This window comes from Balaenoptera physalus (genome assembly GCF_965194825.1).
Source record: "Balaenoptera physalus genome assembly, chromosome: 12".
Lineage (NCBI taxonomy): Eukaryota > Metazoa > Chordata > Mammalia > Artiodactyla > Balaenopteridae > Balaenoptera > Balaenoptera physalus.
In genome coordinates this window covers 37,527,823-37,599,911 of record NC_138897.1, presented here as the reverse complement: position 1 = coordinate 37,599,911, position 72,089 = coordinate 37,527,823, and positions in this window count along the sequence as shown.

Genomic DNA, 72,089 nt, shown 5'->3' with positions numbered 1-72,089 from the left:
CTGGAGAGGGTGTGGAGAAAAGGGAACCCTCTTGCACTGTTGATGGGAATGTAAATTGATACAACCACTATGGAGAACAATATGGAGGTTCCTTAAAAAACTAAAAATAGAATTACCATATGACCCAGCAATCCCACTACTGGGCATATACCCAGAGAAAACCGTAATTCAAAAAGACACATGCACCCGAATGTTCATTGCAGCACTATTTACAATAGCCAGGTCATGGAAGCAACCTAAATGCCCATCAACAGACGAATGGATAAAGAAGTTGTGGTACATATATTCAATGGAATATTACTCAGCCATAAAAAGGAACGAAATTGAGTCATTTGTTGAGACATGGATGGATCTAGAGACTGTCATACAGAGTGAAGTAAGTCAGCAAGAGAAAAACAAATATCGTATATTAATGCATGTATGTGGAACCTAGAAAAACGGTACAGATGAGCCAGTTTGCTGGGCAGAAGTTGAGACACAGATGTAGAGAATGGACATATGGACACCAAGGGGGGAAAACTGCGGTGGGGTGGAGATGGTGGTGTGCTGAATTGGGCGATTAGGATTGACATGTATACACTGATGTTTATAAAATTGATGCCTAATAAGAACCTGCAGTATAAAAAAACAAACAAAACAATACTAAACTTTCATTGGGTTATTTGTATGGAAATATGTTAATATAAATGTTTCAGACATTACATGAAATTTCTAAAAATCTTATATTTGTATTTGTATGGAAATATGTATGGAAATATGTTAATATAAATGTTTCAGACATTACATGAAATTTCTAAAAATCTTATATTTGTATTTGTATGGAAATATGTATGGAAATATGTTAATATAAATGTTTCAGACATTACATGAAATTTCTAAAAATCTTATATGTTCTGGTATAATGTTATAAGTAATAATCCTAGTTATTACTTAAAATGTTTATCTCAGAAATAACTAATTTTCTTGTCAACTGCATTATTATGAACTTTCATCAAATCTTTAACCGTGGTCATTCTTAAGTCTTTTGTCATTTACAGACAGTTCTGGGTGTACTCTGATGATTTTGCAAATATGTTCCTATAAAAGGGTTTCATCTTCAAGAAATTCATGGAAAAGACTCTGACAAGTACAGGTTTCTGCTAACTGACTGTACTGCTGAATTGAATGAATAAGCATTTTCAGAACTCTAATGAAAAACTGATGAACTCATAAAAGTGCTAACAAAAGATGAAGATGAAAAAAAAATTATTAATTACATGAGACTGAGTGAACTGATGAGGATGAGTATAATTTTTGTGACTTTCTGTTTGAATTAAAAAAAAAAAAAAAGAACAAATCCCACAAGGACTCAGAGGCAAAGAATATAAAAATCAATTTTCACTGCAAAGTAAAGGAGCTGTTGCAGTGGAGGATTACTGGACTGAATGTCAATATTATGACATAGTATGAGTGTGTTTCACGTTTGGTAATTGCAATCATTGTTGCTTTTGTTGTGGTCATCCATGTACAATGCTTGGTGTCAGTCTATTTATCTCTTGTAAAAATAAAATACAGTGTGTGTGTGTGAAAAAAAAAAAAAAAGCCAAATGAAAAAATAATGTAAAGAGCACAGAAGGTAGTAACCAAAAGTCAGTGTTTTCTAAAAAAAATTGTCAAAATGTGACCTCTAACTGTGCTTATTTGCATTTGGAACTTCCTGTCTGCCAATAAACTGATAGTCTTCTTAAAAAAAAAAAATGTGAATGTTGGTGCGTTTGACATTGACCCAGAGGTCTTTTAGACTGTCTTCATTTCTTTTCATTCTTTTTTCTCTATTCTACTCCATGGCAGTGATTTCCACCATTCTGTCTTCCAGCTCACTTATCCGTTCTTCTGCCTCACTTATTCTACTATTGATTCCTTCTAGTGCATTTTTTATTTCAGATACTGCATTGCTTGTCTCTGTTTTTTTGTTCTTTAGTTCTTCTAGGTCTTTGTTAAACATTTCTTGTATCTTCTCGATCCATTTTTTTTCCGAGATCTTGGATCATCTTTACTGTCATTACTCTGAATTCTTTTTTGTGCAGATTGCCTACCTCCATTTCATTTAGTAGTTCTTCTGGGGTTTTATCTTGTTCCTTCATCTGGTATATAATCCTCTGCCATCTCATTTTGTCTAAATTTAGTGACTGGTTTCTGTTATACAAGCTGCAGGGTTGTAGTTCTTTTTTGCTTCTGCTATCTGCCTCTGTCTCGTTGTAACTTCTTCTTTGTCATTGGATGTAAGGGATCTTTTTTGGTAGGTTCAAGCATTATTTGTTGGTGATTGTTCATCAGTCAGTTGTGATTTTGGTGTTTTTTGTAAGAAACAAAGAGCTCACTTCCTTCTACTCCACCATCATGTCCTCAGTGGGTTCACACACTCTCCTCAGGTTCCTAGACGCCACTTCTGACTATAATTCTTGTTTTTAAAAGTATTTATTCAATGAATTTTAAAAAGCCATTTAACCTTATAGTACTATCTCCTATAATTAAAAACAAGTACCCATGTGTTGGTTTTGAATTAGTATTAATTTAACAAATATGATGATTTAAGATTGAAGAGGCATTTTTAAAATATATGATATGATAATAATCTCTGCATTTGTTAGGAAGACCCAGGATGACTCCTTTAGTAGACTATAATAATTATACAATAAACACAAGTTATATAAGGTTAACTGTATTCAGTGATACGTGTCCAGATTCAGCAAATAAGGCAAAAATATTTCAGGAAAGAGAAAATATGAATATATTAAGAAAAATTCCTTGAAGAAAGTATAAATCAAACAATTAAAAAGTCATATTTAGTTGCAAAATAATTTTAGAACACAGAGTCAGAAAAAATGAGTTGAAACCTCTGCTGCATATACCGAAAGAACAACATGCAAAACATTTCAACCAGCTTGAAAAAAACACATACAATTAATCTATGGGAAACAAGACTTTCTATGCAGTCTGGAAGGGCTTCACTCCTATTTGCCTTTTGAACTCAGAACTTAGCACTTAGAGCTTGACTTTAATTTAAACTTTACAGAAAGTAGGTTTTCAGGTCTCTCAAATATTTCACTAGGTCCTCCAGATTTTTGGCTCCAAGTTCCATATACTGGAAGAACAGTCTGCATAAAATTTCTTTCATCTAGTTTATAAAAATTGTACACATTTAGTAATATATGGAAAACAAGCCGTTCCATGCAGTTTGAAATTCTTTACCTTCTATTGGCCTTTAGAACACAGATCTTAACACAGTTTTAAAGTATGTCTAAAAAGAGCAGTAGTATTTGTCCCTTAAATAGAACACTTCAAGTTTATCTTCTACTCAGTGAAAGAACATGATGCATAGTATTTCCTTTGCATAGCAAGAAACAAATTGGTTACTTTCCATTAAGGAAAACATTTGTAATCATGCCATAGAAAGTCTTTACCTTCCATTTCAGATAAGCACACTAGACTTCCCTCAACATTGTTAAGGAATTTAGAAATGCTAGATTTACAAGTAAAAACAACAAATCACTATACTTATCACACAATAAATATGGCCTCCCTTCACTGAAAGAGCACTCTCAGGAAAATTTAAAGTAGCTTGATAAAAAGGGCTCTTGTTTACTTTCTAAAACTCTTCATTGTATGTGGGTTGAAAATGCTTTGGCTTCTATTCTCAGTTAGGTACCTGTATGGAGAAAAGACTCAATAGTTATAGAAACACTATATTATAATTCTGTTATATAATACATTCCTGCTTCAGCCCCTTGGTTTATGTTCTATATACTGAAGGAACATAATATTTATTTAAATATCTAGTAAAAAACACATATGTTAATGATATAAGAAATAAGTCTTTCCATGCAGTGTGAAAGGCTTTCTCTCCTGTTGGCCTTTAGAACACACAGTTTAATGCAGCTTTAAATTAAATTTCAGAAAGTGTGAGTCTGAAGGTCTCTCAAACATTTCTCTAGGTCCTCCAAATTTTAACTAAAAGTTCCATATACTGAATGAACATTCTGTATAAAATTTCTCTCATCTGGCTTGTGTAAAACACATATATTAATTATATGGGAAACAAATTTTTCAATGCAGTCTGAAAGGCTTTCACTCATATTCTGCTTTAAAAACAGAGTGTAGTGCAACTTTAAAGTGTCTCTAGATAAAGCAGTAATACAGGTCTCTTAAACAGTATACCATAAACCACACTTCAATTTGATCTTCCACTCAATGAAAGGACACATTGCAGAGTATTTTTTTCACATAGCAAGAAACAACTGGCTACATTCCTTACATGACAAATGTGTTTAATCATGATATATGAAAGGCTTTCCCTACCATGTCTCATTAACACTCTTAGCTTTCCTCAACTTCATCAGGGAATTTAGCAATACTAGTTCTACAAGTTTAAAATACATCACTACACGTGTCGCACTCTGGGTATGACCTCTCTTCACTGAAAGAACACTCTCAGGAAAACTTCAAGGAGACAGATAAAAAGATCTTAGTTAACTATGGAAAACTCTTAATTGTATGCAGGTTGAAAAAGCCTTTGCTTCATTATCAATTAAGTAGCTTTATGGAGTAAAGACTCAAGGTAGCCTATAGAAATACTAGGGTTACAAGTCCATAATATAATACCCTACCTGCTTCACACTCATGAGTTAAGTTCCATATGCTGAAAGAACAAGCTGTATATAATTTCTTTCATCTAACTTGTAAAAAACAACATTTATTATATGGGAAACAAGTTTTCATGCAGTCTGAATGGCTTTTACACTTTTAATTGACTTTAGAACATGGAGCTTAGTGCAGCTTAAAAGTACCTCTAAACACAACGGAAAGACAACCTACAGACTGGGAGATAATATTTGCAAATGATTCAATGGACAAGGGATTGATTTCCAAAATATACACACAACTCATACAACACAATAACAAAAAAAACAACTCAAGTGATAAATGGGCAGAAGCTCTAAATAGACATTTCTCCAAAGAAGATATCCACATGGCCAACAGGTATATGAAAAGATGATCAAGTCACTAATTATTAGAGAAATGAAAATCAAAACTACAATGAGGTACCACCTCAGACCAGTCAGAATGGCCATCATTAAAAAGTCTACAAATAATGACTGCTGGAGAGGGTGTGGAGGAAAAGGAACCCTCCTATACTGTTGGTGGGGATGTAAATTAGTGCAGCCACTATGGAAAATAATATGGAGGTTCCTCAAAAAACTAAAAATAGAGTTGCCATATGATCCTGCAACTTCAATCCTGGGCATATAACCAGAGAAAACTATAATTCAGAAAGACACACACATGCATCCCGATGTTCACTGCAGTAGAGTTTACAATAACCAAGACATGGAAATAACCTAAATGTCCAACAACAGATGAATGGATAAAGAAGATGTGGTACATATATACAATGGAATACTAACTCAGACATAAAAAAAGAATGAAATAATGCCATTTGCAGCAACATGGATGGACCTAGAGATGACTTAAGTCAGGAAGAGAGAGACAAATACCATGTGATGCCACTTATATGTGAAATCTAAAATATGCTACAAATGAATTTATCTATGAAGCAGAAACAGACTCAAAAGAATAAAGAACAGACTTGTACTTGCCAAGTTGGGGGTGTGGGGAAATGATGGATGGGGAGTTTGGGATTAGAAGACACAAATTATGTACAGAATGGATAAACAACAAGGTCCTACTGTGTAACACAGGGAAATATATTCAATATCCTGTGATAAACCACAGTGGAAAAGAATATGAAAAAGAATATATATAAATGTATAACTGAATCACTTTGGAGTAGAAATTAACACAACACTGTAAGTCAGGTGTACTTGAACAAAATAAAAATTTTAAAAAGTACCTTTACAAAGTTCAGAAATACAGGTATTAGATAGCCTCATCCACCAAAGGGCAGACAGCAGAAGCAAGAGGAACTACAATTCTGCAGCCTGTGGAAGGAAAATCACATTCACAGAAAGGCAGACAAAATGAAACAACAGAAGACTTTGTACCAAATGAAAGAACAAGTTAAAACCCCAGAAAAACAACTAAATGAAGTGGAGGTAGGCAATATTTCAGAAAAAGAATTCAGAATAATGATAGTGAAGATGATCCAGGACCTCATAAAAGAATAGAGGCAAAGATCGAGAAGATGCAAGAAATGTTTTAAAAACACCTAGATGAATTAAAGAACAGACATCTAGAAGAATTAAAGAACAAACACACAGAGATGAACAATACAATAACTGAAATGAAAAATACACTAGAAGGAATCAATAGCAGAATAACTGAGGCAGAAGAACAGATAAATGACCTGGAAGACAGAATGGTGAAATTCACTTCCGTGGAACAGAATAAAGAAAAAAGAATGAAAAGAAACGAAGACAGCCTAAGAAACCTCTGGGAAAATATTAAATGCAACATCTTTCACATTATAGGGGTCCCAGAAGGAGAAGAGAGAGAGAAAGGACTTGAGAAAATATTTGAAGAGATTATAGTAAAAAAATTCCCTAACAAGGGAAAGGAAATAGCCACTCAAATCCAGGAAGCACAGAGAGTCCCAGACAGGATAAACCCGAGGAGAAACATGCTGAGACACATAGTAATCAAACTGAAAATAATTAAAGACAAAGAAAAATTATAGAAAGCAACAAGGGAAAAATGACAAATAACATACAAGAGAATTCCATAAAGTTAACAGCTGGTTTTTCAGCAGAAACTCTACAAGCCAGAAGGGAGTGGAATGATATATTTAAAGAGATGAAAGGGAAGAACTTACAACCAAGATTACTCTACCCAGCAAGGATCTCATTCAGATTTGACAGGGAGAAACGTAGAGCTTTACAGACAAGCAAAAGCTAAGAGAATTCAGCACCACCAAACCAGCTCTACAACAAATGATAAAGGAACTTACCTAAGTGGGAAACAGAAGAGAAAAAAGGGACCTACAAAAAGAAACCCAAAACAATTAAGAAAATGGTAATAGGAACATACATATAGATAATTACCTGAAATGTAAATGGATTAAGTGCTCCAACCAAAAGACACAGGCTCACTGAACGGACACAAAAACAAGAGCCATATATATGCTGTCTACAAGAGACCCACTTCAGACCTAGGGACGCATACAGACTGAAAGTGAGGGGATGGAAAAAGATATTCCATGCAAATGGAAATCAAAAGAAAGTTGGATTAGCAATACTCATATCAGATAAAATAGACTTTAACATAAAGAATGTTACAAGAGACAAGGAAGGGCACTATATAATGATCAAGGGATCAATCCAAGAAGAAGATATAGCAATTATAAATATGTATGCACCCAACATAGGAGCACCTCCATACATAAGGCAACTGCTAAGAGCTACAAAAGAGGAAATCGACAGTAACACAAAAATAGTGAGGGATTCTAACACCTCACTTACACCAGTGGACAGAGCAGCAAAACAGAAAATTAATAAGGAAACACAAGCTTTAAATGACACAATAGATCAGGTAGATTTAATAGATATTTACAGGACATTCCATCCAAAAACAGCAGATTACACTTTCTTTTCAAGTGCACATGGAATATTCTCCATGATTGATCACATCCTAGGTCACAAATCAAGCTTCAGTAAATTTAAGAAAATTGAAATCATATCAAGCATCTTTTCTGACCACAATACTATGTGATTAGAAATCAATTATGGGGAAAAAATGTAAAAAAAACACAAGCACATAGAGGTTAAAGAATACGTTACTAAATAACCAAGAGATCACAGAAGAAATCAAAGAGGAGATCAAAAAATACCTAGAGACAAATTACAACAAAAACACGATGATGCAAAACCTATGGGGTGCAGCAAAAGCAGTTCTAAGAGGGAAGTTTATAGCAATAGAAGCCAACCTCAAGAAACAAGAAAAATCTCAAATAAAAACTCTAACCTTACACCTAAAGGAACTAGAGAAAGAAGAACAAACAAAACCCAAAGTTAGTAGAAAGAAGGAAATCATAAAGATCAGAGAAGAAATAAGAACAAATAATAGAAACCAAACAATAGCATAGATCAATAAAACTAAAAGCTGGTTTTTTGACAAGATAAACAAAATTGATAAACTTTTAGCGAGACTCATCAAGAAAAAGGAGAGAATTAAAACCAATAAAATTAGAAATGAAAAAGAAGAAGTTACAACGGACACTGCAGAAATACAAAGCATCATAAGAGACTACAACAAGCAACTGTATGTCAATAAAATGGACAACCTGGAAGAAATGGACAAAGTCTTAGAAAGGTATAACCTTCCAAGACTGAACCAGTAAAAAAAAGAAAATATGAATAGGCCAATCACAAGTAGTGACATTTAAACTGTGATTAAAAATCTTCCCACAAACAGAAACCCAAGACCAGATGGCTTCACTATCAAACATTTAGAGAAGAGCTAACACCCATTGTTCTCAAACTCTTCCAAAAACTTGCAGAGGAAGGAACACTCCCAAACTCATTCTATGAGGCCACCATCACCCTGATACCAAAACCAGACAAAAACACTACAAAAAAAGAGAAAATTACAGACCAATATCACTGATGAATATAGATGCAAAAATCCTCAACAAAATACTAGCAAACAGAATCCAACAACACATTAAAAGTATCATAACCAAGTGGAGTCAAGTGGATCAAGTGGAATTTATCCCAGGGATGCAAGGATTCTGCAATATATGCAAATCAATCAATGTGATTCACCATATTAACAAATTGAAGAATAAAAACCATATGATCATCTCAATAGATGCAGAAAAAGCTTTTGATAAAATTCAACACCCATTTATGCCCAGAAAATGGGCATAGAAGGAACATTCGTCAACATAATAAAGGCCGTATATGACAAACCCACAGCAAATATCATTCTCAATGGTGAAAAACTGAAACCATTTCCACTAAGATCAGGAACAAGACAAGGTTGCTCACTCTCACCACTATTATTCAACATAGTTTTGGAAGTGTTAGCCACAGCAATCAGAGAAGAAAAGGAAATAAAGTATACTAATTGGAAAAGAAGAAGTAAAACAGTCAGTGTTTGCAGATGACATGACACTATACATAGAGAATCCTAAAGATGCCACCAGAAAACTTCTACAGCTGATCAATGAAATTGTTACAGTTGCAGGATACACAATTAATGCACAGAAATCTCTTGCATTCCTATACACTAATTATGAGAAATCTGAAAGAGAAATTAAGGAAACACTCCCAATTACCATTGCAACACAAAGAATAAAATACCTAGAAATAAACTTGCATAGGGAGACAAAAGACCTGTGAGCAGAAAACTATAAGACACTGATGAAAAAAATTAAAGATGATACAAACAGATCGAGAGACATACCATGTCCTTGGATTGGAAGAATCAATGTTGTGAAAATGACTATACTACCAAAGCAATCTACAGATTCAATGCAATCCCTATCAAATTACCAATGGCATTTTTTACAGAGCTAGAACAGAAAATCTTAAAATTTGTATGGAGACACAAAAGACCCCAAATAGCTAAAGTAGTCTTGAGGGAAAAAAATGGAGCTGCAGAAATCAGACTATCTGATTTCAGAGTATACTACAAAGCTACAGTAATCAAGACAGTATGGTACTAGCAGAAAAACAAAAATATAGATCAATGGAACAGGATAGAAAGCCCAGAGATAAACCCACACACCTATGGTCAACTAATCTATGACAAAGGAGGCAAAGATATACAATGGAGAAAAGACAGTCTCTTCAATAAGTGGTGCTGGGAAAACTGGACAGCTAAATGTAAAAGAATGAAATTAGAACACCCTCTAACACCATACACAAAAATAAACTCAAAATGGATTTGAGACCTAAATGTAAGACTGGACACTATCAAACTCTTAGAGGAAAACATAGGAAGAACACTCTTTGACATAAATCACAGCATGATCCTTTTGACCCACCTCCTAGAGAAATGGAAATAAAAACAAAAATAAACAAATGGGACCTAATGAAACTTAAAAGCTTTTGCAAAACAAAGGGAACTACAAACAAGATGAAAAGCCAACCCTCAGAATGGGAGAAAATATTTGCAAATGAATCAACAGACAAAGGATTAATCTCCAAAATATATAAATAGCTCATGCAGCTCAATATTTAAAAAACAAACAACCCAATCAAAAAGTGGGCAGAATACCTAAACAGACATTTATCCAAAGAAGACATACAGATGGCCAAGAAGTACATGAAAAGCTGCTTAACATCACTAATTATTAGAGAAATTCAAATCAAAACTACAACGAGGTATCAACTCACACCTGTTAGAATGGGCATCATCAGAAAATCTACAAACAACAAATGCTGGAGCTGGTGTGGAGAAAAGGAAAGACTCTTGCACTCTTGGTGGGAATGTAAATTGATACAGCCACTATGGAGAACAGTATGGAGGTTCCTTAAAAAACTAAAAATAGAATTACCATATGACCCAGAAATCCCACTACTGGGCATATACCTGGAAAAAAACATAATTCAAAAAGACACAAGCACCCCAATGTTCATTGCAGCACTATTTACAATAGCCAGGTCATGGAAGCAACCTAAATGCCCATCGGCAGACAAATGGATAAAGAAGATGTGGTATATATATATACAATGGAATATTACTCATCGATAAAAAGGAACGAAACTGGGTCATTTGTAGAGACGTGGATGGATCTAGAGATGGTCATACAGAGTGAAGTCAGAAAGAGAAGAACAAATATCATATATTAACACATATATGTGGAACCTAGAAAAATGGTACAGATGAACCGGTTTGCAGGGCAGAAATAGAGACCCAGATGTAGAGAACAAATGTATGGACACCAAGGGGGGAAAGTGGCGGGGGGGTGATGAATTGGGAGATTGGGATTGACATATATATACTAATATGTATAAAACATATAACTAGTAAGAACCTGCTGTATAAAAAAATTAAATTAAATTAAAAATTAAAAAAATAAAATAAATGAAAGAAATACAGGTATTTTACAGAATATACTAAATGCATCACACTTCAAGTTTATATTCCACTCAATGAAGGAACAGAGTGCATAGTGTTCCTTTCTCATAACAATAAAACAATTGTCTACATTCCATATATACAAACATGTTTAAACATGACAAAGACAAGTTTTAATTTCCATGTTCCTGAAGCCCAGTTACCTTACCTAACATCATCAGGGAATTTGGAAATGCTAGATTTACAAGTTAAAAAGTAAATCACTATATCTATCACACACTGGGTATGACTTCTCTTCACTGAAAGAATACTTTCAAGGAAAACTTCTTCAAAGACCAGGTAAAAAGACCATGTGGCAAATGTGGGAAACACTCCATTGTATATGGGTTGAAAAAGCTTTTGCTTCTACTCTTGGTTAGGTACAAATATGGAAAATAGACTCAAGGTAGCCTATAGAAACACCTACGTTACAAGTCATTTATACAATATATTAACTCTGTCAGATGCTTGGTTTAGTTTCATATACTGAAAGAACATGATGTATAAAATTTCTTTCTACTAACTTGTAAAAAAAACACATACATGAACTCTATGAGAAACAAGTTTTTCCATGTAGTCTGAAAGGCTTTTGCTCCTATTCACCTTTAGAACAGAGAACTTAGCACAGAATTAAATTAAACTTTAAAAATTGTAGGTTCACAGGTCTCTCAATAACTCCCAATGTGGGCTACAGATTCCATATACAGCAAGAACAAACTGTATAAAATTCCTTTCACCTGCTTGTAAAAAACACATACATTTATTATATGGAAAATAGGACTTTCTGTGACTTCTGAATGGCGTGACATTCATTGGACAGGTTTAGCACAGCTTAAAAGTACCTCTAGAAAGAGCATAAATATAGTTTATTTTTACAATATACTACATGCATCACACTTCAAGTTTATCTCCCACTCAGTGAAAGAACAGAGTGCAGAGTATTCCTTTCACATACTAAAAAATAATATTAGATACATTACACATATAAAAAATGTGTTTAATAATACTAAAGAAAGTAACTTCCATGTACCATTAGTACACAGCTTCCCTGAACATCATAGGGGAATTTAGTGTTAAAAGTTAAAAAACAAATCACTACAAACATCAACACTGGTTATGAACTCCCTTCACAGAAAGAACACTCTCAAGAAAACTTCTTCATGGGGCTAAGTAAAAATATCTTGTGGTAATTATGGAAAAATCTTGATTATATGCAGGTTGAAAAGGTCTCTGTTTTTATTCTATTTTAGGTATCTATTTTGAGGAAAGAGTCAAGGAACCCTATAGAGACACTAGTTTAAGTCTGTGAAATAAAAACCTACATGCTTAAGCAACATGGGTTAAGTTCTATACACTGAAAAAAGTACTTTCATCTAGCTTGTGAGAAAACCATACATTTGCAATATGGGGAAAAAGTATTTTCATGGGGTTGAAATGGCTTTCACTCCTATTTGGCCTTTGAACACAGTTTCACCCAGCTGCCCATGACATGTTAAAAACAGTATATTGCAGGTTATTCAAACATTTCACTAGGTACACAATGTCCTGAGTAAAAGTTCCGTAGCATGGAAGAAAAAGCTGTATAAAATTTTATTCATCTAACTTGTAAGAAACAGGTATATTTTCTGTAAGGGAAATAAGCTTTATCCTACAGTGTGAACAGCTTCCACTCCTATTTGACATTAGAACACAAAGCTTAGTGCAGTTTTAAATTACCTCTGGAAGAGCAATATTACAGATCCCTTATACAACAAACTACAAGCATCACAATTAAAATAAATCTGCCACTCATTGAAAGAACACAGTGCATAGTAATTCTTTATAATGTAAGAAAAAGTCGGCTGCATTATTTATATGAAAATGACGTTTGTGCCAAACAAAGGCTTTACACTCCCATCGCATTGAGCACAATTACTTTAAATAAGCAATATAGGAACTACAAATGGTTACTTTGCAAGTTTATGGAGCACACCACCACATATGTGACATAAAAGTTAAATTTCCCTTCACTGAAAGAATACTGAAAGAAAAACTTTCAGTAGATTACTTGGAAAAATAGAACTCTGGTAAATATGAGGAGCTCTTCATTGTACACCGGATAAACAGATATTTACTTCTATTTCCAAATAGGTACCAATTTTGAGGAACGAATCAAATTGCCTACAAAGACAGTAGTGTAACATATCTATGAAATAAAACCTTAACAGCTTAAGCCTGTTAGGGAAAGTTCTCTTTCCAAGAATTCCGAAGGGCTCTCACTCCTTCCTGCCACACGAGCACCAGGATTGCCCCAACGTGGCAGAAATGTCATAAAATGCACCTTTGTCACTTCCTTCCAAGGCTTCAGAAGCTGCCACAAATCCCAGGGATATGTACTGTACCAGAAGACACTGGTCTCTCTCGCTCTGCATTTGTTTCCCTTCTAAGCATTGCATGTGGTTTCTGTATGGCAAGCAAGCCCTTTCGCCCACAGTGAAAGACCATCACGACCAAAAGCCTGAGAAACACAGAGCTTGGTGCAGCTGTCAAATGTCTCTCAAAGAGCCGACTGACAAATCCCTTAAACTCTATGCTAGAGGCAACATAATGCAGGCACAGCGTCCACTCAGGGAAAGACAGCGGATCCTCGCAGGATTTCACAGTCGTAAGAAACTGTTGACGTCATTCTTCCCAGCAGCACAGGCTCGACTAGGCATTGTGAAAGTCTTTGCTTTCAAGCTGCAGGGAGAACACTTCAGAAATTTCCCAGTGCAGAGAAATCACCAATGGCTCATATGCAAGTGTAGCCCCACCAAAGACTCCCTAGGCCCCAGGCAGGGTGAACCTTCCCTTCCCAGAGGGAACACCACAAATGACACTTTTGTGCCACTCCATTCAGAACGGTCTTGTGCTCACTGAGGGAAGCTCTTCCTGGTGTACAGTAAAGTCGACCTGGTCTTCTAGCTTTGACTAATGTCCTCGTTCGGAACACTCAGAGTCGTTTCAGGGAGTTTGGACGAACCCACTTGTCAGGTGGCTCGGAAACAAAAGCTGGCCTGCTGAAGCTACTTAGATAGGGAAGTCCAGACATTGAGAAACTGAGGCGCATCAAAGTTCTGATGTCTAGCTTGTGAGAAAAAAAATCCCTGTACTAAGTGGGAAAACTGCCTTTCCTCATGGTGGGAAAAGCTCTCACTCCTGTGTGGCCACGGAGTATGCGGCATCACCCAGAGTGCCATGCAAATTTAGAAAGCCTAGTGGGGCATGTGGCTCCAACCTCTCCCCAGCTCCTACATGCCCTGGGTCCAAAGTGCCTTCCCAGCAAAGAACACCCTGCATCTAATTTCATTCATCTGGATGGTAAGAAACGCAGGAGCATACCTGAATGGGGATCAAGGATTTTCATGCCCTGGGTGAGGCCTTCCCTGCTACGGGCCTTCCCAATAAGGAGATTATGGGGGCTGGACAGCAGTCGCTTGAATGGGCAGTAATGAGGGCCACTACAGGCATCACGCTGCAACAGCCTGCTCCCCATAGTGTAAAAACACAGGGCCTAGTTTTTTCATTCTTCTGCTACGAAACAGGGGACTGCCCTCTCACCCTGGGACTCATGCTGGACTCTACTCTCTGAAAGGCTTTCTTTTACATAATGAGGAGCCCCCTCTGGGTGGCAGACCCTCACCTGAGAATCCCACGTGTGAGATTTGCAAACCTGTGACACAAAGCACACCTATCTGGCCCAGGACACCCATCGCTTCCCTTCTGGGAAACAACACTGCCACTGCGAGGAAAATGGTCTCAAAGCCATTCGGGTTACTAGGCTAAAGCCTTGCGTTTACAGGCCTGAAACGGGGCTTGGTTTCTAGTCCGTGCTAAGTACCTGCTTTGAGGAGAGACTCAAAGCAATGTGTAGACACATGAGCGGTACCTTCATTCTATGAAAGAAAACCCCTCGTGGTTTGGACCGTTGAATCACGTCTGAGTCCTGACAGGATCCTGGCCATAGAAGGTCTCGCATCTGCCTCTGTGAGAAACACACCCAATTTACGACACGTCTTTCTTTCCACCCAGTCCGAGAGACTTTCACTGTTTTTTTTTTTTTGGCTGTGTTGGTTCTTCGTTTCTGTACGAGGGCTTCCTCTAGTCGCGGCGAGCAGGGGCCACTCTTCATCGCAGTGCACGGGCCTCTCACTATGGCGGCCTTTCTTGTTGTGGAGCACAGGCTCCAAATGCGCAGGCTCAGTAGTTGTGGCTCACGGGCCCAGTTGCTCCGCAGCATGTGGGATCTTCCCAGACCAGAGCTCGAACCTGTGTCCCCTGCATTGGCAGGTGGATTCTCAACCACTGCACCACCAGGGAAGCCCTGAGACTTTCACTCTTGTTGGGAATTTGAACATGGAACCTCGTGCAGCTTACCGTGGAACGCTGGGAAGGGTAGGTCGGAGTGTCCTGCAAACTATTCACTAAGCTGCCCCCAGTCCTGCCTATTCTTTCAAAACGTGAAACAACCATCAGCATTAAACTTCATTCATTGTGCCATGATGAAACACATTCCGTTTTCTCTTTGGGGAACCATCCTGTTCGCAGACTGTGCACGATCAGGCTCTTATTGGTCCTTAGAAGGCAGTGCTTAACACAGCTTGACACTACCTCAAGTGTTGCCCTAATTCAGTTACCCTGAGGAGTTACCCTCAGAAAAGAGCATCAAGGCGGTTGTCCTCCATGCCACCATAATTCCAGGTTGCACACTTCACAAACCTCTTCCGCTCATGGAGAGAACACATTGCCCAGGCGCTTCCTTCTTCTTCTGAGGAACAGGAGCTGCACTCCTTCTAGGTGCAATGTGTCTTCTTCCCTGGGAAAAGCCTTACCCTCTCCAGTGCCAGGACCACTTTTTTGCTAGCTCAACAACTTATGGGCATTACGTATGTTTACTTAGCTCTGTTATTGCATCTTCCACTCCACATATCACAGGCAAACTTCAACGTCCCTTCTCACCAGACCGAGGCCTGCAGGACTCCTTTGCGCTGGTCCATTCAACTCTATCTTCCGGTTCCTCTGGGAAGTTTTTCATTTTGTAGGGTTAATCTGGCCTTTGTTTCCTTCTCTCCTGAGGGGCTGGCGCCCATTAAAGATGCAAAGCAGCTGCTTCCAACCCTACGTTGTTATATCTGTGAAAGAAATCCCTACCCGCCGAGGCCCCGCACTCTTAAGTCCCATGCAGGGCCAGAGGGTGACTCATGACAGTTCTTGCCTCTGGCTTGTGAGCAACCTTTCCAAGTTTGACGTGAACAGGGAAAGCTTTCTTTCCATGAATTCCGAAGGGCTCTCACTCCTTCCTGCCACACGAGCACCGGGCTTGCCCCAGAATTACTGCAGTGTCGTCAAATCCACCGTTGGCACTTCCTTCCAACACTTCGAAAGCTGCCCCAAATTCCGGGGACATGTGCTTACCAGAAGACACTGGTCTTTTTCCCTCTGCATTCGTTTCTCTTCTAAGCATTACATGTGGTTTCTGAATGGCAAGCAAGCCCTTTCGTTCAGGGTGAAAGATCATCACGACCATCGGACTGAGGAACACAGAGCTTGGCACAGCTCTCAAAGAACCAACTGACAGATCCGTTGAGCCCTATGCTAGAGGTCACACCCTGCAGGCACAGCGTCCACTCAGGGAAAGACCACATATCCTCGCAGGTCTTCGCACATGTTAAGAAACATTTGGCGGCATTCTTCCCAGCAGACACTGGCTCGACTAGGCATTGTGAAAGTCCCTGCCTTCCAGACTCAGGGAGCACACTTCAGAAAGTTCCCAGTGCAGTTCCTATTTGTAGGCCTACTTCCTAATAGGCCGGTGAGCCAATGAGTGTTTTTCTTCACGTGGATGGTGTCAGAGGACACCTGGTTGGTCCTAGAATCTCTTCAATCGGAAGTAGGTAAAAGGGCTTGGCTGCCATTCTTTCATTGAGGCCTGCGGTGTGGAGCAGAACTACAAGACCTCCCAGGGAGACCCTCGGGAGACAGGAGGTTTCCTTTAGATGCTAAGTGTAAGAGTCAATAGAGTCGAACTATTTTCATTTCAACCTCCTTCAGGGAACCCCTACTCTAGGGTGCCATTCTAGGTATTCCCAAGTACAATAAAATTTAGAAGAACACAAAGGTCCACTTATTGTGAAACAACCTGTCCCAACACTGTGAAAACATTTGAGAGTAATTTTCCTTTGTAACACAGAGCTGAGCACAGTTGTGTGTACCTGCATGGAACCAGAAAACTTGCAACTGTCTCCAATAATTCAGCTCCAGCTGCACGTTTCTCCATGAGTTCTGTCAGAGAGTAAAATCACTGTTCAAGACATTGCCCTGGTGTCGGTTGAAAGAGACAACTACCGGTACTATATGAGACGCTTGTCCTCCCATGCCCTTCTGAACTACAAAGCGCACTTGGAACACGGTGCTGAAGACAGCTAAACTCTGAGGTGTGGAGAAGGTAGTAGTACAAAGCCCTCATACAATTTAAAAGCAACCAGCCCTCGGGGATGAAACTACATATTTGGAACCAACCCTGTGTCTCCAGTTTCCTCTATGTGGCTTTACCTCTCCCGAGGTCATTCCACTTAGGGTGTCTTCCACGTTTCTTGAACAAGTCAAAACAGGTTTTGGAAGTCAGGTGTGTCTTTCCCCATTGAAGAGCACCTTTTGCTGTGCGTGGCCTAGGCTGAGGAAACAAGCCTCGTGTCCTTCCATTATATGTCTCCCAGGCTGCAAATTACCGTAGAGAGACTTTGATTCCCACTTGTCTTTGAAAGTGGAGCTGGCATCACGTTCACAGGACAATTACCAACATCCCATCAATAGGAGGTTAGGACAACTGTCACTACAGGCCCCACAGCCCGTGTAGTCCTTGTTCCTATGAAGGCTGGAATGTCACTCACTGTGTGTGTTTCTTCATGCAGGCGGTTTCAGAAGACTCCTGGATAGTCCTAGAATCCCTTCACTTGGCAGCATGTAAAAGGCCTTGGCTGCCATTCTCTCGTCAAAACCTGCTGTGTGGAGCAGAACTACAAGGTCGCCCAGGGTGACCCTCGGGAGACAGGACCTTTTTTTGTCACTAGGCGCTAGAGCCAAGAGGGTCAAACTTTTTGTTGTTTGACCTCCTGCTCGGAACCTCTAGTCTAGGGTGCCTCTCTAGGTATTCCCGAGTACAATAAAACATGAAAGAGCACAAAGTTCCACTTAGTGGGAAACAAACCTGTCCCAACACTCTGAACATTTTGGAGAACATTTTTCCTTTGTAACACATTGCTGAGCACAGTTGTGCATACCTCCATGGAACCAGAAATCTTGCAGGTGTCTCCAACGATTCACCACCAGCTACTCGTTTTTCCATGAGTTTTCCCAGATAGAAAAATCAATGTGCATGACATTGGCTTGGTGTGGGTTGAAAGAGACACCTACGGGTTCTACTTGAGACACCTGCTTTCCCATGCCCTTCTGAACGGATTTCACTGCAAAGTGCCCTTGGAAAATGGTGCTGAAGGCAGCTCAACTCTGAGGTCTGGAGAAGGTAGTACAAAGTCTTCATATAATTTACAAGCAGCCGCACCTCGGGCCCAAAACTACATACTCAGAATCAACACCGTGTCTCCAATACCCTTCATGTGCCTTGTGAGAAACGTGGACTTTTCCTCTCCAGAGGCAATTCCTCTGAGGGTGTCCTCCATGTTTCTGGAACACATCAGTACAGGTCTCGGAAATCAGGTATGTGTTTCCAAATTGAAAAAAGCACACTTTGCTAAGCGTGGACTTGGCCTCAGGTCAAGCTGCATGTCCTTCTCATATAGGCTTCCCAGGCTGCAAATTACCATCTGAGAGCCTTTGATTCCCCCATGTCTTTAGCATGTGGAGCTGGTACGTTCACAGGAGCAATCACCAACAGCCATACAATAGGTTTCTAGGACAAGAGGTGCTAAAGGCCTGTGTAGTCCTCCTTTCTGAAAAGGCCTGGCTGCCACTGTGTGTGTTTCTTCATGTGGGCAGTTTCGGAGGCCTCCTGGATAGCCCTAGAACTTCTTCACTCACGGGTAGGTCAAAGGCCTTGGCTGGCAAAATCTCATCGAGGTGTGCTGTGTGGAGCAGAACTACAAGGTCACGCAGGGCGACCCTCGGGAGACAGGACCTTTCCTTAAGAGTCTAGGCGCTAGAGGCAAGAGAGTCGAACTTTTTTCAGTTTGACATCCTGCATGGAACCACTACTCTAGGGTGCCTCTCTAGCTATTCCCGAGTACAATAAAACATGAAAGAGCACAAAGTTTCTCTTAAAGTGAAACAAGCCTGTCCTGACACTCTGAAAGCCTTTCAGAACACTTTTCCTTTTGAACACAGAGCTGAGCCCGGTTGTGTGTACTTCCGTGGAACAAGAAATTTGCAGCTGTCTCCAAACATTCACTCTCAGCTGTATGTTTTTCCATGTGTTCTCCCAGAGAGAAAAATCACTGTGCATGACATTGCCCTGGTGTCAGTTCAAAGAGACACCTACCCGTACTGAAATAGACACCTGTATTCCCATGCTCTTCTGAAAGGCTTTCATTGCAAAACACACTTGGAACATGGTGCTTAAGGCGGCTAAACTCTGAGCTGTTGAGAAGGCAGTAGTAAGAGGGCCTCAAACAATTTATGAGCAGTCACACCTCGAAACCGAACCTAAGTACTCGGAACCAACAGTGTGTCACCAATGTCCTGCTTGTGCCCTGTGAGAAACTTGGACTTTTCCTCTCCTTAGGCATTCATCTTAGTGTGTCGTCCATATTTCTGGAACTAGTCAGTGTGGGTATCAGAAGTCAAGTATGTCTTAAACCATTAAAGATCACCTATTTTTAGTGTGGCCTAGGCTTGGGAGCAAGCCTGGTGTCCTTCCCATATAGGGCCCTCAAGATGTAAATTACGGTTTCAGAAGACTGCTGGAGAGTCCTAGAATCTCTTCACTCGGCAGCAGGTAAAAGGCCTTGGCTGCCATTCTATCATTGAGGCCTGCTGTGTGGAGCAGAACGACATGCCACCCAAGGGAACCCTAGGGAGACAAGAACTTTCCTTAAACATCTAGGCGTTAGAACCAAGAGGGTCGAAATTTTTTCGGTTCCACTTCTTGCAAGGAACTTCTTCTCTAGTGTCCTCTCTAGGTATTCCCGAGTACAATAAAGCATGAAAGAGCACAAAGGTCCCCTTGGTGCGAAACAAGCCTCTCCCGATACGCTGAAAGACTTTGAGGCCTCAATTCCTTTGGAACAAAGAGATGAACACAGTTGTCCAGATCTCCACTGAAAGAGAAACCTTGCAGCTGTCTCCAACATTTCACTGCCTACTGCACGTTTCTCCGTGAGTTCTCCCAGAAAGAAAAATCACAGTGCATGATATTGCCCTGGTGTCGGTTGAAAGAGACACCTACTGGTACTACAAGAGACACCTGCCTTCCCATGCCTTCTGAAAGGCATTCACTACAAAGTGCCCTTGCAACACGGTGCTTAGGGCAGCCAAACTCTGAGGTGTGGAGATGGCCGTAGCACAAGTCTCTCAAACAATTTATGAATAACCGTACCATGGTCCCGAAACTACATAGTCAGAACCAACACTGTGTCTTCAATGTCCTTCATGTGCCTTGTGAGAAACATGGACTTTTCCTCTTCTGAGGCCATTCCTCTTACGGTAGTGTTCCACGTTTCTGTAAAATGTCAGTACAAGTCTCGGAAGTCAGGTATGTCTTTCCCCCTAGAAAATAACTCTCTGCTGAGCGTGGCCTCAGCCTAGGGAGCAAGCCTCGTGTCCTTCTTATATAGGCCTTCCTGGCTGCAAATTACCGTGTGAGAACCTTTGATTCCCCCTTGTCTTTAGCAAGTGGAGTTGGCATCACGTTCACGGGAGCAATTACCAACACCCCATCGATAGGAGTTTAGGACAACAGTTGCTAACATCCCACAGCATGTATAGCCCTCCTTCCTAAGAAGGGCAGAATGTCACTGTGTCTGTTTCTTCATGCAGGCCGTTTCAGAGGACTCCTGGAGAGTCCTAGAATCTCTTCACTTGGCAGCAGGTAAAAGGCCTTAGCTGCCATTCTCTCATCAAGACCTGCTGTGTGGAGCAGAACTACAAGGTCAACCCAGGGGGATCCTGTGGAGACAGGACCTTTCCTTAAGATTCTAAGTGCTTGAACCAAGAGGGTCGAACTTTTTCAGTACCACATCCTGCAGGGAAACCCCACTCTAGGGTGCCTTTCTAGGTATTCCCAGGTACAATAAAACATGAAAGAGCACAAACATCTGCTTAGTGCAAAACGAGACGGCTCCCACACTCTCAAAACCTTTGAGAACCCTTTCTTTTGGGACACGAATCTGAGCACAGTTGTGCATACCTCTGTGGATCCAGAAATCTTGCAGCAGTCTCCAACCATTCACCACCAGTAGCACGTTTCTCTATGAGATCTCCCAGAGAGAAAAATCACTGTGCTTAACTTTGCCCTGATGTCCTTTGAAAGAGAAAACTGCCGGTACTAAATGAGACACCTGCCTTCAAATGTCCTTCTGAACGGCTTTCACTGCAAAGCGAGCTTGGAACACAGTGCAGAAGGCAGCTAAATGCTGAGGTGTGGAGATGGCAGTAGTAAAAGTCCCTCAAACATTTAACGAGCAGCTCTAACTTGTGCCCAAAACTACATCCTCGGAACCAACACTGTGTCTCCAATGTCCTTCATATGTCTTGTGAGAAAAGTGGACTTTTCCTCTCCAGAGGCCTTTCCTCTTACGGTAGTGTTCCATGTTTCTAGAAAAAAATCAATACAGTGTTTGGAAGTCAGGTATGTCTTTCTCCTTTGAAAAGCACACTTTGCTGAGTGTGGCATCAGCCTAGCGAGCAAGCCTCTTGTCCTTACCCTACAGGCCTCCCAGGTTAAAAATTACTGTGTGAGAGCCTTTGATTCATGCTGGCCTTTAGAAAGTGGAGCTGGCATCACATTCACAGGAGCAATTACCAACAGCCCATTATAGGAGTTTAGGACAAGAGTCATACAGTCCCAGCAAAATGTGTAGCCCTCCTTTATGAAATGACCTGGATGCCATTGTGTGTGTTTATTTACGAGGGTGGTTTCAGAAGACTCTGGGGTAGTCCTAGAATCTCTTCACTCATCAGCAGGTTAAAGGCCTTGGCTACCATTCTCTCAATGAAGCCTGATGTGTGCAGCAGAACTACAAGATCGACCAGGGAGACCCTAGGGTGTCAAGGGACTTTACTTAGACGCTAGGCGCTAGAGCCAAGAGAGCCCAAATTTTTCGGTTCGATCTTCTGCAGGGAACCCCTACTCTACGGTGCCTCTGCAGGTGTTCTCTAGTACAATAAAACATGAAAGAGCTCAAAAGTCCGCTTAGTGAGAAACAAGCCTGTCCTGACACTCTGAAAGACTTTGAGACAATTTTTACTTTGTAACACAGAGCTGTGCACAGATGTGCATACTTCCGTGGATCCAGAAATCTTGCCGCAGTCACCAACCATTCACCGCCTGCTGCACTTTTCTCCATGGGTGTCCCAGAGAGAAAATCACTGTGCAGGACATTGCCTTGGTGTCGGTAAAGAGACACCTGCCATCCATGCCCCTCTGAATGGCTTTCACTGCCAAGCACCCTTGGAACACGGTGCTTAAGGTAGCTAAACTCTGAGGGGTAGAGATGGCAGTAGTACAAGTCCCTCAAACAATTAATGAGCAGCCGTAACTTGGGACTGAAACTACGTCCTAAGAACCAACACAGTGTCTCTAATATCCTTCATATGTCTTGTGAGAAACGTGGACCTTTCCTCTCCTGAGGCCTTTTCTCTTAGCGTACTGTTCCATGTGTCTAGAAGAACACAATACAGTTTTCAAAAGTCAGGTATGTCTTTCCCCCTTGAAAAGCACACTTTGCTGAGTGTGGCCTTGGCCTAGGGAGCAAGCCTAGTGTGCTAACCATATAGGACTCCCAGGCTGCAAATTACCGTCTGAGAGCCTTTGATTCCCTTTGTCTTTACAAGTGGAGCTGGCATCACATTCACAGGAGCAATTAACAACAAGCCATCAATAGGATTTGAGGACAACATTTGCTACAGTCACTGCAGCATGTATAGCCCTCCTCTCTGAGAAGGCTGTGATGCCACAGTGTGTGTTGTTTCTTCACAGGGGTGGATTTGGAGGATACCTGGATAGTCCTAGAATGTCTTCAACCGCAAGCAGGTAAAAGACATTTGCTGCCATTCTCTTGTCGAGGCCTGCTGTGTGGAGAAGAACTACCAGTTTGCCCAGGGGGACACTCGTGAGGCCGGAAATTTTAGTAAGACACTGACGCCAGAGCCAAGAGCGTCAAATGTTTTTTGGTTCATCCTACTTACTCTATGGTGCCCCTGATGTATTCCCAAGTACAGTAAAACATGAAAGGGCACGAAGGACTGCTTAGAGTGAAATAAGCCTTTCCTGACACTCTGAAAGCCTCTAAGACAAATTTTCCTTTGTAACACAGAGCTGAGCAGAGTTGTGCATACCTCCAGGATCCAGAAATCTTCCAGCTGTCTCCAAACATTCACTGCCAGCTGCACGTTTCTCCATGAGTTTCCAAGAGAGAAAAATAACTGTGCATGACATTGCCCTGGTGTCAGTTGAAAGAGACACCTATTGGTACTACATGAGACACCTGCCTTCCCAAGCCGTTTTGAACGGCTTTCATTTCAAAGCACCCTTGGAACAAAGTGCTTAAGGCAGCTAATCCCTGATGTGTGGAGATGGCAGTAGGACAAGTCCCTCAAACAATTTAAGAGTATCCACACCTTGGTCCCAAAACTACGTACTCGGAACAGACACAGTGTCTCCAATATCCTTCATGTGCCTTGTGAGAAACGTGGAAATTTCCTTTCCTGCGGCCTTTTCTCTTAAGGTAGTGTTCTATGTTTCTGGAACAAGTCAGTATAGGCCTCGGAAGCCAGGTATGTCTTTCCTGATTGAAAATACACTTTGCTGAGCATGGCCTCGGCCTAGGTAACAAGCTTCGTGTCCTTCAAATATAGGCCTCCAAGCCTGCAAACTACCTTCTGAGAGCCTATGATTCACCTTTGTCTTTAGCAAGTGGGGCTGGCATCACGTTCACAGGAGCAATTAACACAGCCCATCAATATGAATATAGGACAACAGTCACCACAGTCCCTGCAGCATTTGTAATCCTCTTTCCCGAATAGGCTGTGAAGCCACTCTGTGTGTTTCTTCATGAGGGCGGTTTCAGAGGACATCTGGATAGTCCTAGAATCTCTTCACTCATCAGCAGGTAAAAGACCTTGGCTACCATTCTCCCATCGAAGCCCGCTCTGTGGAGCAGAACTACAACATCACCCAGGGGAATGTTCCAGAATCAGGAACATTCATGAACACGCTAACCCAAGAAGCAAGAGTGTCAAAAATTTCTCGGTTTGACTTGCTGCACGGAAAACTTACTCTACAGTACCTCTCTAGTTATTCCTGAGTAAAATAAAACATTAAACAGCACAAAAGTCCTCTTCATGCAAAACAAGCCTGTCCCGACATTCTGAAAGAATTTGAGGCCACTTTTAATTTAGAACGCAAAGCAGAGCACAGTTTTGCGTACCTCCATGGATCCAGAAATCTTGCAGCTGTCTCAATCATTCACCACTTGCTGCACGTTGCTCCATGAGTTTCCCAGAGAGGAATCACTTTGTATGAGATTGCCTTGGTGTCGGTTGATAGAGACACCTACTGGTACTACATGAGACACCTGTATTGCCTTGCCCTTCTAAAAGGATTTCCCCACAAAGTGTCCTGGAACAAAGTGCCTAAGTCAGCTAAACACTGAGGTGTGGTGATGGCAGTATTAGAAGTTCCTCAAACAATTTACGTGTAGCCGTACATTGGGCGCGAAACTACGTACTCGGTACCAATACTGTGTTTTCAATGTTCTTCATGTGCCCTTTGAGAAACGTGGTTTTTTCCTCTCCCAAGGCCTTTCCTCTTAGGGTAGCATTCCATGTTTCTAGAAAAACGAAATACAGGTTATGGAAGTCAGGTATGTCTTTCCCCCTTGAAAAGCACACTTTGCTGTCTGAGGCCTTGGCCTAGGGACCAAGCCTCATGTGCTTTTCATATAGGCGTCCCAGGCTGTAAATTACCGTCTGAGAGATTTTGATTACCTTTGTCTTTAGCAAGTGGAGCTGGCATCACGTTCACAGGAGCAATTAACAACAGCCCAACAATAGGAGTTTAGGACAACCGTCCCTACAGTCACGGCAGCTTGTATAGTCCTCCTTCCCAAGGAGGCTGTGATGCCACAGTGTGTGTTTCTCCATGAGAGCAGTTACAGAGGACACCCAGATAATCCAAGAATCCCTTCAATAGGGAGCACGTAAAAGGCATTGGCTGCCATTCCCTTATTGAGGCCAGCAATGTGAAGAACTGCAAGGTCACCCAGGAGGATGCTTGTGAGGCATGGACTTCTGTAAGACGCTAACGCTAGAGCCAAGAGTGTCGAACTTTTTCTGGATCTACATGCTGAAGGGAACAACTAGTCTATGGTGCCTCTCTAGGTATTCCAAGTACAATAAAACATGAAAGAACAGAAAGTTTCTTAGTTCTTAGTGCGAAATAAGCCTTTCCCAACAATCTAAAAGCCTTTGAGACCACTTTTCCTTTGCAACACATTGCTGAGCACAGTTGTGCATACATGCGTGGACCCAAATGTTTTGTAGCTGTCTCCAACCATTCACCACCTGCTGCACGTTGCTCCATCATTTGCTCAGAGAGAAAAATCACTATGCATGACATTGCCCTGGTGTCAGTTGAAAGGGACAACAACCGGTACTACACAAGACACCTGCATTCCCTTGCCCATTTGAAAGGCTTTCACTGCAAAGCACCCTTGGAAAAAAGTGCTTAAGGCAGCTAATCTCTCAGGTGTGGAGATGGCAGTATTACAAATCCCTCAAACAATTTACCAGTAGCTGTACACTGGGCCTGAAACTACATACTCAGAACCAACACTGTGTCTGCAATGTTTTTCATGTGCTTTGTGAGAAACGTGGACTTTTCCTCTCCCCAGGCCTTTCCTCTTAGGGTAGTGTTCCATGTTCCTGGAACAGGCCTCGGAAGTCAGGTATGTCTTTCCACCTTGAAAAGCACACTTTGCAGAGCGTAGCCTCAGCCTAGGGAGCAAACCTCGTGTCCTTCCCATATGGGACTACCAGCCTCTGAATTTCCTTCTGAGAGATTTTATTCCCCCTTGTCTTCAGCAAGTGGAGCTGGCATCACGTTCACAGGAGCAATTAACAACAGCCCATCAATCAGAGTTTAGGACAACACTCACTACACTCCAGGTAACATGTATAGCCCTCCTTCCCGAGAAGATGGTCATGCCACTGTGTGTGTTTCTTCACAAGGGTCGTTTCAGAGGATACCTGGGTAATCCTAGAATCTCTTCAACTAGGAGCAGGTAAAAGACATTGGCTGCCATTCTCTCATTGAGGTCTGCTGTGTGGAGAAGAACTACAAGGTCGTCCAGGGTGACCACTGGGAGGCAGGAACTTTCTGAAAAATGCTAATTCTAGAGCCACAAGGTCGAAGTTTTATCGGTTCAACCTGTTCAGGGAACACCTACTCTGTTCTGCCTCTCTAGGTATTCTCAAGTACAATAAAACATAAAAAAGCACGAAGGTGTGCTTAGAGCCAAAGAAGCTTTTCCTGACCCTCTGAAAGACTTTGAGAGCACTATTCCTTTGAAACACAGAGCTGAGCTGACACAGTTGTGCATACCTCCGTGGAACCAGAAGTCTTTCAGCTGTCTCCAACCATAAACTGCCTGCTGCACATTGCTCCCTGAGTTTCCAAGACAGAAAAATAACTGTGAATGACATTACCTTGGAGTCAATTGAAAGAGATATCAATTGGTACTACATGAGACACCTCCCTTCCCATGCCTTTCTAAACGTCTTTCACTGTAAAGCTCCCTTGGAACAGAGTGCTTAAGGCAGCTAAACCCTGAAGTGTGGAGATGGAAGTAGTACAAGTCCCTCAAACAATTTATGAGTAGCTGCAACTTTGGCCTGAATCTACATACTTGGAATGGACACTGTGTCTCCAATGTCCTTCATGTGTCTTGTGGGAGACGTGAACTTTCTCTCTCCCGAGGCCATTCCTCTTAGGGTAGTGTTCCACGTTTCTACAACAAGGAAATACCGGCCTTGGAAGTCAGGTATACCTTTGCCACTAGAAAAGCACTCTTTGCTGAGAGAGTCCAAGGCCTAGGGATCAATCCTCGTGTCCTTCACGTATAGGTCTCCCAGGCTACACATTATTCACCTGACAGCCTGTTATTCCCCCTTGTCTTCAACAAGTGGAGCTGGCATCACTTTCACAGGAGCATTTCCCAACATCCCTTCAATAAGACCTTATGACAACTCTTCACACGGTCCCTGCAGCGTGTGTAGCCCTGTTTCGCCAAAAGGCTGGAATGCCTTCACAAGGGCTTTTGGAGAGTATTCCTGGATAGTCCTAGAATCTCTTCGTTTGGCAGCAGGTAAGAGGACTTGGCTACTATTTTCTCGTAGAGGCTTGCTGTGTGGAGCAGAACTACAAGGTCACTTCGGAGAACCCTCGGGAGGCAGGAGCTTTCCTCAAGACACTAGGCGCCAGAGGCCAGAGGGTCGAACTTCTTTCGGTTTCACCTGCTGGGCGGAGCCCCTATGCGACGTTGACCATCCAGGTATTCTCGAGTACAATCACATATGAAAGAGCACAGAGCCAGGCTTACTGTGAAACAAGCCTTTCCCGACACTCTGATAGGCTTCGAGACTGCTTTTGCTTTGCACAACAGAGCTGAGCACAGTTGTGCATATATCCGTGCCACCAGAGACCTTGCAGCTGTCGCCAACTATTCACCACCTGCTGCACGTTTCTCCATGAGTCTCCCAGAGAGAAAGGTCACAGTGCATGACATGGCCCTGGTGTCAGTTGGAGGAGTCCCGTACTGGTGCTACAGGAGACACCTGCCTTCTCATGCTTTCTGAACAGCAGTCACTTTAAAGCGCTCTTGCCACATGGTACTGAAGGCAGCTAAACACTGAGCAGTGCAGATGAGAGTAGTACAAGTCCCTCACACAATTTATGAGAAGCCAAAACTTGGGCCCAAACTACGGACTTGGAACGAACACTGTGTCCCAATGTCCTTCATCTGCCTTGTGAGAAACGAGGACTTTTATTGTTTGGAGGCTATTCCTCTTATGGTAGTGTTCCTCCTTTCTGGAAAAAGTCAATACAGGTCTCGGAATCAGGTAGGTCTTTCTCCCTTGAAAAGCACACTTGGCAGAGCTTAGCCTCAGCCCAGGCAGCAAGCCTCATATTCTTCCCCTATAGGCCTCCCGGCCTACACATTACCGTCAGAAAGCCTGTGATTCCCCCTTTACTCGAGCAAGTGGAGCCGGCGTGCATTCACGGGAGCAATTACCAGCAGCCCATCAGTGGGTGTTTAGGACCAGGTTGGCAGGGTCCCCGCAGCACGTGTCAAACTGCTTCCCGAAAAGGTGGGATTACTTCACGTGGGTGGTATGTGAGGACTCCTGGATCGACCTAGAACCTCTTCACTGGGTAGCAGGCAAAAGGCCTTGGCTACTATTCTCACGTCGTAGCCTGCTGTGTGGAGCAGAACTACAAGGTCACTTAGGGAAACCCTCAGGAGACAGGACGTTTCCTTAAGACGCTATGGGTCACAGTCAAGAGGGTCGCACTATTATCAGTTGGACCTGCTGCAGGGAACCCGTACTCTACGGTGCCTCACTAGGTATTCCTGAGCACAAGAAAACAAGAAAGAGCACACAGGTTCACGGAAGAGGCCTTTTCCGAAACTCTGAAATGCTTTGAGACAACTTTTGCTCTGCACGACAGAACTGAGCACAGTTGTGCACACATCCGTTGCACCAGAAATCTTGCCACTGTCTCCATCTATTCATGGCCTGCTGCACGTGGCTCCAGGAGTTTCCCCAAGAGCAAAATCTCTGTGCATGCCATTGCCCTGGTGATGGTTGAAAGAGACACCTACCTGTACTACAGGAGACACCTGCCTTACCATTCCCTTCTGAGCAGCTCTCAGTGCAAAGCACCAATGTAACACGTGTCTAATGCAGCCAAACTGTGAGGTGAGGAGCTGACAGTAGTACAAGTCCTCCAAGCAGTTCACGAGCAGCTATACCTAGGGCCCGAATCTACGTACTTGGAAGCAACACTGTGTCTCCAATGTCCTTCATGTGCCTCGGCAGAAACATGGACGTTTTCTCTCCTAGTGCTTTTCCTCTTAGGGGAATGTTTCATGTTTCTAGAACTAGTCAATACAGGTTTCGGAAGACAGGTATGTGTTTCCAGCTTCAAAAGCCCCCTGTGCTGAGCCTGGCCTCAGCATGTGGAACAAGCCTACTCTCCTTCCCATATAGGCCCCCCAGCTTGCACCTTAACGTCCTAGAACCTTTGATCATCCTGGTCTTCAGCAAGTGTAGCTGGAATCAGGTTCACAGGATTAATTAATAAAATCTCATTATGAGCAGTTTAGGGCAACAGTCGGTCCAGTGCCACAGCATGTGTAGTTCTCCTTCCTGAAAAGGCTTGGATGCCACTGTGTGTTTCTTCATGCCATGGTTTTAGAGGACTCCTGAACAGTCCTAGAATCTCTTCACTCGGGAGAAGGAAAAAGGCAGTGGCTGTCATTCTCTCCTCAAGTCCTTCTGTTTGGAGAAGAACTACAAGTCGCCCAGTGGGACGCTTGGAAGGTAGGAAGTTTAGTGAAGATGCTAATCGCGGGAGCCAAAAGGTCAAACTTTTTTCAGTTCAACCTGCTGCAGGGAATCGCTTCTCTATGGTGCCTCTCTAGGTATTTCCAAGTACACTGAAACATGACAGAGCACAAAGGTCGGCATAGTGCAAAGGAAGCCTTTGGCAACTCTCTGAAAGCCTTTGAGACCCATTTTGCTTTCGAACACAGAGGTGAGCACCATAGTGCATACCTCCGTGGAACCCGAAATCTTGACGCTGTCTCCAGCTATTCACCACCTGCTGCACGTTTCTCCATGAGTTCTCCCAGAGGCAAAAGTCACTGTGCATGACATGTCCCTGGTGTCGGTTGAAAGAGACCAGTACTGGTACTACAGGAGACACCTGCCTTCCCAAGCCGTCTGAAAAGCATTCACTTGAATGCATCCCTGCAACACGGTGTTGAAGGTAGCTAAACTCTGAGTTGTGGAGATGGCAGTAATACGAGTCCCTCAAACAATTTACGAGAAGCAGCACCTTGGGCCTGAACTATGGTCTCCGAACCCACACTGTGTCTCCAATATTCTTCATGTGCCTTGTGAGAAACGAGGACTCTTCTTTTTTCTGAGGCCATTCCTCTTAGGGTAGTGTTCCATGTTTCTGGAAAAAATCAATACAGGACTCGGAATCAGGTATGGCTTTCCCCAGTGAGAAGCACACTTTGCAGAGCATAGTCTCAGCCTGGGGAATCAATCCTCTTGTCCTTCCCATATAGGCCTCCAAGGCTACATATTATTCACCTGACAGCCTGTGATTCCCCCTTGTCTTCAGCAAGTGGCGCCGGCATCATGGTCACAGGGCATTTCCTAACATCCCTACAAGAGGACCTTATGACAACTCTTGACACAGTCCCTGCAGCATGTGTAGACCTGTTTCGCAAAAAGGCTGGAATGCCTTCACGAGGGCTTTTGGAGAGTATTCCTGGATAGTCCTAGAATCTCTTCGTTTGGCAGCAGATAAGAGGACTTGGCTACTATTTTCTCGTAGAAGCTTGCTGTGTGGAGCAGAACTACAAGGTCACTTCGGAGAACCCTCGGGAGGCAGGAGCTTTCCTCAAGACGCTAGGCGCCAGAGGCCAGAGGGTCGAACTTCTGTCGGTTTCACCTGCTGTGCGGAGCCCCTATGCGACGGTGACCATTCAGGTATTCTCGAGTACAATCACATATGAAAGAGCACAGAGCCAGGCTTACTGTGAAACAAGCCTTTCCCGACACTCTGAAAGGCTTCGAGACTGCTTTTGCTTTGCACAACAGAACTGAGCACACTTGTGCTTATATCCGTGACACTAGAGACCATGCAACTGTCGCCAACTATTCACCACCTGCTGCACGTTTCTCCGTGAGCCTCCCAGAGAGAAAGGTCACAGTGCATGACATAGCCCTGGTGTCAGTTGGAGGAGTCCCATACCAGTACTACAGAGACAGCTGCCTTCTCATGCCTTCTGAACAGCAGTCACTTTAAAGCGCTCTTGCCACATGGTACAGAAGGGAGCTCAAAACTGAGCTGTGCAGGTGAGAGTAGTACAAGTCCCTCAAACAATTTATGAGAGGCCACACCTTGGGCCTGAACTACGGACTTGGAATGAACACCGTGTCCCAATGTACTTCATGTGCCTTGTGAGAAACCACGCATTCCCGGGAGTAATTACCAGCAGCCCATCAGTAGGCGCTTAGGACGAGTTTGACAGGGTCCCCACAGCACGTGTCGACCTGATTCCCGAAAATGCGGCAATGTTATCGGAACCCGCTTACAATGAAAGGTTTCACTTCGGAGTATGAGATTTTGCTATCAAACGTCAGCAGCTCCTCTCCCTCAGAGTGCTCTTGCAGTGTAGACTAGTGAAAGCCACCACAGTCCCCAGGTTTGAACCGCTCTTTTCCCACTTGGTTTCATCCGTGAAAGAGCCAAGAGAGCTGATCTCAACCAATCAGGCTGCAAACCGTGAGTCCTCGGGGTAGGGGAGTCCTGATCCAATGTGCCACCTAAGGAATGAAAGCAAAGTTTCCTTGCCACAGGAAAGCACACCGAGGCCTGGTATTTTCTCTATGAAATGTACGTGGGCTTGAAGGGTGATGCCTGTACTACATTGTGGAAATGCTCGGGGTTACGGCTTTCTCCCACTTTCGGTCCCATACACTGGGCTGAGCTGTGTGGGAATGCTGAGTGGGAGAGGCTGCCTCTCTGCAAAATCAGAAAGCTTCTTCCTTTTATGGTAATTCTGTTTGAGTCTTACATCGTTGAGGAGCAATCAGGGCGCCCAGAGATATTCTGAAATGAAATAACTAAAGACAGAGGATCCAGAGGAGCTGGATTCTCGGTGGAAGGAACCAAAAAACCTACATTCTTAAGGTCTCCTTTAGAGCTGCCAGACACTTTGCCATCATAGGACTAAGAATTAAACATTGTGACGGCATGGCAACAATTGGAATCCTATGACACAGTGGAAGTCTGACTGGCCAGCTGGATGGAAGAAGCTTCCAAGCACAGTGTTCTTTGATGTATGAAAGAGAACCCAAGTGTCTGAGGCTGGGAGGGTATTTTGGAGAGAAATGGTATCATCATGGGCCTCTCAGCTACATTCCTGTTTCCAACACTCTCAGGAAACTCTTCAAGAAAGCCTTTGGAACCCGCTTACAGAGAACAGCTATGAAGTGGACGAACAGAACAGGAACCTACATACCAGCCCAGTGTCCCAAACATCGATCTTTCCCTGGAGGGTACGTACCCCAACCAGTGATTCAAGCTGGGTGTTTGCCTTATACAACTGACACAGGAAACTGGGATGAGAGGTAGGGCCAATCTATTGTGCTCACTCTACGTGGCCCGGAGAAGTTATGACGCAGCAGATATCAACCCCCTTTCTCTACACATGTGGACCCCAAAGAAGCGCTGGGCAGTGGGTGTTCTCAGGCCAAGAGCAGTACTTGTTCTGGGCTGCACCTGCTCTGTGGTTCAAAGGTTCTTTGACTATGCTCCTTTGGAAGCCTTTCAAAGCTGATCCTATCCCTGGGCAGCTGAAGCAAAGAGGCATAGAGGCCTTTCACTCTGAAGGCATGGGCTTGTTTCCCATGGAGAAATTGTACTTCGCCCCTCCCTGGCTGGAGGCCTGTAAGTTGACACCATTAGTTCTGCCCGTAGAAAATACAAGTAGGTGTACTCAATTTGGGTTGCCTAGTGAAAAAATTTGCAGTCGCCAGGACCATGAGTACCTTTCCTGAAGTTTGATTCCTAGCTAGGTAAACTCGGGCTTCACAGGCTAGATGGGGTCAAACTTGTTAAGCTTATGGGGAAACCCTTTGACCAATGGCCAATATGCTTGTGCTTGTGGCGAGGGTGTGGCAGGAACTTTCACACACAGGGTTTTGACCGTACGATAAACTGTCCCTTTGGGCAGAAGCAGGCCGCGTGTCTGTAACACAGCCTGGGAAGCAGGGACTGAGGGGAGTCTGCCAAGTGACTGGCCTCCATTATATACACCTGAGAAAATGGGGCAAGTCTTTCGGAACCCACTTACAACAAAAGGTTTCTCTTTGGAATAGCAGATTTTGCTACCAAACGTCAGCAGCTCCTCTCCCTCAGAGTGCTCTTGCTGTGTAGACTAGTGAAAGCCACCACGGTACCCAGCTTTTAAACGGCTCTTTTCCCAGTTGGTTTCATCCGTGAAAGAGCCAAGAGGGCTGATCTCAACCAATTGGGCTGCAAACCTTGTGTCCTTGGCGTAAGGCAGTCCTGAGCCAATGTGCCACCTAAGGAAAGAAAGCAAAGTTTTCTTGCTACAGGAAAGCACACCGAGGCTTGCTATTTTCTCTATGAAAAGTACGTGGGCTTGGAGGGTGAGGCCTGAACTACATTTTGGGAAAGCTCGGGGTTACGGCTGTCTTTCACCCTCTCTCGGTCCAATACGCTGGGCTGGGCTGTATGGGAAAGCTGAGTGGGAGAGACTGCCTCTCTGCTGGACTCAGAAGGCTTCTTCTCTTTATGGCCATTCTGGTGATGTCTTACGTTGTGGAGGAGGAATGAGGGCGCCTAGAGATATTGTGAAATGAAATAATTAACGACAGTGCATCCATAGGAGCTGGCTTCTCGGTGAAGGAGCCAAAAGGCCCGCATTCCTAAGGTCTCTTTGACAGCTGCCAGGCACTCTGCCGTCATAGGCCTAAGAAATGGATATTGTTTCGGCATGGCAACACTTGGAATCCTATGACACAGTGGAAGTGCAACTCGCAAGCTGGATGGAAGAAGTTTCCAAGCACAGTGTTCTTTCATGTACGAAAGAGAACCCAAGTGTCTGAGCCTGGTAGCATTTTCCAGGAGAGAAATGGCATACTCGTGGGCCTCTCGGCTACATTCCTGTTTCTGACACTCTCAGGAAACTCTTCAAGGAAGCCTTCGCAACCTGCTTAGAGAGAACAGCTGTGAAGTGGATGCACAGAACATGAACCTAGATACCAGCCAAGTGTCCCAAACATCCATTTTTTCCTGGAGGCTAGGAACCACCTACCCAGGGTTCAAGCAGGGTGTTTGCCTTGAACAACTTACACAGGAAACTGGGATGAGATGTAGGGCCAATCTACATGCGGTCACACTACGTGGCCCGGAGACGTTATCACAGACTAGAATTCAACAGCCTTCCTCTACCATGTGTGTACCCCAAAGAAGTGCAGGGCAGGGGGTGGGCTCAGGCCAAATCAGAAGTCCTTGTTCTGGGCTGCACCTACTCTGTGGTTCAAAGTTTCTGTGACTCTGCTCCTTTGGAAGCTTTTCAGAGCTGACGCTATCCCTGGGCTGCGAAAGCAAAGAGGCATAGAGGGCTTTCACACTGAAGGTCTGGGCTTGTTTACCATGGAGAAAGTGTACAGCGCCCCCCCTGCTGGAGGCATGCTAGTTGACACCATTTTTTCTGCCCGTGTAAAATACAAGTAGGTGTATTCAATTTGGGCTGCCTGGTGAAATAATTTGCAGTCACCAGCATCCTGAGTACTTTCCTGAAGTTTGATTCCTAGTTAGGTAAACTTGGGCTTCGGAGGATAGATGGGACAAAACGTGTTAAGCTTGTGGGGCAAGACTGTGACTAATGGCCAATATGCTTGTTCTTGTGGCGAGGGTTATGCAGGAACTTTCCCACACACGGTTTTGACCTTACGATAAGCTGTCCCTTTGGGCTGAAGCAGGCCGCGTGTCTGTATCACAGCCTGGGAAGCAGGGCCTGAGGGGACTCTGCCAAGTGACTGACATCCATTATAGCCAGCTGAGAAAATGGGACAAGGCTTCGGGAACCCGCTTACAATGAAAGGTTATTCTTCGGAATACGAGATTTTGCTACCAAAAGTAGGAGTTCCTCTCCCAAAGAGTGCTCTTGCTGTGTAGACTAGTGAAAGCCAGCACTGTCCCCTGCTTTTGAACGGCTCTTTTCCCAGTTGGTTCTTACGATAAAGACCCAAGAGGGCTGATCTCAACCAATAGGGCTACACACCGTGTGTCCTTGCGGTAGGGCAGTCCTGAGGCAATGTGCCACCGAAGGAATGAAAGCAAAAATAATTGACACAGTAAAGCACATTGAGGACTGCTCTTTTCTCTATGAGATGTACTTGGGCTTGAAGAGTGATGCCTATACTACATTGTGGAAAAGCTCGTGGTTATGGTTATCTTTCTCCCTCTCTCTGTCCCGTACCATAGGCTCAGCCGTCTGGGAATGCTGAGGGGGAGAGACTGACTCTCCGCCGAGTTTAGAAGGCTTCTTCTCTTTATGGCCATTCTGGTGATGTCTTACGATGCGCAGGAGGAATAAGGGCGCCCAGAGATTTTCTGACGTGAAATAACTAATAACAGCATCTGGAGGAGCTGGTATCTCGGTGGAAGGAGCCAAAAAGCCAGCATTCCTAAAGTGTCTGTGAGAGCTGCCAGACACTCTGCCGTCCTATGCCTAAGAATTGGCCATTGTGACGACATGGCAACACTTGGAATCCTAGGACACAGGGGAACTGTGACTCTCAAACTGAATGGAGGAAGCTTCCAAGCACAGTGTTCTTTCCTGTACCATAGAGAACGCAAGAGTCTGAGGCTTGTAACATTTTCCCTGGAGAGCACTGTCACCTCGAGGGGCTTTGGCTACTTTCCTGTTTCCGACCCTCTCAGGAAACTCTTCTAAAACGCCGTTGGGACCCGCTTAGAGAGAGAAGCTGCGAAGTGGATGCACAGAACATTAACCTAGATACCAGCCCAGGGTCCCAAGCATCCATCGTTCCTTGGAGGGTACGTACCCCACGCAGGGATTCAAGCAAGGAGTTTGCCTTGTACAACTTACACAGCAAACTATGATGAGATGTAGGGCCACTCTGCTTGTGCTCACCCTACGTGCCCCAGAGAAGTTATGACGTAGCAGATATCAACCCCCTTTCTCTACACATGCGGACCCAAAAGAAGCGGTGCGCAGTGGGTGTTCTCAGGCCAACATCAGTCTTTGTTCTGGGCTGCACCTGCTCTGTGGTTCAAAGGTTCTTTGACTCTGCTCCTTTGGAAGCCTTTCAGACCTGATCCTATCCCTTTGCTGCCGAAGCAAAGAGGCAAAGAGGCCTTTCACCCTGAAGCCATGGGCTTGTATCACATGGAATATATGTCCCTCGCCACTCCTGGGCTGGAGGCGTGTAAGTTGACACCATTGTTCTACCCATGGAAATTACAAGTAGGTGTACTCGGTTTGGGCTGCCTGGTGAAACAGTTTGCAGTCGCCAGCCCTCTGAGTACTATTCCTCAAGTTTGATTCCTAGCTAGGTAAACCCGGACTTCGGAGTCTAGATGGGAGCAAACGTGTTAAGCTTGTGGAGAAAGCCTTTGACCAATGGCAATCTGCTTGTTCTTGTGGCAGGGATTAGGCAGGAACTCTCCCACTCAGGGTTTTTACCTTACGATAAGCTGTGCCTTTGGGCTGAAGCAGGCGACGTGTCTGTTTCACGTCCTGGGAAGTAGGGCCTGAGGGGAGTCTGCCACCTGATTGGCCTCCTTTATAGGCAGCTGAGAAAATAGGGCGTTTTACGGAACCGCTTACAAACGAAAGGTTTCTATTCAGAACGGGAGATTTTGCTACCACACTTCAGCAGCTCCTCTCCCTCAGAGTGCTGTTCCAGTGTAGACAAGGAAAAACCACCACGGTTTCCAGGTTTTCAACCGCTCTTTTCCCAGTTGGTATCCTCCGTGAAAGAGCTAGAAGTGCTGCTCTCAACCCATTCGCCTGCACACCGTGTGTCCTTGGGCTAGGGCAGTCCTGAATCAATGTGTCTCCTAAAGAACGAAAGCAAAGTTTCCTGCCACAGGAAAGCACAGCGGGGCCTGGTGCTTTCTCTAGGAAATTCAAGTGGGATTGAAAGGTGAGGCCTAGACTACATTGTGGAAAAGTTCGGGGTTACGGCTATCTTTCTCCCTCTCTCTGTCCCGTACCCTGGGCTCAGCCATGTGGGAATGCTGAGTAGCAGAGTCTGACTCTCTGCCAGGCTCAGAAGGCTTCTTCCCTTTAGGGCAATTCCGTTTGTGTCTTACTCCGTGGAGGAGGAATGAGGGTGCCCAGAGATTTTCTGACATGAAATAACTAATGACAGAGCATCTGGAGGAGCTGGAAGGAGCCAAAAATCCTAAGGTGTCTGTGAGAGATGCCAGACACTCTGCCGTCCTATGCCTAAGAATTGGCCATTGTGACGACATGGCAACACTTGGAATCCTAGGAAACAGTGGAAGTGCGACTCTCAAACTGAATGAAAGCAGCTTTCAAGCACAGTGTTCTTTCCTGTACCATAGAGAATGCAAAAGTCTGAGGCTTTTAGCATTTTCCCTGGAGAACACTGTCAACTCGTGGGGCTGTTGGCTACTTTCCTGTTTCCGATCCTCTCAGGAAACTCTTCCAAAACGCCGTTGGGACCCGCTTACAGAGAGAGGCTGCCTAGTGGATGCACAGAACATTAACCTAGATAGCAGCCCAGAGTCCCAAGCATCCATTGTTCTCTGGAGGGTACGTACCCCACACAGGGTTTCAAGCAGGGAGTTTGCCTTGTACAACTTACACAGGAAACTGGGAAGAGATGTAGGGCCACTCAGCTTGTGCTCACCCTAGGTGCCAAAGAGACGTTATGACGTAGCACATATCAACCCCTTTCTCTACACATGTGGACCCCAAAGAAGCGGTGCGCAGTGGGTGTTCTCTGGCCAAGTTCAGTCCTTGTTCTGGGTTTCACCTGCTCTTTGGTTCAAAGGTTCTTTGATTCTGCGCCTTTGGAAGCCTTTCAGACATGACCCTATCCCTGGGCTGCTGAAGCAAAGAGGCATAGAGGCCTTTCACCCTGAAGGCATGGGCTTGTTTCACATGGAGAATGTGTCCGTTGCCCCTGCCGGGCTCGAGGCCTGTAAGTTGACACCATTTGTTCTGCCCATGGAAATTACAAGTAGGTGTACTCGGTTTGGGTTGCCTCGTGAAACAGTTTGCAGTCGCCAGCCCTGTGAGTACTATTCCTCAAGTTGGATTCCTAGCTAGGTAAACCCGGACTTGGAGGCTAGATGGGAGCAAACGGGTTAAGCTTGTGGAGAAAGCCTTTGACCAATGGCAATCTGCTTGTTCTTGTGGAAGGGATTAGGCAGCAGCTCTCCCCCTCAGGGATTTTACCTTACGATAAGCTGTGCCTTTGGGCTGAAGCAGGCGACGTGTCTGTATCACATCCTGGGAAGTAGGGCCTGAGGGGAGTCTGCCACCTGATTGGTCTCCATTATAGGCAGCTGAGAAAATGGGGCAAGGCTTACGGAACCCGCTTACAACGAAATATTTCTATTCAGAAGAGGAGATTTTGCTACCACGTGTCAGCATATACTCTCCCTTAGAGTGCTGTTCCTGTGTAGACTAGGGAAAACCACCATGGTTTCCAGGTTTTCAACTGCTCCTTTCCCAGTTGGTATCATCCGTGAAAGAGCTAGAAGGGCTGATCTCAACCCATCCGCCTGCACACCGTGAGTCCTTGGGCTAGGGCAGTCCTGAGTCAATGTGTCTCCTAAAGAACGAAAGCAAAGTTTCCTGCCACAGGAAAGCACAGCGAGGCCTGGTGCTTTCTCTAGGAAATTCAAGTGGGCTGGAAATGTGAGGCCTAGACTACATTGTGGAAAAGTTCGGGGTTACGGCTATCTTTCTCCCTCTCTCTCTCCTGTACCCTGGGCTCAGCCATGTGGGAATGCTGAGTAGCAGAGTCTGACTCTCTGCCAGGCTCAGAAGGCTTCTTCCCTTTAGGCCAATTCCGTTTGTGTCTTACTCCGTGGAGGATGAATGAGGGTGCCCAGAGATTTTCTGACATGAAATAACTAATGACAGAGCATCTGGAGGAGCTGGAAGGAGCCAGAAAGCCAGCATTCCTAAGGTCTCTTTGAGAGCTGCCAGACACTCTGCCGTCATAGGCCTAAGAATTGGCCATTGTGACGGCATGGCAACACTTGGCATCCTAGGACACTGTGGAAGGGCGACTCGCAAACTGGATGGAAGAAGCTTCCAAGCCCAGTGTTCTTTCATCTACCAAAGAGAACGCAAGTGTCTGAGGCTGGTAGCATTGTTGCTGGAGAGCACTGCCTCCTCGTGGGCCTGTCGGCTACTTTCCTATTTCCGACGCTCTCAGGAAACTCTTCCAAAACGAGGTTGGGACCTGCTTAGAGAGAACAGCTGCGAAGTGGTATGCACAGAACATTAACCTAGATACCAGCCCAGGGTCCCAAGCATCCATTTTTCTCTGGAGGGTACGTACCCCACGCAGGGATTCAAGCAGGGAGTTTGCCTTGGACAACTTACACAGAAAACTGGGATGAGACGTTGGGTCACTCTGCTTGTGCTCACACTACGTGGCCCGGAGAAGTTATGACGCAGCAGATGTCAACCCCCTTTCTCCACACATGTGCACGCCAAAGAAGCGCTGGGCCGTGGGTGTTCTCAGGCCAAGAGCAGTCCTTGTTCTCGGCTGCACCGTCTCTGTGGTTCAAAGTTTCTTTATCTCTGCTCTTTTGGAAGCCTTTCAGACCTGACCTTATCCCTGGGCTGCAGAAGCAGAGAGGCATAGAGACCTTTCACCCTGAAGGCATGGGCTTGTTTGACATGGAGAATGTGGCCATCGCCCCTCCCGTGCTGGAGGCCTGTAAGTTGACACCATTTGTTCTGCCCATGGATATTACAAGTAGGTGTACTCGGTTTGGGCTGCCTGGTGAAACTGTTTTTGCAGTCAGCCAGCCTTCTGAGTACTATTCCTCAAGTTTGATTCCTAGCTAGGTAAACCCGGACTTCGGTGGCTACATGGGAGCAAACGTGTTAAGCTTGTGGAGAAAGCCTTTGACCAATGGCAATCTGCTTGTGCTTGTGGCAGGGATTAGGCAGGAACTCTGCCACTCAGGGTTTTTACCTTCCGATAAGCTGTGCCTTTGGGCTGAAGCAGGCGACGTGTCTGTATCACATCCTGGGAAGTAGGGCCTGAGGGGAGTCTGCCACCTGATTGGCCTCCATTATATGCAACTGAGAAAATGGGGCAAGGCTTACGGAACCCGCTTACAACGAAATGTTTCTATTGAGAAGAGGAGATTTTGCTACTACACGTCAGCAGCTCCTCTCCCTCAGAGTGTTGTTCCTGTGTAGACTAGGGAAAACCATCACCGTTTCCAGGGTTTGATCGGCTCTTTTCCCAGTTGGTATCCTCCGTGAAAGAGCTAGAAGGGCTGATCTCAACCAATCGGCCTGCACACCGTGAGACCTTGGGGTAGGGCAGTCCTGAGCAAATGTGTCTCCTAAAGAACGAAAGCAAAGTTTCCTGCCACAGGAAAGCACAGAGAGGCCTGGTGCTTTCTCTAGGCAATTCAAGTGGGCTGGAAAGGTGAGGCCTAGTCTACATTGTGGAAAAGTTCGCGATTACGGCTATCTTTCTCCCTCTCTCTGTCCCGTACCCTGGGCTCAGCCTTGTGGGAATGCTGATTGGGAGAGTCGGCCTCTCTGCCGGGCTCAGAAGGCTTCTTCCCGTTTGGGCAATTCCGTTTGTGTCTTACTTCGTGGAGGAGGAATGAGGGTGCCCAGAGATTTTCTGACGTGATATCACTAATGACAGAGCACCTGGAGGAGCTGGTTTCTCGGTGGAAGAAGCCAAAAAGCCAGCATTCCTAAGGTCTCTTTGAGAGCTGCCAGACACTCTGCCGTCATAGGCCTAAGAATTGGCCATTGTGACGGCATGGCAACACTTGGAATCCTAGGACACTGTGGAAGGGCGACTCGCAAACTGGATGGAAGAAGCTTCCAAGCCCAGTGTTCTTTCATCTACCAAAGAGAACGCAAGTGTCTGAGGCTGGTAGCATTGTTGCTGGAGAGCACTGCCTCCCCGTGCGCCTGTCGGCTCCTTTCCTATTTCCGACGCTCTCAGGAAACTCTTCCAAAACGAGGTTGGGACATGCTTAGAGAGAACAGCTGCGAAGTGGATGCACAGAATATTAACCTAGATACCAGCCCAGGGTCCCAAGCATCCATTTTTCTCTGGAGGGTACGTACCCCACGCAGGGATTCAAGCAGGGAGTTTGCCTTGGACAACTTACACAGAAAACTGGGATGAGACGTTGGGTCACTCTGCTTGTGCTCCCACTACGTGGCCCGGAGAAGTTATGACGCAGCAGATGTCAACCCCCTTTCTCCACACATGTGCACCCCAAAGAAGCGCTGGGCCGTGGGTGTTCTCAGGCCAAGAGCAGTCCTTGTTCTCGGCTGCACCGTCTCTGTGGTTTAAAGGTTCTTTATCTCTGCTCTTTTGGAAGCCTTTCAGACCTGACCCTATCCCTGGGCTGCAGAAGCAAAGAGGCATAGAGACCTTTCACCCTGAAGGCATGGGCTTGTTTCACATGGAGAATGTGGCCGTCGCCCCTCCCCTGCTGGAGGCCTGTAAGTTGACACCATTTGTTCTGCCCATGGATATTACAAGTAGGTGTACTCGGTTTGGGCTGCCTGGTGAAACTGTTTTTGCAGTCAGCCAGCCTTCTGAGTACTATTCCTCAAGTTTGATTCCTAGCTAGGTAAACCCGGACTTCGGTGGCTACATGGGAGCAAACGTGTTAAGCTTGTGGAGAAAGCCTTTGACCAATGGCAATCTGCTTGTGCTTGTGGCAGGGATTAGGCAGGAACTCTGCCACTCAGGGTTTTTACCTTCCGATAAGCTGTGCCTTTGGGCTGAAGCAGGCGACATGTCTGTATCACATCCAGGGAATTAGGGCCTGAGGGGAGTCTGACACCTGATTGGCCTCCATTATAGGCAACTGAGAAAATGGGGCAAGGCTTACGGAACCCGCTTTCAACGAAATGTTTCTATTGAGAAGAGGAGATTTTGCTACTACACGTCAGCAGCTCCTCTCCCTCAGAGTGCTGTTCCTGTGTAGACTAGGGAAAACCACCACCGTTTCCAGGGTTTGATCGGCTTTTTTCCCAGTTGGTATTCTCCATGAAAGAGCTAGAAGGGCTGATCTCAACCAATCGGCCTGCACACCGTGAGTCCTTGGGGTAGGGCAGTCCTGAGTCAATGTGTCTCCTAAAGAACGAAAGCAAAGTTTCCTGCCACAGAAAAGCACAGAGAGGCCTGTTGCTTTCTCTAGGCAATTCAAGTGGGCTGGAAAGGTGAGGCCTAGTCTACATTGTGGAAAAGTTCGCGATTACGGCTATCTTTCTCCCTCTCTCTGTCCCGTACTCTGGGCTCAGCCTTGTGGGAATGCTGATTGGGAGAGTCGGCCTCTCTGCCGGGCTCAGAAGGCTTCTTCCCGTTTGGGCAATTCCGTTTGTGTCTTACTTCGTGGAGGAGGAATGAGGGTGCCCAGAGATTCTCTGACGTGAAATCACTAATGACAGAGCACCTGGAGGAGCAGGTTTCTCGGTGGAAGAAGCCAAAAAGCCAGCATTCCTAAGGTCTCTTTGAGAGCTGCCAGACACTCTGCCGTCATAGGCCTAAGAATTGGCCATTGTGACGGCATGGCAACACTTGGAATCCTAGGACACTGTGGAAGGGCGTCTCGCAAACTGGATGGAAGAAGCTTCCAAGCCCAGTGTTCTTTCATGTACCAAAGAGAACGCAAGTGTCTGAGGCTGGTAGCATTGTTGCTGGAGAGCACTGCCTCCTCGTGGGCCTATCGGCAACATTCCTATTTCCGACGCTCTCAGGAAACTCTTCCAAAACGAGGTTGGGACATGCTTAGAGAGAACAGCTGCGAAGTGGATGCACAGAACATTAACCTAGATACCAGCCCAGGGTCCCAAGCATCCCTTTTTCTCTGGAGGGTACGTACCCCACGCAGGGATTCAAGCAGGGAGTTTGCCTTGGACAACTTACACAGAAAACTGGGATGAGACGTTGGGTCACTCTGCTTGTGCTCACACTACGTGGCCCGGAGAAGTAATGATGCAGCAGATGTCAACCCCCTTTCTCCACACATGTGCACCCCAAAGAAGCGCTGGGCCGTGGGTGTTCTCAGGCCAAGAGCAGTCCTTGTTCTCGGCTGCACCGTCTCTGTGGTTCAAAGGTTCTTTATCTCTGCTCTTTTGGAAGCCTTTCAGACCTGACCCTATCCCTGGGCTGCAGAAGCAAAGAGGCATAGAGGCCTTTCACCCTGAAGGCATGGGCTTGTTTCTCATGGAGAATGTGTCCGTAGCCCCTCCAGTGCTGGAGGCGTGTAAGTTGACACCATTTGTTCTGCCCATGGATATTACAAGTAGGTGTACTCGTTTTGGGCTGCCTGGTGAAACTGTTTTTGCAGTCAGCCAGCCCTCTGAGTACTATTCCTCAAGTTTGATTCCTAGCTAGGTAAACCCGGACTTCGGTGGCTACATGGGAGCAAACGTGTTAAGCTTGTGGAGAAAGCCTTTGACCAATGGCAATCTGCTTGTGCTTGTGGCAGGGATTAGGCAGGAACTCTGCCACTCAGGGTTTTTACCTTCCGATAAGCTGTGCCTTTGGGCTGAAGCAGGCGACGTGTCTGTATCACATCCAGGGAATTAGGGCCTGAGGGGAGTCTGCCATCTGATTGGCCTCCATTATAGGCAACTGAGAAAATGGGGCAAGGCTTACGGAACCCGCTTACAACGAAATGTTTCTATAGAGAAGAGGAGATTTTGCTACTACACGTCAGCAGCTCCTCTCCCTCAGAGTGCTGTTCCTGGGTAGACTAGGGAAAACCACCACCGTTTCCAGGGTTTGATCGGCTCTTTTCCCAGTTGGTATCCTCCGTGAAAGAGCTAGAAGGGCTGATCTCAACCAATCGGCCTGCACACCGTGAGTCCTTGGGGTAGGGCAGTCCTGAGTCAATGTGTCTCCTAAAGAACGAAAGCAAAGTTTCCTGCCACAGGAAAGCACAGAGAGGCCTGGTGCTTTCTCTAGGCATTTCAAGTGGGCTGGAAAGGTGAGGCCTAGTCTACATTGTGGAAAAGTTCGCGATTACGGCTATCTTTCTCCCTCTCTCTGTCCCGTACCCTGGGCTCAGCCTTGTGGGAATGCTGATTGGGAGAGTCGGCCTCTCTGCCGGGCTCAGAAGGCTTCTTCCCGTTTGGGCAATTCCGTTTGTGTCTTACTTCGTGGAGGAGGAATGAGGGTGCCCAGAGATTCTCTGACGTGATATCACTAATGACAGAGCACCTGGAGGAGCTGGTTTCTCGGTGGAAGAAGCCAAAAAGCCAGCATTCCTAAGGTCTCTTTGAGAGCTGCCAGACACTCTGCCGTCATAGGCCTAAGAATTGGCCATTGTGACGGCATGGCAACACTTGGAATCCTAGGACACTGTGGAAGGGCGACTCGCAAACTGGATGGAAGAAGCTTCCAAGCCCAGTGTTCTTTCATCTACCAAAGAGAACGCAAGTGTCTGAGGCTGGTAGCATTGTTGCTGGAGAGCACTGCCTCCTCGTGGGCCTGTCGGCTACTTTCCTATTTCCGACGCTCTCAGGAAACTCTTCCAAAACGAGGTTGGGACATGCTTAGAGAGAACAGCTGCGAAGTGGATGCACAGAACATTAACCTAGATACCAGCCCAGGGTCCCAAGCATCCCTTTTTCTCTGGAGGGTACGTACCCCACGCAGGGATTCAAGCAGGGAGTTTGCCTTGGACAACTTACACAGAAAACTGGGATGAGACGTTGGGTCACTCTGCTTGTGCTCACACTACGTGGCCCGGAGAAGTTATGATGCAGCAGATGTCAACCCCCTTTCTCCACACATGTGCACCCCAAAGAAGCGCTGGGCCGTGGGTGTTCTCAGGCCAAGAGCAGTCCTTGTTCTCGGCTGCACCGTCTCTGTGGTTTAAAGGTTCTTTATCTCTGCTCTTTTGGAAGCCTTTCAGACCTGACCGTATCCCTGGGCTGCAGAAGCAAAGAGGCATAGAGGCCTTTCACCCTGAAGGCATGGGCTTGTTTCTCATGGAGAATGTGTCCGTAGACCCTCCAGTGCTGGAGGCGTGTAAGTTGACACCATTTGTTCTGCCCATGGATATTACAATTAGGTGTACTCGGTTTGGGCTGCCTGGTGAAACTGTTTTTGCAGTCAGCCAGCCCTCTGAGTACTATTCCTCAAGTTTGATTCCTAGCTACGTAAACCCGGACTTCGGTGGCTACATGGGAGCAAACGTGTTAAGCTTGTGGAGAAAGCCTTTGACCAATGGCAATCTGCTTGTGCTTGTGGCAGGGATTAGGCAGGAACTCTGCCACTCAGGGTTTTTACCTTCCCATAAGCTGTGCCTTTGGGCTGAAGCAGGCGACGTGTCTGTATCACATCCTGGGAAGTAGGGCCTGAGGGGAGTCTGCCACCTGATTGGCCTCCATTATAGGCAACTGAGAAAATGGGGCAAGGCTTACGGAACCCGCTTACAACGAAATGTTTCTATTGAGAAGAGGAGATTTTGCTACTACACGTCAGCAGCTCCTCTCCCTCAGAGTGCTGTTCCTGTGTAGACTAGGGAAAACCACCACTGTTTCCAGGGTTTGATCGGATCTTTTCCCAGTTGGTATCCTCCGTGAAAGAGCTACAAGGGCTGATCTCAACCAATCGGCCTGCACACCGTGAGTCCTTGGGGTAGGGCAGTCCTGAGTCAATGTATATCCTAAAGAACGAAAGCAAAGTTTCCTGCCACAGGAAAGCACAGAGAGGCCTGGTGCTTTCTCTAGGCAATTCAAGTGGGCTGGAAAGGTGAGGCCTAGTCTACATTGTGGAAAAGTTCGCGATTACGGCTATCTTTCTCCCTCTCTCTGTCCCGTACCCTGGGCTCAGCCTTGTGGGAATGCTGATTGGGAGAGTCGGCCTCTCTGCCGGGCTCAGAAGGCTTCTTCCCGTTTGGGCAATTCCGTTTGTGTCTTACTTCGTGGAGGAGGAATGAGGGTGCCCAGAGATTCTCTGAAGTGATATCACTAATGACAGAGCACCTGGAGGAGCTGGTTTCTCGGTGGAAGAAGCCAAAAAGCCAGCATTCCTAAGGTCTCTTTGAGAGCTGCCAGACACTCTGCCGTCATAGGCCTAAGAATTGGCCATTGTGACGGCATGGCAACACTTGGAATCCTAGGACACTGTGGAAGGGCGACTCGCAAACTGGATGGAGGAAGCTTCCAAGCCCAGTGTTCTTTCATGTACCAAAGAGAACGCAAGTGTCTGAGGCTGGTAGCATTGTTGCTGGAGAGCACTGCCTCCTCGTGGGCCTGTCGGCTACTTTCCTATTTCCGACGCTCTCAGGAAACTCTTCCAAAACGAGGTTGGGACATGCTTAGAGAGAACAGCTGCGAAGTGGATGCACAGAACATTAACCTAGATACCAGCCCAGGGTCCCAAGCATCCCTTTTTCTCTGGAGGGTACGTACCCCACGCAGGTATTCAAGCAGGTAGTTTGCCTTGGACAACTTACACAGAAAACTGGGATGAGACGTTGGGTCACTCTGCTTGTTCTCACACTACGTGGCCCGGAGAAGTTATGACGCAGCAGATGTCAACCCCCTTTCTCCACACATGTGCACCCCAAAGAAGCGCTGGGCCTTGGTTGTTCTCAGGCCAAGAGCAGTCCTTGTTCTCGGCTGCACCGTCTCTGTGCTTCAAAGGTTCTTTATCTCTGCTCTTTTGGAAGCCTTTCAGACCTGACCCTATCCCTGGGCTGCAGAAGAAAAGAGGCATAGAGTCCTTTCACCCTGAAGGCATGGGCTTGTTTCACATGGAGAATGTGTCCGTCGCCCCTCCCGTGCTGGAGGCCTGTAAGTTGACACCATTTGTTCTGCCCATGGATATTACAAGTAGGTGTACTCGGTTTGGGCTGCCTGGTGAAACTGTTTTTGCAGTCAGCCAGCCTTCTGAGTACTATTCCTCAAGTTTGATTCCTAGCTAGGTAAACCCGGACTTCGGTGGCTACATGGGAGCAAACGTGTTAAGCTTGTGGAGAAAGCCTTTGACCAATGGCAATCTGCTTGTGCTTGTGGCAGGGATTAGGCAGGAACTCTGCCACTCAGGGTTTTTACCTTCCGATAAGCTGTGCCTTTGGGCTGAAGCAGGCGACGTGTCTGTATCACATCCAGGGAATTAGGGCCTGACGGGAGTCTGACACCTGATTGGCCTCCATTATAGGCAACTGAGAAAATGGGGCCAGGCTTACGGAACCTGTTTACAACGAAATGTTTCTATTGAGAAGAGGAGATTTTGCTACTACACGTCAGCAGCTCCTCTCCCTCAGAGTGCTGTTCCTGTGTAGACTAGGGAAAACCATCACCGTTTCCAGGGTTTGATCGGCTCTTTTCCCAGTTGGTATCCTCCGTGAAAGAGCTAGAAGGGCTGATCTCAACCAATCGGCCTGCACACCGTGAGTCCTTGGGGTAGGGCAGTCCTGAGCAAATGTGTCTCCTAAAGAACGAAAGCAAAGTTTCCTGCCACAGGAAAGCACAGAGAGGCCTGGTGCTTTCTCTAGGCAATTCAAGTGGGCTGGAAAGGTGAGGCCTAGTCTACATTGTGGAAAAGTTCGCGATTACGGCTATCTTTCTCCCTCTCTCTGTCCCGTACCCTGGGCTCAGCCTTGTGGGAATGCTGATTGGGAGAGTCGGCCTCTCTGCCGGGCTCAGAAGGCTTCTTCCCGTTTGGGCAATTCCGTTTGTGTCTTAATTCGTGGAGGAGGAATGAGGGTGCCCAGAGATTTTCTGACGTGATATCACTAATGACAGAGCACCTGGAGGAACTGTTTTCTCGGTGGAAGAAGCCAAAAAGCCAGCATTCCTAAGGTCTCTTTGAGAGCTGCCAGACACTCTGCCGTCATAGGCCTAAGAATTGGCCATTGTGACGGCATGGCAACACTTGGAATCCTAGGACACTGTGGAAGGGCGACTCGCAAACTGGATGGAAGAAGCTTCCAAGCCCAGTGTTCTTTCATCTACCAAAGAGAACGCAAGTGTCTGAGGCTGGTAGCATTGTTGCTGGAGAGCACTGCCTCCCCGTGCGCCTGTCGGCTACTTTCCTATTTCCGACGCTCTCAGGAAACTCTTCCAAAACGAGGTTGGGACATGCTTAGAGAGAACAGCTGCGAAGTGGATGCACAGAACATTAACCTAGATACCAGCCCAGGGTCCCAAGCATCCATTTTTCTCTGGAGGGTACGTACCCCACGCAGGGATTCAAGCAGGGAGTTTGCCTTGGACAACTTACACAGAAAACTGGGATGAGACGTTGGGTCACTCTGCTTGTGCTCACACTACGTGGCCCGGAGAAGTTATGACGCAGCAGATGTCAACCCCCTTTCTCCACACATGTGCACCCCAAAGAAGCGCTGGGCCGTGGGTGTTCTCAGGCCAAGAGCAGTCCTTGTTCTCGGCTGCACCGTCTCTGTGGTTCAAAGGTTCTTTATCTCTGCTCTTTTGGAAGCCTTTCAGACCTGACCCTATCCCTGGGCTGCAGAAGCAAAGAGGCATAGAGACCTTTCACCCTGAAGGCATGGGCTTGTTTCACATGGAGAATGTGGCCGTCGCCCCTCCCGTGCTGGAGGCCTGTAAGTTGACACCATTTGTTCTGCCCATGGATATTACAAGTAGGTGTACTCGGTTTGGGCTGCCTGGTGAAACTGTTTTTGCAGTCAGCCAGCCTTCTGAGTACTATTCCTCAAGTTTGATTCCTAGCTAGGTAAACCCGGACTTCGGTGGCTACATGGGAGCAAACGTGTTAAGCTTGTGGAGAAAGCCTTTGACCAATGGCAATCTGCTTGTGCTTGTGGCAGGGATTAGGCAGGAACTCTGCCACTCAGGGTTTTTACCTTCCGATAAGCTGTGCCTTTGGGCTGAAGCAGGCGACATGTCTGTATCACATCCAGGGAATTAGGGCCTGAGGGGAGTCTGACACCTGATTGGCCTCCATTATAGGCAACTGAGAAAATGGGGCAAGGCTTACGGAACCCGCTTACAACGAAATGTTTCTATTGAGAAGAGGAGATTTTGCTACTACACGTCAGCAGCTCCTCTCCCTCAGAGTGCTGTTCCTGTGTAGACTAGGGAAAACCACCACCGTTTCCAGGGTTTGATCGGCTTTTTTCCCAGTTGGTATTCTCCATGAAAGAGCTAGAAGGGCTGATCTCAACCAATCGGCCTGCACACCGTGAGTCCTTGGGGTAGGGCAGTCCTGAGTCAATGTGTCTCCTAAAGAACGAAAGCAAAGTTTCCTGCCACAGAAAAGCACAGAGAGGCCTGGTGCTTTCTCTAGGCAATTCAAGTGGGCTGGAAAGGTGAGGCCTAGTCTACATTGTGGAAAAGTTCGCGATTACGGCTATCTTTCTCCCTCTCTCTGTCCCGTACTCTGGGCTCAGCCTTGTGGGAATGCTGATTGGGAGAGTCGGCCTCTCTGCCGGGCTCAGAAGGCTTCTTCCCGTTTGGGCAATTCCGTTTGTGTCTTACTTCGTGGAGGAGGAATGAGGGTGCCCAGAGATTCTCTGACGTGAAATCACTAATGACAGAGCACCTGGAGGAGCAGGTTTCTCGGTGGAAGAAGCCAAAAAGCCAGCATTCCTAAGGTCTCTTTGAGAGCTGCCAGACACTCTGCCGTCATAGGCCTAAGAATTGGCCATTGTGACGGCATGGCAACACTTGGAATCCTAGGACACTGTGGAAGGGCGTCTCGCAAACTGGATGGAAGAAGCTTCCAAGCCCAGTGTTCTTTCATGTACCAAAGAGAACGCAAGTGTCTGAGGCTGGTAGCATTGTTGCTGGAGAGCACTGCCTCCTCGTGGGCCTATCGGCAACATTCCTATTTCCGACGCTCTCAGGAAACTCTTCCAAAACGAGGTTGGGACATGCTTAGAGAGAACAGCTGCGAAGTGGATGCACAGAACATTAACCTAGATACCAGCCCAGGGTCCCAAGCATCCCTTTTTCTCTGGAGGGTACGTACCCCACGCAGGGATTCAAGCAGGGAGTTTGCCTTGGACAACTTACACAGAAAACTGGGATGAGACGTTGGGTCACTCTGCTTGTGCTCACACTACGTGGCCCGGAGAAGTAATGATGCAGCAGATGTCAACCCCCTTTCTCCACACATGTGCACCCCAAAGAAGCGCTGGGCCGTGGGTGTTCTCAGGCCAAGAGCAGTCCTTGTTCTCGGCTGCACCGTCTCTGTGGTTCAAAGGTTCTTTATCTCTGCTCTTTTGGAAGCCTTTCAGACCTGACCCTATCCCTGGGCTGCAGAAGCAAAGAGGCATAGAGGCCTTTCACCCTGAAGGCATGAGCTTGTTTCTCATGGAGAATGTGTCCGTAGCCCCTCCAGTGCTGGAGGCGTGTAAGTTGACACCATTTGTTCTGCCCATGGATATTACAAGTAGGTGTACTCGTTTTGGGCTGCCTGGTGAAACTGTTTTTGCAGTCAGCCAGCCCTCTGAGTACTATTCCTCAAGTTTGATTCCTAGCTACGTAAACCCGGACTTCGGTGGCTACATGGGAGCAAACGTGTTAAGCTTGTGGAGAAAGCCTTTGACCAATGGCAATCTGCTTGTGCTTGTGGCAGGGATTAGGCAGGAACTCTGCCACTCAGGGTTTTTACCTTCCCATAAGCTGTGCCTTTGGGCTGAAGCAGGCGACGTGTCTGTATCACATCCTGGGAAGTAGGGCCTGAGGGGAGTCTGCCACCTGATTGGCCTCCATTATAGGCAACTGAGAAAATGGGGCAAGGCTTACGGAACCCGCTTACAACGAAATGTTTCTATTGAGAAGAGGAGATTTTGCTACTACACGTCAGCAGCTCCTCTCCCTCAGAGTGCTGTTCCTGTGTAGACTAGGGAAAACCACCACTGTTTCCAGGGTTTGATCGGCTCTTTTCCCAGTTGGTATCCTCCGTGAAAGAGCTACAAGGGCTGATCTCAACCAATCGGCCTGCACACCGTGAGTCCTTGGGGTAGGGCAGTCCTGAGTCAATGTATCTCCTAAAGAACGAAAGCAAAGTTTCCTGCCACAGGAAAGCACAGAGAGGCCTGGTGCTTTCTCTAGGCAATTCAAGTGGGCTTGAAAGGTGAGGCCTAGTCTACATTGTGGAAAAGTTCGCGATTACGGCTATCTTTCTCCCTCTCTCTGTCCCGTACCCTGGGCTCAGCCTTGTGGGAATGCTGATTGGGAGAGTCTGCCTCTCTGCCGGGCTCAGAAGGCTTCTTCCCGTTTGGGCAATTCCGTTTGTGTCTTACTTCCTGGAGGAGGAATGAGGGTGCCCAGAGATTCTCTGACGTGAAATCACTAATGACAGAGCACCTGGAGGAGCTGGTTTCTCGGTGGAAGAAGCCAAAAAGCCAGCATTCCTAAGGTCTCTTTGAGAGCTGCCAGACACTCTGCCGTCATAGGCCTAAGAATTGGCCATTGTGACGGCATGGCAACACTTGGAATCCTAGGACACTGTGGAAGGGCGACTCGCAAACTGGATGGAAGAAGCTTCCAAGCCCAGTGTTCTTTCATGTACCAAAGAGAACGCAAGTGTCTGAGGCTGGTAGCATTGTTGCTGGAGAGCACTGCCTCCTCGTGGGCCTATCGGCAACATTCCTATTTCCGACGCTCTCAGGAAACTCTTCCAAAACGAGGTTGGGACCTGCTTAGAGAGAACAGCTGCGAAGTGGATGCACAGAACATTAACCTAGATACCAGCCCAGGGTCCCAAGCATCCCTTTTTCTCTGGAGGTTACGTACCCCACGCAGGGATTCAAGCAGGGAGTTTGCCTTGGACAACTTACACAGAAAACTGGGATGAGACGTTGGGTCACTCTGCTTGTGCTCACACTACGTGGCCCGGAGAAGTTATGACGCAGCAGATGTCAACCACCTTTCTCCACACATGTGCACCCCAAAGAAGCGCTGGGCCGTGGGTGTTCTCAGGCCAAGAGCAGTCCTTGTTCTCGGCTGCACCGTCTCTGTGGTTCAAAGGTTCTTTATCTCTGATCTTTTGGAAGCCTTTCAGACCTGACCCTATCCCTGGGCTGCAGAAGCAAAGAGGCATAGAGGCCTTTCACCCTGAAGGCATGGGCTTGTTTCTCATGGAGAATGTGTCCGTCGCCCCTCCAGTGCTGGAGGCCTGTAAGTTGACACCATTTGTTCTGCCCATGGATATTACAAGTAGGTGTACTCGGTTTGGGCTGCCTGGTGAAACTGTTTTTGCAGTCAGCCAGCCTTCTGAGTACTATTCCTCAAGTTTGATTCCTAGCTAGGTAAACCCGGACTTCGGTGGCTACATGGGAGCAAACGTGTTAAGCTTGTGGAGAAAGCCTTTGACCAATGGCAATCTGCTTGTGCTTGTGGCAGGGATTAGGCAGGAACTCTGCCACTCAGGGTTTTTATCTTCCGATAAGCTGTGCCTTTGGGCTGAAGCAGGCGACGTGTCTGTATCACATCCAGGGAATTAGGGCCTGAGGGGAGTCTGCCACCTGATTGGCCTCCATTATAGTCAACTGAGAAAATGGGGCAAGGCTTACGGAACCCGCTTACAACGAAATGTTTCTATTGAGAAGAGGAGATTTTGCTACTACACGTCAGCAGCTCCTCTCCCTCAGAGTGCTGTTCCTGTGTAGACTAGGGAAAACCACCACCGTTTCCAGGGTTTGATCGGCTCTTTTCCCAGTTGGTATCCTCCGTGAAAGAGCTAGAAGGGTTGATCTCAACCAATCGGCCTGCACACCGTGAGTCCTTGGGGTAGGGCAGTCCTGAGTCAATGTGTCTCCTAAAGAACAAAAGCAAAGTTTCCTGCCACAGGAAAGCACAGAGAGGCCTGGTGCTTTCTCTGGGCATTTCAAGTGGGCTGCAAAGGTGAGGCCTAGTCTACATTGTGGAAAAGTTCGCGATTACGGCTATCTTTCTCCCTCTCTCTGTCCCGTACCCTGGGCTCAGCCTTGTGGGAATGCTGATTGGGAGAGTCTGCCTCTCTGCCGGGCTCAGAAGGCTTCTTCCCGTTTGGGCAATTCCGTTTGTGTCTTACCTCCTGGAGGAGGAATGAGGGTGCCCAGAGATTCTCTGACGTGAAATCACTAATGACAGAGCACCTGGAGGAGCTGGTTTCTCGGTGGAAGAAGCCAAAAAGCCAGCATTCCTAAGGTCTCTTTGAGAGCTGCCAGACACTCTGCCGTCATAGGCCTAAGAATTGGCCATTGTGACGGCATGGCAACACTTGGAATCCTAGGACACTGTGGAAGGGCGACTCGCAAACTGGATGGAAGAAGCTTCCAAGCCCAGTGTTCTTTCATGTACCAAAGAGAACGCAAGTGTCTGAGGCTGGTAGCATTGTTGCTGGAGAGCACTGCCTCCTCGTGGGCCTGTCGGCTACTTTCCTATTTCCGATGCTCTCAGGAAACTCTTCCAAAACGAGGTTGGGACCTGCTTAGAGAGAACAGCTGCGAAGTGGATGCACAGAACATTAACCTAGATACCAGCCCAGGGTCCCAAGCATCCATTTTTCTCTGGAGGGTACGTACCCCACGCAGGGATTCAAGCAGGGAGTTTACCTTGGACAACTTACACAGAAAACTGGGATGAGACGTTGGGTCACTCTGCTTGTGCTCACACTACGTGGCCCGGAGAAGTTATGACGCAGCAGATGTCAACCCCCTTTCTCCACACATGTGCACCCCAAAGAAGCGCTGGGCCGTGGGTGTTCTCAGGCCAAGAGCAGTCCTTGTTCTCCGCTGCACCGTCTCTGTGGTTCCAAGGTTCTTTATCTCTGCTCTTTTGGAAGCCTTTCAGACCTGACCCTATCCCTGGGCTGCAGAAGCAAAGAGGCATAGAGGCCTTTCACCCTGAAGGCATGGGCTTGTTTCACATGGAGAATGTGTCCATAGCCCCTCCAGTGCTGGAGGCCTGTAAGTTGACACCATTTGTTCTGCCCATGGATATTACAAGTAGGTGTACTCGGTTTGGGCTGCCTGGTGAAACTGTTTTTGCAGTCAGCCAGCCTTCTGAGTACTATTCCTCAAGTTTGATTCCTAGCTAGGTAAACCCGGACTTCGGTGGCTACATGGGAGCAAACGTGTTAAGCTTGTGGAGAAAGCCTTTGACCAATGGCAATCTGCTTGTGCTTGTGGCAGGGATTAGGCAGGAACTCTGCCACTCAGGGTTTTTACCTTCCGATAAGCTGTGCCTTTGGGCTGAGGCAGGCGACGTGTCTGTATCACATCCAGGGAATTAGGGCCTGAGGGGAGTCTGACACCTGATTGGCCTCCATTATAGGCAACTGAGAAAATGGGGCCAGGCTTACGGAACCCGCTTACAACGAAATGTTTCTATTGAGAAGAGGAGATTTTGCTACTACACGTCAGCAGCTCCTCTCCCTCAGAGTGCTGTTCCTGTGTAGACTAGGGAAAACCACCACCGTTTCCAGGGTTTGATCGGCTCTTTTCTCAATTGGTATCCTCCGTGAAAGAGCTAGAAGGGCTGATCTCAACCAATCGGCCTGCACACCGTGAGTCCTTGGGGTAGGGCAGTCCTGAGCAAATGTGTCTCCTAAAGAACGAAAGCAAAGTTTCCTGCCACAGGAAAGCACAGAGAGGCCTGGTGCTTTCTCTAGGCAATTCAAGTGGGCTGGAAAGGTGAGGCCTAGTCTACATTGTGGAAAAGTTCGCGATTACGGCTATCTTTCTCCCTCTCTCTGTCCCGTACCCTGGGCTCAGCCTTGTGGGAATGCTGATTGGGAGAGTCGGCCTCTCTGCCGGGCTCAGAAGGCTTCTTCCCGTTTGGGCAATTCCGTTTGTGTCTTACTTCGTGGAGGAGGAATGAGGGTGCCCAGAGATTCTCTGACGTGATATCACTAATGACAGAGCACCTGGAGGAGCTGGTTTCTCGGTGGAAGAAGCCAAAAAGCCAGCATTCCTAAGGTCTCTTTGAGAGCTGCCAGACACTCTGCCGTCATAGGCCTAAGAATTGGCCATTGTGACGGCATGGCAACACTTGGAATCCTAGGACACTGTGGAAGGGCGACTCGCAAACTGGATGGAGGAAGCTTCCAAGCCCAGTGTTCTTTCATGTACCAAAGAGAACGCAAGTGTCTGAGGCTGGTAGCATTGTTGCTGGAGAGCACTGCCTCCTCGTGCGCCTGTCGGCTACTTTCCTATTTCCGACGCTCTCAGGAAACTCTTCCAAAACGAGGTTGGGACATGCTTAGAGAGAACAGCTGCGAAGTGGATGCACAGAACATTAACCTAGATACCAGCCCAGGGTCCCAAGCATCCATTTTTCTCTAGAGGGTACGTACCCCACGCAGGTATTCAAGCAGGTAGTTTGCCTTGGACAACTTACACAGAAAACTGGGATGAGACGTTGGGTCACTCTGCTTGTTCTCACACTACGTGGCCCGGAGAAGTTATGACGCAGCAGATGTCAACCCCCTTTCTCCACACATGTGCACCCCAAAGAAGCGCTGGGCCTTGGTTGTTCTCAGGCCAAGAGCAGTCCTTGTTCTCGGCTGCACTGTCTCTGTGCTTCAAAGGTTCTTTATCTCTGCTCTTTTGGAAGCTTTCAGACCTGACCCTATCCCTGGGCTGCAGAAGAAAAGAGGCATAGAGTCCTTTCACCCTGAAGGCATGGGCTTGTTTCACATGGAGAATGTGTCCGTCGCCCCTCCCGTGCTGGAGGCCTGTAAGTTGACACCATTTGTTCTGCCCATGGATATTACAAGTAGGTGTACTCGGTTTGGGCTGCCTGGTGAAACTGTTTTTGCAGTCAGCCAGCCTTCTGAGTACTATTCCTCAAGTTTGATTCCTAGCTAGGTAAACCCGGACTTCGGTGGCTACATGGGAGCAAACGTGTTAAGCTTGTGGAGAAAGCCTTTGACCAATGGCAATCTGCTTGTGCTTGTGGCAGGGATTAGGCAGGGACTCTGCCACTCAGTGTTTTTACCTTCCCATAAGCTGTGCCTTTGGGCTGAAGCAGGCGATGTGTCTGTATCACATCCAGGGAATTAGGGCCTGAGGGGAGTCTGCCACCTGATTGGCCTCCATTATAGGCAACTGAGAAAATGGGGCAAGGCTTACGGAACCCGCTTACAACGAAATGTTTCTATTGAGAAGAGGAGATTTTGCTACTACACGTCAGCAGCTCCTCTCCCTCAGAGTGCTGTTCCTGTGTAGACTAGGGAAAACCACCACCGTTTCCAGGGTTTGATCGGCTCTTTTCCCAGTTGGTATCCTCCGTGAAAGAGCTAGAAGGGCTGATCTCAACCAATCGGCCTGCACACCGTGAGTCCTTCGGGTAGGGCAGTCCTGAGTCAATGTGTCTCCTAAAGAACGAAAGCAAAGTTTACTGCCACAGGAAAGCACAGAGAGGCCTGGTACTTTCTCTAGGCAATTCAAGTGGGCTGGAAAGGTGAGGCCTAGTCTACATTGTGGAAAAGTTCGCGATTACGGCTATCTTTCTCCCTCTCTCTGTCCCGTACCCTGGGCTCAGCCTTGTGGGAATGCTGATTGGGAGAGTCGGCCTCTCTGCCGGGCTCAGAAGGCTTCTTCCCGTTTGGGCAATTCCGTTTGTGTCTTACTTCGTGAAGGAGGAATGAGGGTGCCCAGAGATTCTCTGACGTGATATCACTAATGAGAGAGCACCTGGAGGAGCTGGTTTCTCGGTGGAAGAAGCCAAAAAGCCAGCATTCCTAAGGTCTCTTTGAGAGCTGCCAGACACTCTGCCGTCATAGGCCTACGAATTGGCCATTGTGACGGCATGGCAACACTTGGAATCCTAGGACACTGTGGAAGGGCGACTTGCAAACTGGATGGAAGAAGCTTCCAAGCCCAGTGTTCTTTCATGTACCAAAGAGAACGCAAGTGTCTGAGGCTGGTAGCATTGTTGCTGGAGAGCACTGCCTCCTCGTGGGCCTGTCGGCTACTTTCGTATTTCCGACGCTCTCAGGAAACTCTTCCAAAACGAGGTTGGGACATGCTTAGAGAGAACAGCTGCGAAGTGGATGCACAGAACATTAACCTAGATACCAGCCCAGGGTCCCAAGCATCCATTTTTCTCTGGAGGGTACGTACCCCACGCAGGGATTCAAGCAGGTAGTTTGCCTTGGACAACTTACACAGAAAACTGGGATGAGACGTTGGGTCACTCTGCTTGTTCTCACACTACGTGGCCCGGAGAAGTTATGACGCAGCAGATGTCAACCCCCTTTCTCCACACATGTGCACCCCAAAGAAGCGCTGGGCCTTGGTTGTTCTCAGGCCAAGAGCAGTCCTTGTTCTCGGCTGCACCGTCTCTGTGCTTCAAAGGTTCTTTATCTCTGCTCTTTTGGAAGCTTTCAGACCTGACCCTATCCCTGGGCTGCAGAAGAAAAGAGGCATAGAGTCCTTTCACGCTGAAGGCATGGGCTTGTTTCACATGGAGAATGTGTCCGTCGCCCCTCCCGTGCTGGAGGCCTGTAAGTTGACACCATTTGTTCTGCCCATGGATATTACAAGTAGGTGTACTCGGTTTGGGCTGCCTGGTGAAACTGTTTTTGCAGTCAGCCAGCCTTCTGAGTACTATTCCTCAAGTTTGATTCCTAGCTAGGTAAACCCGGACTTCGGTGGCTACATGGGAGCAAACGTGTTAAGCTTGTGGAGAAAGCCTTTGACCAATGGCAATCTGCTTGTGCTTGAGGCAGGGATTAGGCAGGAACTCTGCCACTCAGGGTTTTTACCTTCCCATAAGCTGTGCCTTTGGGCTGAAGCAGGCGACGTGTCTGTATCACATCCAGGGAATTAGGGCCTGAGGGGAGTCTGCCACCTGATTGGCCTCCATTATAGGCAACTGAGAAAATGGGGCAAGGCTTACGGAACCCGCTTATAACGAAATGTTTCTATTGAGAAGAGGAGATTTTGCTACTACACGTCAGCAGCTCCTCTCCCTCAGAGTGCTGTTCCTGTGTAGACTAGGGAAAACCACCACCGTTTCCAGGGTTTGATCGGCTCTTTTCCCAGTTGGTATACTCCGTGAAAGAGCTAGAAGGGCTGATCTCAACCAATCGGCCTGCACACCGTGCGTCCTTGGGGTAGGGCAGTCCTGAGTCAATGTGTCTCCTAAAGAACGAAAGCAAAGTTTCCTGCCACAGGAAAGCACAGAGAGGCCTGGTGCTTTCTCTAGGCAATTCAAGTGGGCTGGAAAGGTGAGGCCTAGTCTACATTGTGGAAAAGTTCGCGATTACGGCTATCTTTCTCCCTCTCTCTGTCCCGTACCCTGGGCTCAGCCTTGTGGGAATGCTGATTGGGAGAGTCGGCCTCTCTGCCGGGCTCAGAAGGCTTCTTCCCGTTTGGGCAATTCCGTTTGTGTCTTACTTCGTGGAGGAGGAATGAGGGTGCCCAGAGATTCTCTGACGTGAAATCACTAATGACAGAGCACCTGGAGGAGCAGGTTTCTCGGTGGAAGAAGCCAAAAAGCCAGCATTCCTAAGGTCTCTTTGAGAGCTGCCAGACACTCTGCCGTCATAGGCCTAAGAATTGGCCATTGTGACGGCATGGCAACACTTGGAATCCTAGGACACTGTGGAAGGGCGACTCGCAAACTGGATGGAAGAAGCTTCCAAGCCCAGTGTTCTTTCATGTACCAAAGAGAACGCAAGTGTCTGAGGCTGGTAGCATTGTTGCTGGAGAGCACTGCCTCCTCGTGGGCCTGTCGGCAACTTTCCTATTTCCGACGCTCTCAGGAAACTCTTCCAAAACGAGGTTGGGACATGCTTAGAGAGAACAGCTGCGAAGTGGATGCACAGAACATTAACCTAGATACCAGCCCAGGGTCCCAAGCATCCATTTTCCTCTGGAGGGTACGTACCCCACGCAGGGATTCAAGCAGGGAGTTTGCCTTGGACAACTTACACAGAAAACTGGGATGAGACGTTGGGTCACTCTGCTTGTGCTCACACTACGTGGCCCGGAGAAGTTATGACGCAGCAGATGTCAACCCCCTTTCTCCACACATGTGCACCCCAAAGAAGCGCTGGGCCGTGGGTGTTCTCAGGCCAAGAGCAGTCCTTGTTCTCGGCTGCACCGTCTCTGTGGTTCAAAGGTACTTTATCTCTGCTCTTTTGGAAGCCTTTCAGACCTGACCCTATCCCTGGGCTGCAGAAGCAAAGAGGCATAGAGGCCTTTCACCCTGAAGGCATGGGCTTGTTTCACATGGAGAATGTGTCCATAGCCCCTCCAGTGCTGGAGGCCTGTAAGTTGACACCATTTGTTCTGCCCATGGATATTACAAGTAGGTGTACTCGGTTTGGGCTGCCTGGTGAAACTGTTTTTGCAGTCAGCCAGCCCTCTGAGTACTATTCCTCAAGTTTGATTCCTAGCTAGGTAAACCCGGACTTCGGTGGCTACATGGGAGCAAACGTGTTAAGCTTGTGGAGAAAGCCTTTGACCACTGGCAATCTGCTTGTGCTTGTGGCAGGGATTAGGCAGGAACTCTGCCACTCAGGGTTTTTACCTTCCCATAAGCTGTGCCTTTGGGGTGAAGCAGGCGACGTGTCTGTATCACATCCAGGGAATTAGGGCCTGAGGGGAGTCTGACACCTGATTGGCCTCCATTATAGGCAACTGAGAAAATGGGGCAAGGCTTACGGAACCCGCTTACAACGAAATGTTTCTATTGAGAAGAGGAGATTTTGCTACTACACGTCAGCAGCTCCTCTCCCTCAGAGTGCTGTTCCTGTGTAGACTAGGGAAAACCACCACCGTTTCCAGGGTTTGATCGTCTCTTTTCCCAGTTGGTATCCTCCGTGAAAGAGCTAGAAGGGCTGATCTCAACCAATCGGCCTGCACACCGTGAGTCCTTGGGGTAGGGCAGTCCTGAGTCAATGTGTCTCCTAAAGAACGAAAGCAAAGTTTCCTGCCACAGGAAAGCACAGAGAGGCCTGGTGCTTTCTCTAGGCATTTCAAGTGGGCTGGAAAGGTGAGGCCTAGTCTACATTGTGGAAAAGTTCGCGATTACGGCTATCTTTCTCCCTCTCTCTGTCCCGTACCCTGGGCTCAGCCTTGTGGGAATGCTGATTGGGAGAGTCGGCCTCTCTGCCGGGCTCAGAAGGCTTCTTCCCGTTTGGGCAATTCCGTTTGTGTCTTACTTCGTGGAGGAGGAATGAGGGTGCCCAGAGATTCTCTGACGTGATATCACTAATGACAGAGCACCTGGAGGAGCTGGTTTCTCGGTGGAAGAAGCCAAAAAGCCAGCATTCCTAAGGTCTCTTTGAGAGCTGCCAGACACTCTGCCGTCATAGGCCTAAGAATTGGCCATTGTGACGGCATGGCAACACTTGGAATCCTAGGACACTGTGGAAGGGCGACTCGCAAACTGGATGGAAGAAGCTTCCAAGCCCAGTGTTCTTTCATGTACCAAAGAGAACGCAAGTGTCTGAGGCTGGTAGCATTGTTGCTGGAGAGCACTGCCTCCTCGTGGGCCTGTCGGCTACTTTCGTATTTCCGACGCTCTCAGGAAACTCTTCCAAAACGAGGTTGGGACATGCTTAGAGAGAACAGCTGCGAAGTGGATGCACAGAACATTAACCTAGATACCAGCCCAGGGTCCCAAGCATCCATTTTTCTCTGGAGGGTACGTACCCCACGCAGGGATTCAAGCAGGGAATTTGCTTTGGACAACTTACACAGAAAACTGGGATGAGACGTTGGGTCACTCTGCTTGTGCTCACACTACGTGGCCCGGAGAAGTTATGACGCAGCAGATGTCAACCCCCTTTCTCCACACATGTGCACCCCAAAGAAGCGCTGGGCCGTGGGTGTTCTCAGGCCAAGAGCACTCCTTGTTCTCGGCTGCACCGTCTCTGTGGTTCAAAGGTTCTTTATCTCTGCTCTTTTGGAAGCCTTTCAGACCTGACCCTATCACTGGGCTGCAGAAGCATAGAGGCATAGAGGCCTTTCACCCTGAAGGCATGGGCTTGTTTCACATGGAGAATGTGGCCGTCGCCCCTCCCGTGCTGGAGGCCCTTAAGTTGACAACATTTGTTCTGCCCATGGATATTACAAGTAGGTGTACTCGGTTTGGGCTGCCTGGTGAAACTGTTTTTGCAGTCAGCCAGCCTTCTGAGTACTATTCCTCAAGTTTGATTCCTAGCTAGGTAAACCTGGACTTCGGTGGCTACATGGGAGCAAACGTGTTAAGCTTGTGGAGAAAGCCTTTGACCAATGGCAATCTGCTTGTGCTTGTGGCAGGGATTAGGCAGGAACTCTGCCACTCAGGGTTTTTACCTTCCTATAAGCTGTGCCTTTTTGCTGAAGCAGGCGACGTGTCTGTATCACATCCAGGGAATTAGGGCCTGAGGGGAGTCTGCCACCTGATTGGCCTCCATTATAGGCAACTGAGAAAATGGGGCAAGGCTTACGGAACCCGCTTACAACGAAATGTTTCTATTGAGAAGAGGAGATTTTGCTACTACACGTCAGCAGCTCCTCTCCCTCAGAGTGCTGTTCCTGTGTAGACTAGGGAAAACCACCACCGTTTCCAGGGTTTGATCGTCTCTTTTCCCAGTTGGTATCCTCCGTGAAAGAGCTAGAAGGGCTGATCTCAACCAATCGGCCTGCACACCGTGAGTCCTTGGGGTAGGGCAGTCCTGAGTCAATGTGTCTCCTAAAGAACGAAAGCAAAGTTTCCTGCCACAGGAAAGCACAGAGAGGCCTGGTGCTTTCTCTAGGCATTTCAAGTGGGCTGGAAAGGTGAGGCCTAGTCTACATTGTGGAAAATTTCGCGATTACGGCTATCTTTCTCCCTCTCTCTGTCCCGTACCCTGGGCTCAGCCTTGTGGGAATGCTGATTGGGAGAGTCTGCCTCTCTGCCGGGCTCAGAAGGCTTCTTCCCGTTTGGGCAATTCCGTTTGTGTCTTACTTCGTGGAGGAGGAATGAGGGTGCCCAGAGATTCTCTGACGTGAAATCACTAATGACAGAGCACCTGGAAGAGCTGGTTTCTCGGTGGAAGAAGCCAAAAAGCCAGCATTCCTAAGGTCTCTTTGAGAGCTGCCAGACACTCTGCCGTCATAGGCCTAAGAATTGGCCATTGTGACGGCATGGCAACACTTGGAATCCTAGGACACTGTGGAAGGGCGACTCGCAAACTGGATGGAAGAAGCTTCCAAGCCCAGTGTTCTTTCATCTACCAAAGAGAACGCAAGTGTCTGAGGCTGGTAGCATTGTTGCTGGAGAGCACTGCCTCCTCGTGGGCCTGTCGGCTACTTTCGTATTTCCGACGCTCTCAGGAAACTCTTCCAAAACGAGGTTGGGACATGCTTAGAGAGAACAGCTGCGAAGTGGATGCACAGAACATTAACCTAGATACCAGCCCAGGGTCCCAAGCATCCATTTTCCTCTGGAGGGTACGTACCCCACGCAGGGATTCAAGCAGGGAGTTTGCCTTGGACAACTTACACAGAAAACTGGGATGAGACGTTGGGTCACTCTGCTTGTGCTCACACTACGTGGCCCGGAGAAGTTATGACGGAGCAGATGTCAAACCCCTTTCTCCACACATGTGCACCCCAAAGAAGCGCTGGGCCGTGGGTGTTCTCAGGCCAAGAGCAGTCCTTGTTCTCGGCTGCACCGTCTCTGTGGTTCAAAGGTTCTTTATCTCTGCTCTTTTGGAAGCCTTTCAGACCTGACCGTATCCCTGGGCTGCAGAAGCAAAGAGGCATAGAGGCCTTTCACCCTGAAGGCATGGGCTTGTTTCACATGGAGAATGTGTCCGTAGCCCCTCCAGTGCTGGAGGCGTGTATGTTGACAACATTTGTTCTGCCCATGGATATTACAAGTAGGTGTATTCGGTTTGGGCTGCCTGGTGAAACTGTTTTTGCAGTCAGCCAGCCCTCTGAGTACTATTCCTCCAGTTTGATTCGTAGTTATGTAAACCCGGACTTCGGTGGCTACATGGGAGCAAACGTGTTAAGCTTGTGGAGAAAGCCTTTGACCAATGGCAATCTGCTTGTGCTTGTGGCAGGGATTAGGCAGGAACTCTGCCACTCAGGGTTTTTACCTTCCCATAAGCTGTGCCTTTGGGCTGAAGCAGGCGACCTGTCTGTATCACTTCCTGGGAAGTAGGGCCTGAGGGTCGTCAGCCACCTGATTGGCCTCAATTATAGGCAACTGAGAAAATGGGGCAAGGCTTACGGAACCCGCTTACAACGAAATGTTTCTATTGAGAAGAGGAGATTTTGCTACTACACGTCAGCAGCTCCTCTCCCTCAGAGTGCTGTTCCTGGGTAGACTAGGGAAAACCACCACCGTTTCCAGGGTTTGATCGGCTCTTTTCCCAGTTGGTATCCTCCGTGAAAGAGCTAGAAGGGCTGATCTCAACCAATCGGCCTGCACACCGTGAGTCCTTGGGGTAGGGCAGTCCTGAGTCAATGTGTCTCCTAAAGAACGAAAGCAAAGTTTCCTGCCACAGGAAAGCACAGAGAGGCCTGGTGCTTTCTCTAGGCAATTCAAGTGGGCTGGAAAGGTGAGGCCTAGTCTACATTGTGGAAAAGTTCGCGATTACGGCTATCTTTCTCCCTCTCTCTGTCCCGTACCCTGGGCTCAGCCTTGTGGGAATGCTGATTGGGAGAGTCTGCCTCTCTGCCGGGCTCAGAAGGCTTCTTCCCGTTTGGGCAATTCCGTTTGTGTCTTACTTCGTGGAGGAGGAATGAGGGTGCCCAGAGATTCTCTGACGTGAAATCACTAATGACAGAGCACCTGGAGGAGCTGGTTTCTCGGTGGAAGAAAAAAAAAGCCAGCATTCCTAAGGTCTCTTTGAGAGCTGCCAGACACTCTGCCGTCATAGGCCTAAGAATTGGCCATTGTGACGGCATGGCAACACTTGGAATCCTAGGACACTGTGGAAGGGCGACTCGCAAACTGGATGGAAGAAGCTTCCAAGCCCAGTGTTCTTTCATCTACCAAAGAGAACGCAAGTGTCTGAGGCTGGTAGCATTGTTGCTGGAGAGCACTGCCTCCTCGTGGGCCTGTCGGCTACTTTCCTATTTCCGACGCTCTCAGGAAACTCTTCCAAAACGAGGTTGGGACATGCTTAGAGAGAACAGCTGCGAAGTGGATGCACAGAACATTAACCTAGATACCAGCCCAGGGTCCCAAGCATCCATTTTTCTCTGGAGGGTACGTACCCCACGCAGGGATTCAAGCAGGGAGTTTGCCTTGGACAACTTACACAGAAAACTGGGATGAGACGTTGGGTCACTCTGCTTGTGCTCACACTACGGGGCCCGGAGAAGTTATGACGCAGCAGATGTCAACCCCCTTTCTCCACACATGTGCACCCCAAAGAAGCGCTGGGCCGTGGGTGTTCTCAGGCCAAGAGCAGTCCTTGTTCTCGGCTGCACCATCTCTGTGGTTCAAAGGTTCTTTATCTCTGCTCTTTTGGAAGCCTTTCAGACCTGACCCTATCACTGGGCTGCAGAAGCATAGAGGCATAGAGGCCTTTCACCCTGAAGGCATGGGCTTGTTTCACATGGAGAATGGGGCCGTCGCCCCTCCCGTGCTGGAGGCCTGTAAGTTGACACCATTTGTTCTGCCCATGGATATTACAAGTAGGTGTACTCGGTTTGGGCTGCCTGGTGAAACTGTTTTTGCAGTCAGCCAGCCTTCTGAGTACTATACCTCAAGTTTGATTCCTAGCTAGGTAAACCCGGACTTCGGTGGCTACATGGGAGCAAACGTGTTAAGCTTGTGGAGAAAGCCTTTGACCAATGGCAATCTGCTTGTGCTTGTGGCAGGGATTAGGCAGGAACTCTGCCACTCAGGGTTTTTACCTTCCCATAAGCTGTGCCTTTGGGCTGAAGCAGGTGACCTGTCTGTATCACATCCAGGGAATTAGGGCCTGAGGGGAGTCTGCCACCTGATTGGCCTCCATTATAGGCAACTGAGAAAATGGGGCAAGGCTTACGGAACCCGCTTACAACGAAATGTTTCTATTGAGAAGAGGAGATTTTGCTACTACACGTCAGCAGCTCCTCTCCCTCAGAGTGCTGTTCCTGTGTAGACTAGGGAAAACCACCACCGTTTCCAGGGTTTGATCGGCTCTTTTCCCAGTTGGTATACTCCGTGAAAGAGCTAGAAGGGCTGATCTCAACCAGTCGGCCTGCACACCGTGCGTCCTTGGGGTAGGGCAGTCCTGAGTCAATGTGTCTCCTAAAGAACGAAAGCAAAGTTTCCTGCCACAGGAAAGCACAGAGAGGCCTGGTGCTTTCTCTAGGCAATTCAAGTGGGCTGGAAAGGTGAGGCCTAGTCTACATTGTGGAAAAGTTCGCGATTACGGCTATCTTTCTCCCTCTCTCTGTCCCGTACCCTGGGCTCAGCCTTGTGGGAATGCTGATTGGGAGAGTCGGCCTCTCTGCCGGGCTCAGAAGGCTTCTTCCCGTTTGGGCAATTCCGTTTGTGTCTTACTTCGTGGAGGAGGAATGAGGGTGCCCAGAGATTCTCTGACGTGAAATCACTAATGACAGAGCACCTGGAGGAGCAGGTTTCTCGGTGGAAGAAGCCAAAAAGCCAGCATTCCTAAGGTCTCTTTGAGAGCTGCCAGACACTCTGCCGTCATAGGCCTAAGAATTGGCCATTGTGACGGCATGGCAACACTTGGAATCCTAGGACACTGTGGAAGGGCGACTCGCAAACTGGATGGAAGAAGCTTCCAAGCCCAGTGTTCTTTCATGTACCAAAGAGAACGCAAGTGTCTGAGGCTGGTAGCATTGTTGCTGGAGAGCACTGCCTCCTCGTGGGCCTGTCGGCAACTTTCCTATTTCCGACGCTCTCAGGAAACTCTTCCAAAACGAGGTTGGGACATGCTTAGAGAGAACAGCTGCGAAGTGGATGCACAGAACATTAACCTAGATACCAGCCCAGGGTCCCAAGCATCCATTTTCCTCTGGAGGGTACGTACCCCACGCAGGGATTCAAGCAGGGAGTTTGCCTTGGACAACTTACACAGAAAACTGGGATGAGACGTTGGGTCACTCTGCTTGTGCTCACACTACGTGGCCCGGAGAAGTTATGACGCAGCAGATGTCAACCCCCTTTCTCCACACATGTGCACCCCAAAGAAGCGCTGGGCCGTGGGTGTTCTCAGGCCAAGAGCAGTCCTTGTTCTCGGCTGCACCGTCTCTGTGGTTCAAAGGTACTTTATCTCTGCTCTTTTGGAAGCCTTTCAGACCTGACCCTATCCCTGGGCTGCAGAAGCAAAGAGGCATAGAGGCCTTTCACCCTGAAGGCATGGGCTTGTTTCACATGGAGAATGTGTCCATAGCCCCTCCAGTGCTGGAGGCCTGTAAGTTGACACCATTTGTTCTGCCCATGGATATTACAAGTAGGTGTACTCGGTTTGGGCTGCCTGGTGAAACTGTTTTTGCAGTCAGCCAGCCCTCTGAGTACTATTCCTCAAGTTTGATTCCTAGCTAGGTAAACCCGGACTTCGGTGGCTACATGGGAGCAAACGTGTTAAGCTTGTGGAGAAAGCCTTTGACCACTGGCAATCTGCTTGTGCTTGTGGCAGGGATTAGGCAGGAACTCTGCCACTCAGGGTTTTTACCTTCCCATAAGCTGTGCCTTTGGGGTGAAGCAGGCGACGTGTCTGTATCACATCCAGGGAATTAGGGCCTGAGGGGAGTCTGACACCTGATTGGCCTCCATTATAGGCAACTGAGAAAATGGGGCAAGGCTTACGGAACCCGCTTACAACGAAATGTTTCTATTGAGAAGAGGAGATTTTGCTACTACACGTCAGCAGCTCCTCTCCCTCAGAGTGCTGTTCCTGTGTAGACTAGGGAAAACCACCACCGTTTCCAGGGTTTGATCGTCTCTTTTCCCAGTTGGTATCCTCCGTGAAAGAGCTAGAAGGGCTGATCTCAACCAATCGGCCTGCACACCGTGAGTCCTTGGGGTAGGGCAGTCCTGAGTCAATGTGTCTCCTAAAGAACGAAAGCAAAGTTTCCTGCCACAGGAAAGCACAGAGAGGCCTGGTGCTTTCTCTAGGCATTTCAAGTGGGCTGGAAAGGTGAGGCCTAGTCTACATTGTGGAAAAGTTCGCGATTACGGCTATCTTTCTCCCTCTCTCTGTCCCGTACCCTGGGCTCAGCCTTGTGGGAATGCTGATTGGGAGAGTCGGCCTCTCTGCCGGGCTCAGAAGGCTTCTTCCCGTTTGGGCAATTCCGTTTGTGTCTTACTTCGTGGAGGAGGAATGAGGGTGCCCAGAGATTCTCTGACGTGATATCACTAATGACAGAGCACCTGGAGGAGCTGGTTTCTCGGTGGAAGAAGCCAAAAAGCCAGCATTCCTAAGGTCTCTTTGAGAGCTGCCAGACACTCTGCCGTCATAGGCCTAAGAATTGGCCATTGTGACGGCATGGCAACACTTGGAATCCTAGGACACTGTGGAAGGGCGACTCGCAAACTGGATGGAAGAAGCTTCCAAGCCCAGTGTTCTTTCATGTACCAAAGAGAACGCAAGTGTCTGAGGCTGGTAGCATTGTTGCTGGAGAGCACTGCCTCCTCGTGGGCCTGTCGGCTACTTTCGTATTTCCGACGCTCTCAGGAAACTCTTCCAAAACGAGGTTGGGACATGCTTAGAGAGAACAGCTGCGAAGTGGATGCACAGAACATTAACCTAGATACCAGCCCAGGGTCCCAAGCATCCATTTTTCTCTGGAGGGTACGTACCCCACGCAGGGATTCAAGCAGGGAATTTGCTTTGGACAACTTACACAGAAAACTGGGATGAGACGTTGGGTCACTCTGCTTGTGCTCACACTACGTGGCCCGGAGAAGTTATGACGCAGCAGATGTCAACCCCCTTTCTCCACACATGTGCACCCCAAAGAAGCGCTGGGCCGTGGGTGTTCTCAGGCCAAGAGCACTCCTTGTTCTCGGCTGCACCGTCTCTGTGGTTCAAAGGTTCTTTATCTCTGCTCTTTTGGAAGCCTTTCAGACCTGACCCTATCACTGGGCTGCAGAAGCATAGAGGCATAGAGGCCTTTCACCCTGAAGGCATGGGCTTGTTTCACATGGAGAATGTGGCCGTCGCCCCTCCCGTGCTGGAGGCCCTTAAGTTGACAACATTTGTTCTGCCCATGGATATTACAAGTAGGTGTACTCGGTTTGGGCTGCCTGGTGAAACTGTTTTTGCAGTCAGCCAGCCTTCTGAGTACTATTCCTCAAGTTTGATTCCTAGCTAGGTAAACCTGGACTTCGGTGGCTACATGGGAGCAAACGTGTTAAGCTTGTGGAGAAAGCCTTTGACCAATGGCAATCTGCTTGTGCTTGTGGCAGGGATTAGGCAGGAACTCTGCCACTCAGGGTTTTTACCTTCCTATAAGCTGTGCCTTTTTGCTGAAGCAGGCGACGTGTCTGTATCACATCCAGGGAATTAGGGCCTGAGGGGAGTCTGCCACCTGATTGGCCTCCATTATAGGCAACTGAGAAAATGGGGCAAGGCTTACGGAACCCGCTTACAACGAAATGTTTCTATTGAGAAGAGGAGATTTTGCTACTACACGTCAGCAGCTCCTCTCCCTCAGAGTGCTGTTCCTGTGTAGACTAGGGAAAACCACCACCGTTTCCAGGGTTTGATCGTCTCTTTTCCCAGTTGGTATCCTCCGTGAAAGAGCTAGAAGGGCTGATCTCAACCAATCGGCCTGCACACCGTGAGTCCTTGGGGTAGGGCAGTCCTGAGTCAATGTGTCTCCTAAAGAACGAAAGCAAAGTTTCCTGCCACAGGAAAGCACAGAGAGGCCTGGTGCTTTCTCTAGGCATTTCAAGTGGGCTGGAAAGGTGAGGCCTAGTCTACATTGTGGAAAATTTCGCGATTACGGCTATCTTTCTCCCTCTCTCTGTCCCGTACCCTGGGCTCAGCCTTGTGGGAATGCTGATTGGGAGAGTCTGCCTCTCTGCCGGGCTCAGAAGGCTTCTTCCCGTTTGGGCAATTCCGTTTGTGTCTTACTTCGTGGAGGAGGAATGAGGGTGCCCAGAGATTCTCTGACGTGAAATCACTAATGACAGAGCACCTGGAAGAGCTGGTTTCTCGGTGGAAGAAGCCAAAAAGCCAGCATTCCTAAGGTCTCTTTGAGAGCTGCCAGACACTCTGCCGTCATAGGCCTAAGAATTGGCCATTGTGACGGCATGGCAACACTTGGAATCCTAGGACACTGTGGAAGGGCGACTCGCAAACTGGATGGAAGAAGCTTCCAAGCCCAGTGTTCTTTCATCTACCAAAGAGAACGCAAGTGTCTGAGGCTGGTAGCATTGTTGCTGGAGAGCACTGCCTCCTCGTGGGCCTGTCGGCTACTTTCGTATTTCCGACGCTCTCAGGAAACTCTTCCAAAACGAGGTTGGGACATGCTTAGAGAGAACAGCTGCGAAGTGGATGCACAGAACATTAACCTAGATACCAGCCCAGGGTCCCAAGCATCCATTTTCCTCTGGAGGGTACGTACCCCACGCAGGGATTCAAGCAGGGAGTTTGCCTTGGACAACTTACACAGAAAACTGGGATGAGACGTTGGGTCACTCTGCTTGTGCTCACACTACGTGGCCCGGAGAAGTTATGACGGAGCAGATGTCAAACCCCTTTCTCCACACATGTGCACCCCAAAGAAGCGCTGGGCCGTGGGTGTTCTCAGGCCAAGAGCAGTCCTTGTTCTCGGCTGCACCGTCTCTGTGGTTCAAAGGTTCTTTATCTCTGCTCTTTTGGAAGCCTTTCAGACCTGACCGTATCCCTGGGCTGCAGAAGCAAAGAGGCATAGAGGCCTTTCACCCTGAAGGCATGGGCTTGTTTCACATGGAGAATGTGTCCGTAGCCCCTCCAGTGCTGGAGGCGTGTATGTTGACAACATTTGTTCTGCCCATGGATATTACAAGTAGGTGTATTCGGTTTGGGCTGCCTGGTGAAACTGTTTTTGCAGTCAGCCAGCCCTCTGAGTACTATTCCTCCAGTTTGATTCGTAGTTATGTAAACCCGGACTTCGGTGGCTACATGGGAGCAAACGTGTTAAGCTTGTGGAGAAAGCCTTTGACCAATGGCAATCTGCTTGTGCTTGTGGCAGGGATTAGGCAGGAACTCTGCCACTCAGGGTTTTTACCTTCCCATAAGCTGTGCCTTTGGGCTGAAGCAGGCGACCTGTCTGTATCACTTCCTGGGAAGTAGGGCCTGAGGGTCGTCAGCCACCTGATTGGCCTCAATTATAGGCAACTGAGAAAATGGGGCAAGGCTTACGGAACCCGCTTACAACGAAATGTTTCTATTGAGAAGAGGAGATTTTGCTACTACACGTCAGCAGCTCCTCTCCCTCAGAGTGCTGTTCCTGGGTAGACTAGGGAAAACCACCACCGTTTCCAGGGTTTGATCGGCTCTTTTCCCAGTTGGTATCCTCCGTGAAAGAGCTAGAAGGGCTGATCTCAACCAATCGGCCTGCACACCGTGAGTCCTTGGGGTAGGGCAGTCCTGAGTCAATGTGTCTCCTAAAGAACGAAAGCAAAGTTTCCTGCCACAGGAAAGCACAGAGAGGCCTGGTGCTTTCTCTAGGCAATTCAAGTGGGCTGGAAAGGTGAGGCCTAGTCTACATTGTGGAAAAGTTCGCGATTACGGCTATCTTTCTCCCTCTCTCTGTCCCGTACCCTGGGCTCAGCCTTGTGGGAATGCTGATTGGGAGAGTCTGCCTCTCTGCCGGGCTCAGAAGGCTTCTTCCCGTTTGGGCAATTCCGTTTGTGTCTTACTTCGTGGAGGAGGAATGAGGGTGCCCAGAGATTCTCTGACGTGAAATCACTAATGACAGAGCACCTGGAGGAGCTGGTTTCTCGGTGGAAGAAAAAAAAAGCCAGCATTCCTAAGGTCTCTTTGAGAGCTGCCAGACACTCTGCCGTCATAGGCCTAAGAATTGGCCATTGTGACGGCATGGCAACACTTGGAATCCTAGGACACTGTGGAAGGGCGACTCGCAAACTGGATGGAAGAAGCTTCCAAGCCCAGTGTTCTTTCATCTACCAAAGAGAACGCAAGTGTCTGAGGCTGGTAGCATTGTTGCTGGAGAGCACTGCCTCCTCGTGGGCCTGTCGGCTACTTTCCTATTTCCGACGCTCTCAGGAAACTCTTCCAAAACGAGGTTGGGACATGCTTAGAGAGAACAGCTGCGAAGTGGATGCACAGAACATTAACCTAGATACCAGCCCAGGGTCCCAAGCATCCATTTTTCTCTGGAGGGTACGTACCCCACGCAGGGATTCAAGCAGGGAGTTTGCCTTGGACAACTTACACAGAAAACTGGGATGAGACGTTGGGTCACTCTGCTTGTGCTCACACTACGGGGCCCGGAGAAGTTATGACGCAGCAGATGTCAACCCCCTTTCTCCACACATGTGCACCCCAAAGAAGCGCTGGGCCGTGGGTGTTCTCAGGCCAAGAGCAGTCCTTGTTCTCGGCTGCACTATCTCTGTGGTTCAAAGGTTCTTTATCTCTGCTCTTTTGGAAGCCTTTCAGACCTGACCCTATCACTGGGCTGCAGAAGCATAGAGGCATAGAGGCCTTTCACCCTGAAGGCATGGGCTTGTTTCACATGGAGAATGGGGCCGTCGCCCCTCCCGTGCTGGAGGCCTGTAAGTTGACACCATTTGTTCTGCCCATGGATATTACAAGTAGGTGTACTCGGTTTGGGCTGCCTGGTGAAACTGTTTTTGCAGTCAGCCAGCCTTCTGAGTACTATACCTCAAGTTTGATTCCTAGCTAGGTAAACCCGGACTTCGGTGGCTACA